Source organism: Muscardinus avellanarius (assembly GCF_963383645.1).
Source record: "Muscardinus avellanarius genome assembly, chromosome: 13".
NCBI classification, from domain to species: Eukaryota; Metazoa; Chordata; class Mammalia; order Rodentia; family Gliridae; genus Muscardinus; species Muscardinus avellanarius.
In genome coordinates this window covers 39604879-39676595 of record NC_137799.1, presented here as the reverse complement: position 1 = coordinate 39676595, position 71717 = coordinate 39604879, and the positions used below count along the sequence as shown (strand labels likewise).

Here is a 71717-nt window from a genome sequence, read left to right as displayed (position 1 = left end):
CATGCTTATTTAAATTTTTTTGAAAGATGATGCCAAACATTCCTTAAAAATATCTTAACTTGCTGGGCTTGGTGGCACACACCTGTAATCCCAGCATTTGGGAGTCTGAGACAGAAGGATCACAGATTTGAGGACAGCCTCAATGACTTAGTGAGACCCTTAGCTACATAGTGAGACCCTGTTTCAAAACAAACAAACAAAACAAAGGTGGGATCGTAGCTTGGAGGTAGAATGGTCTTGGATTCAATCCCCAGTACTACAAAAAAAAAAAAAGTTTTAAATTTCCACCAACTGTAGGCAGTGCCCATTTCTCCATACTGTGACTGTGATGAGTGTTATCAGTCTTTTTTGTGTGTGTTTGGTACTGGGGTTCCTGGAAACCCTTCTACCTCTGGGCTACACTCCCAGACCTATTCTATATTTATTGGGAAACAGGGTCTCTTAAGCCAGCGAGGCTGGCTCTGAACCTGCGCGATCCTCCTGTCTCCGCCTCCCAGGTGTGTTATCAATCTTTTAATTTTTCATCATGACGGATGAAAACTATATTGTTGTCTTATTTTACATTTTTCTGATTATCAGAAATGCCAAGCATAATTTCATGTCATTTTTTGCTATGAAAAGTTTCCTTTTGTTAATTATCTCTTTATATTTTATGCCCTTTATTCTAATTCCCACAATATTAATTTCCAGGTACCCTTTGAGCATTCTCTACAGCATTCTTTCATCTGTTATTTTTGTGTCAAACATTTTATGTTACTTGCCTTTTTTATTTTATTTTATTTTTTTGAGGCTTACTCAAGGTACTTGCCTTTTTTTCTTTGTTTATGATATCTTATGTAGAAATTTGATTCTTTGGGGGTAGTCAAATTTCTTTCTTTTTCTTGTCTCTTGCTTCTTGTCCCCAAGAGTTTAAATATATTCTCCTTTCTATTTTTTCTCCTAATCTTTTTAAAGTTTTGTCTTTTAATTTGACTCTTATTTTATCTGGAATTTATTTACTTATCATTAAATGAAGTAGGGTAAATTTATTTATTTGCCACAGCAGAATATAAATTCTATAAAGATAGTCCTTTTCTCACTGATTTAAAAATGCCACCTTTATCTATACTAATTTAACATATGTTTATGAGTCTCTTTCTTGACTCATTGTTATGTTGCAAAGGATTTTTATTTTGCTGTTCTCATAGCACACTGTTTGAATTATCATAATTACTTTATAGTGATTTATTGCTTTATATTGTTATCTACTAGGCCAAATCTCTGGTTACAGGCTCTTCCCAATAATTTCTTGGCTATTCTTGCACATTTTCTTTTCCAGCTAAATTTTGCAATCAACTCGTCATATTTCATAAAAATCCCTCTGGAATTTTGCCTCTAATTTCTTGGCTACTTTGTGACAAAATCAACATCTTTACAAAATCAAGTTTTCTCATTCCACAGCATTATCTCTCTATTAATCCAGGCTGTTTGTGTCCTGATCATGTGGCTCTCCTAATATACTATTGAAGTGATTTATATCAATATTTATTTATTTATTTATTTATTTATTTATTTATTTATTTATTTTTGGTGGTACTGGGGTTCCCGGAAGCCCTTCTACCTTCGGGCTACACTCCCAGACCTATTTTTACATTTTTTTTAAATTTGGAAACAGGGTCTCCTAAGCCAGCGCGCGCGGCTGGCTTCGAACCTGCGCGATCCTCCTGTCTCTGCCTCCCAAGCACGGGGATTACAAGCGTGCGCCACCACGCCCGGCTCAATATTTAATTTTTCCTAATGTTGAACTTGTACTTGCTCCCGCCGCCATCACCACCACCTCCTCCTCCTCCTCCTCCTCCTCCTCCTCCTCCTCCTCCTCCTTCTTTCTTCTTCCTCTAATACTGGAGATTGTACTCAAGAATGTTCTACTTCTGAGCTACACCTCCCAGCTCTTATTTATGTATTCATTTATTTGTTTGTTTGTTTTGCGGTACGGGGAACCCTGGGGCATTCTCCCTCTGAGCTACACCCCCTGCCCTATTTTTTATTCTTTATTTTTGAAACAGGGTCTCACTAAATTGCGGGGGCGGGGGGCGGCTCACTAAGTAGCTGAGGCTGTCCTTGAACCGAGATCCTCCCGAATGCTGGGATTACAAGCGTGTGCCACCACACCCGGCGTTTATTTTTTATTTTGAAACAAGGTCTTGTTAAATTGCTGAAGGGCCCACTAAATTACTGAGGCTGATCTTGAACCTGTGACGACTCTCCTGCCCCGCTTCCCAAGTGCTGGGATTTCAGGTTTATGCCGCCATGACCGGATCCTTGTATTTTATTCTTGTTGTGGCTACAGCAGGATTGATTTGTGGTGAGCTGACCAGCTCCTGTGCTCCCCCTGGTGGCCATAGAGCCATCCATGATTTCTGGGAATGGGGGGTGGAACTGCTGTGAAATCGTGGACTCCAGAGCTGAATCAGATCACTGTGGCAGCAGGCTCATAGATCTAGGAATCTGTTAGACATAACATCTGGATGCCACAGTTGTGCGACTGTTTATGTCATCTCTTTTCTGGTTCCTTACTGCCCAAAGATCCAGAGGGACGATCAGGATTGCTCCACATGGGTGATCTTTCCAGAATCCAGCAGTCTTTTCACAGATAAGTCTTCTTCTCTAAGCTTTACAATAATATTTATATAGTTTTTCAGCAAAAGTAAACTCTCAAATATAGTTTTACATTTATGAATCTGGATAGATTTTTATATCAGTAAAGTTACAAATAAGAAAACTATGTCTTAACTTACAGAAAGTAAGACAGTAAGTGGTTGGCTCCAGCTCAATTCGAAAGTTCCACAGGTATTTGGAGATCTTCCTGAAATACTGTAAAAGACAGGACTTGCATATGTTTAAATAAAAATAGATTCTTAACATTCTTTCCTGGAAAACTAGAGAAAGTGCTACCAGCCAACTAGCGGTGTTGAGGAGTTCCTGGGAGATGGTAAGCAGAGGAGATTGGGTTGTTGGAGGGAACCACAGCCAAGAAAAGGAAGGAGGTAATGGTCGACATGGAGAGAGTGGTCTGGAGGCATCCTCAGCTGGAAGGAACAGGAGGAAGGGCCTGAGGCAGCCACCGGGGTGACTGGTCAGGGACCAGTCATGACTTGCAGGAAGTGGCAGATGGAGGCAGTGGGCATCAGAGCTATTTGTCCTTAGGCTGAGTCAGCCATTGTTAATACTTCCTGGGGTTCAGAGAAGTCCCTGGAGGAGTGGGGAGCATAGATTATCTCGCCGCACCCCCATCGTAATTCCTGGAGATGGTACATGAAGGACATAGCCACTGGTAGGTCAGTAGGGAATCTTAAGTAAGAAGGTAAACCTACCAATAAGAAGAATAAGCACACACGTCAGAAAGGCCAGGACCATAAGAGAGAGAAACGAAATCAACAAAGGGTAGCGAACACTGAAGGAAACAACTAAGTTAAAGAAGACTTTGAAAGATGTGCGATCGACACCATTGGAGGGTCAAGAATAGATTTTTCATCCATGGAACAATATGGAATAAGAACCAATTAAATATTCTGTTGATTGCTGAAATGAAGACAGACAGACAAGCTCAGTGGTGAGCTGAGTGTGAGTGGTGAGCAGGTGACCCATCGAGCCAGAAGGTCAAGTCGGGGAACACTCCCAAACGCAGTGCAAGAGGGCGAACATGTGGGAAGAAACACCACGTGACAGGGAAGATGGAGCCGGATCGTAGGCGTCGCAGTCAGACAGAATGGCAAGAATAAGGGTCTGGGCGAAGAAATTCTCACTCTGCACAAGAAAATGTATCAGGGTTGAAGAAATAGGTCCCTATTCAGATTGAAAGACCCCATTGAACAGGTTGAAGGAAAACAAAATCCACAAGCACTCTCACCTAGACACATTTCAGAACTCTATTAATAGAAATTTCCCAAAGGACTCTAGAGAGAGAAAAAGTGATTTTCTTACAAAGGATCAACTTGGGACTTTTCACCATATATCCACCAGGATATTTTTTATGGTCAGAACTTAACTTGGCTGAAACTAAACACTACTGGTTCTCCCCAACCTGCCGCCTCCCCTCATGGCAGTGGACAATCCTAGAGCTGGTCTCTCTCTCTTCCTTTGCCGGCCTAGTTGCTTCACTTTTAAGTTTTACTGACTCTACCAGCACATATTTGTATCTTCTTTAAAGAAATGCCTATTCAAATCCTTTGCCCTTTTAAAAAGTGGATTCTTTATCCTTTTGTTAATATGTTGAAAGTGTTCTTTATATAGTCTATATGTAAATCCCTGATCAGATCTATTATTTTCAAATATTTTTCATTGCATGGGTTACCTTTTCATGTTTTAAATGATGTTTTCAGAGCATAAAACTTTATTTATTTATTGGTACTGGGAATTGAATCCAGGGCATTCTACCTCCGAATCACACTTTCAGCCCTTTTTAAAAATGTTTAATTTTGAAACAGGGTCTTACTAAGCTGCTGTGGGTCTTGCTGAGATGGTGACTGGTCTCGAACCTGTGATCCTCCCGCCTCAGCCTCTCACATACAGGGGGTATAGGCATGTGCCACCACAGACAATTTATCTGTTTTTTTCTTTGGCTGCTTGTGTATTTGAGTCAGATGTAAGACTCCATTGCCAAATCTAAAATCACAAAGATTTATGCTTATGTTTTATTCTTGGAATTTTATAGTCTTACCTCTAACATCTAGGTCTTTGATCTATTTTTGTATTTGGCATGAGGTAAGCATTTAACTTTATTCTTTGAGTGAGAACATTCAGTTTTCCCAGAATTGCTGTTGAAAATTGAATACTCTTGACACCTTCTTGTAATTTTTTTTTGAAAAGCTCATGAAGAATTGGTATTAATTCTTTAAATGATTAGTAAAATTCACCAGCAAAGCTATCTGGGCCTGTGCTCTTCTTTGTAATTTTTTGATTACTAATCTAATCTCTTTATTTATTATAGGTCTATAAAGATTTTGTATTTCTTTTTGAGTCAGTCTTGGTAATTACAGCAAAACCTTTGATGCCATTTCACCTCACTCTCTAGAAAGTTGTCCATTTCAGTTATCATTTAGCATACTATTTTTAAATTGACAGATACCACTGTATACTTTTACCTTGTGTAACATGATGTTATGATACATATATGTATCCTCACACATACATACATGCATACATTTTAGCATGGTTAAACTTAATTAACAAATTTATTCCCTCACATAGTTATTTTGATGGCAACACCACACAACATCCATTCTCTTTATTTTTTAATTATTTAATTTTTTTTTGTGGGATGGAACCCAGGAACCTACCTCCGGGCTATATCCCTGACCTATTTTATATTTTATTTGAGAACAGGGTCTCACTAAGTTGCTGAGAGCCTCACTTAGTAGCTGAGGATGGCTTCGAACCTGTGCCATCCTCCTGTCTCAGCCTCCCATGTACTGGGATTACAAGCATGCGCCACTACACCCGGCATCCATTTTCTTTATATTTGTCAATAATAGAATACATCGCCATTAACTATAGTATGTTAGTGTCTTGAAAATTATTTCTTCTACCAACCTGTAATTACGAATGCTTTGACTAACATCTCCTGTCTCTAACTGTCCTCCTAACTAGCCTCTGGTAACCACCAGTATACTCTCTACTTCTTTGAGGTTAACTTTTTTTTTTTTTTGGGTGGTACTGGGGTTCCTGGAAGCCCTTCTACCTCCGGACTATACTCCCAGACCTATTTTTTTTTTTAAATTTGGAAACAGGGTCTCTTAAGCCAGCGAGGCTGGCTCCGAACCAGCGCGATCCTCCTGTCTCAGCCTCCCAAGCGTGGGGATTACAAGCGTGTGCCACCACGCCCGGCGAGGTTAACTTTTTTTAAAGCCTACATATGAGTGAGATCATGTCAAATTTGTCTTTCTGTGCCTGGATTATTTTATCTAGCATAATTTCCTCCAGTTTCATCTATGTTGCTGCAAATTGCAAGACTTCGCTATTGTCTACGGCATACATTTGTTATAGCAGTCCTTTGCAAACCTTTTTATTTTTGTAAAGTTTGTAGTAATTTCTCCTATTTCATTTCTGATTCTGGTAACTTGAGTCCTCTTTCTTTCTTTTCTTGGCCAGTTAGCTAAAGGTTTAAGTTTTTACTTATCTTTTCAAAGAACCATTTTGTGGTTTTGTTGATTTTTTTCTATTGCTTTTCTATTCCTGATTTCATTAATTTCTACTTCAACCTGTATTATTTTCTTCTGTCATCTTGCTATAGTATCTTTCTATTAGTTTTAAATTTCCCACAGCATCTGTAGTGATATCTTTAATTAATTTATATATATTTTTTCTGTACCAAGGATGGAACCCAAGGGTATTGTACCTCTAAGCTACACCTCCAGCCCTATTTTTAGTTTAGGGTTTTTTTTTTTTTCTTTTCGGGTCTGGGGATGAAATCCAGGGGCATTCGACCTCCGAGCTACACCCTCTGCCATATTTTCTATTCTTTATTTTGAAACAGGCTCTCACTAAGTTGTGGAGGGCTAAGTAGCTAAGGCTGTCGGCAATCACGATCCTCTGGTCTCTGCCTCCCGAATGCTAAGATTACAAGCATGTGCCACCATGCCTGGCCCTTTAAATTTTTCAAAATTTATGTTTTCACCCTTTTTTTTTTCCTTAAAAAATCTTCCCAGAGCTTTCTTAATTCTATTTTGGCTTGTTTTGCTACTCTTATTTTAATTATTTTTTCCCTTCTATTTTCTTGTGTTTATTTTCTTGTTTTTTTTTTTTTCTTGACTTTTACTCATTAAATTCCAGGCCTTTTTCCCTAATGTAAATGCACTTCTTATTTCATTCCATAAGTTCTGGTGTATTTTCTTTATGTTTTTGCTTGGCTCTAAACAATTTCTAATTTCCATTATTATTTTTCTAATTAATTTAAAAGTAAATTTCTTAATTTCCAAACAAATGGAGGTTTAAGGGGTAGATGTTTTAATTTCTTAAGTTGGTTTCAGCTTGGTTTCTAATGTAATTTAATTATGGTCGGAGACTGTGGTTTGTAGGAGACTCATTCTTTAAAATTTTTTGAGTCTTGTTTTATGTCCTGCTCTGGTGATGTGTCATAAATATCTTCTGTGTGCTTGCAAATAATGTGTCATCTCTATTGAGGGTAGCATTGTTCAGTTTACCAAGCTCAATGATTGCTTTGTTCAGTCTAAATCCTTACTGATTGTTTGGCCTGTCAGTCACTTAAAGATATGTACTAGAATCTTTCTCTTTACTGTGAATTTGTCAAAGTCCCCTTATAGTTCTATGTATTTTTTTTTTTTTTTTGCTTTCTATTTTGAAGCTATATAGGGGTATAGAAGACCTAATCTTGGTATTGGTAGATCTTTCTAGTGAAAAGTATTTTTTATATTTATATAGAGAACATTCCACTTTATTTCTAGTAATATTTTTTTTTTGCCAAAACTTATTTTGCCTATTATTAGTATAATCAAGTCAGCTTTCTTTTGGTTAGTATTTGCCTAATTATATCTATCTCTCTCTCTCTCTCTCTCTCTCTATATATATATATATATATATATATATATACACACACACACACACACACACAAACACACACACACATATATATATATATATATAGTGTGTATGTGTTATGTCGGAGAGAGAGAGAGAGAGAGAGAGAGAGAGAGAGAGAGAGAGAGAGAGAGGAAGAGGAGAAGGGAAGAGAAGAGAAACCCAGGGGCATTCTACCTTTGAGCTATACCCCATCCCTTTTTGTTTTTTGTTTCAAAATAGGGTCTCACTAGTTGCTGAGAGCCTCGCTACATAGCTGAGGCTTTCCTTACACCTGGAGTCTTCTTTGTCTGGGATTATAGGCATGTGCCATCATGACTGGCTCTTAAATATCTTTTGCTTTTTTTTTTTTGTAGTCTTATGTTTTAGACTTTTCTAGTAAAAGTAATTCTAATTTTTTTAAGTGTATGTATGAAGGAATAGGAATACAGAAATGAGGCCCAACAAGGGTCACTCCAAAGCCTTAATGAACAGGAAGCTCGTGAATCAGGCCCTGTGTGAGACAGAGGATCCATCTCAAAACCTCCCTCCCGCTGGGCGTGGTGGCACACCGCTCCCAGCATTTGGGAGGCTGAGATAGGAGGATCGCATTTTGTGGACAGCTTCAGCTACTTAGTGAGGCCCTTTGCAACTCAGTGAGACCCTGTTTAAAAATAAAGAATAAAAAATAGGCCTGAGGGTGTAGCTTGGAGGTAGAATGCCCCTGGGTTCCATACCCAGTACCACACACACACACACACACACACACACACACACACACACCCCACTCCCTCCCCAGATCTACTCCCTCCTGGATCCCCTTCTCTTCATCTAGGACCTCATTCTATGAGCCGTGACCCCCACTCCAAGAACATAAAGCTCACCCATCTCCAGGCTTTCAAACAAGACCTTTGGCGTCATTCACACTTTGACCGCTGCTTCACCGCTCTCCTCCCCTTTACTGACGAGTTTCTTAGAAAGCTATTTCTGCCCCATCCAGACATATGAGTTACACTTGGCTCCTCCCTTTCTCAACTCCAGATTAAAGGACACAGAAAGTCCTCTTAATCTACTATCTACTATCTAAAAAAAATTTTTTTTTATAAATCTGTCCTGCCCACTCCTTTCCCTGCTGTTGCCATGACATGGGGGCCCAGCATTTCTTGCACCTTCTGGGACAGGATTTCTGATCTTTCCTTAAGTTGTCAGTGGTCCTCTCTACCCACACTCCTCTGCGCCCATAGCTCCAGTCCCTGAGATGAAACCAGAGGGATGACCCATTCCACTGGTACCACTCCCCAAAATGCTCTGTTGCTGTGGCATTTCAGAGCCCGATGCTGAGGCTGGCATGCTGAGCTCTGGGGACAGCCTCCCGGAAGGCCAATTAATTGAAGCCTGCTATTGGCAATCTTCCTAATTAGACATGTTTCCTGCTGGGAGCCAAGCCCTTGAGGATCTCTGACTGTCCCAGGTGTTTTTCCTATCCTTAAGGTAGCATAGAATTGGATTATGTGACTCAACCTAGGAAGTTCCTTGTGTTAATTCCATAAATAAAGGTGTTGCCCCAGTGTGGGTTGGAGAACAGGTCTCAAAGTCCTCAAGTGGAGGACAGAAACAGGTGTGCTACTTGCCTTTGCTCAACAGATGCACTACTGGTGTTTCGGACACAACCAGTCTCCTCCTGTGGGACTATCATACTCACTGAAGGAGAGTCACACCCCTGGCTTCTGCACACTAAAAGCTGACTCAGTCATCCTGACACCTCCAAATGCCCCCATGTATTTCCAAATGTGATGGGTGTGGTGGTGCACACCTGTAATCTTAGTACTTGGAAGTCTGACATAGGAGGATTTCAGGTTCAAGGTCAGCCTCAGCAACTTAGGGAAACCCACAGCAACTTAGTGAAAATCTTTTCCCAAAAACTGAAGGGTCCAATCCTTAGTACAAAAAAAAAATTAAAAATCAAAAGGGTGGTTATGACCCATGCCTAGTTCAAAGGCACCAAGCAAGAAAGTCACTGAGATTCCCAGGTGCTGATGTCATTGATACTCCCAGGTCTCTAGCCCTTCAGCTTTCTGAGGTTGGTGGTTGCATCGGACTCATGCTTATTTTCCTCAATATAGATCCAGCTAGGAGGCATGGCACTGTCCAGTAGAAATATAATGCAAGTCACACATGTAATTTAAATTTTTCTAGTAGCCACATTAAAGAGGTAAAAAGAAACAGGTAGGCAGGGTGTGGTGGTGCACACCTGCAATCCCAGCAACTTGGGAGGCTAAGGCAGGGGATGGTAAATTACAAGCAAGCCTGGGCAACTTAGTAAGACTGTCTCAAAAACAAACAAAACAGGGCTGGGGATATAGCTTAGTGGTAGAGAACCATGGGGTTCAATCAAAACAAAACAAAAAAAACAGGTGAAATAAATATTAATCATACCCTTTGTTTACCCCAATATATCAAAATGCTATCATTTCAGCATTACAAAGGATAAAAAAGTTGTTAATGACATGTTTACATTTATGTACTAAGTCTTCGAAATCCGGAGCTTATAATATACATATAGAGCATCTCAACTCAGACTATCCATATAACACGTGCTCAGTAGCTTTGTGGCTAGTGGCCGCCATACTGGACAGCAGTAGAAGACTCTGTTTAGCTGCTTTCCACCACCTCCATCTCTTGCCCTATTTTATTTTTATTCTTTAAACTTTTGAGAATGTGAAAAATTTCAAATATACAGAAAGGTTGAAACTCTATGGTGAGTTGCCATATACTTAACACCTAGTCTCTAAGATTGTTAATCACTTAAGACATTTTCTTTTGTAATCCATCTACCATCTGTCCATATTATTTTTCAATTATTGCCTACTTTTTAGAAGACTGTGTGTGTGTGTGTGTGTGTGTGTGTGCACGCACGTGTGGTGTGTGTGTGTAGGGTAGTTTGGAAAACAACTCAGGAAACTATTATGTCTGAATGTTGTTCTGCAAAAGCCTAATGAGCTTTTCAAATTGTAGAGCTAAAGTCCCTGAATAATTCTTCCCTTTTCTTTTTTACGAGCTCTCCTGTTCCCTGCCTCATTTTCCTCTCCTGTGGATTTTCAGAGACTTCGCCTTCCACTGGAGGGCAAGCTTTCTGAGGGGGGCATCCTGCCTCGCTCAGTCTCATCTCTCAGCCCCGCACAGTATTGTGCAAGGTTAATGTAGGCTTTGGGGTAGCACAGGCCTGGCTTGATTCTGGCTCTTTTACTATCATGCGACCCACAGCAAGTGCCTTACCTCTCCAAGCTCCTGTGTAACGTGAGGGTGAGAGATTTGTTGTGAGGTTTGAATTTGGTAAGTTTGCAAAGGGTAATTATCATGGTAATTACAGTAGCAATGACTAAATAGTTGGGGAGGAAGAGAACAGGATTTTGTTGCTTATACATTGAGCTTTTCTTGTAAACAATTGGGTCTCAGTATTTACATGGCATGTAATCATAATATATACTTCTGTCTTCTGTCTCAGGTAAAAGGCTCTTGGAGGACAAGGGACATGTTTTTTTCTCTCCCTGGGTTTAGCATCAAACACAGGGCCTGGTACAAAACACCTTAGTCAAATTAGTGAATATGATTCTAAGTTCCACTATTAGTTTTAGATGATGGCTTCAGAAAATTAGGAAGACTTTAGCTGAGTATGGTAATGCCTGCCAGTAATCCCAGCTACTGGGAAGGCTGAGTCAGGAGGATTACAAGTTGAACAGTCTGGGCAACTTAGTGAGATGCTGTCTCAAAACAACAACAAAAAAGGAAGGAAGGAAGGAAGGAATTAAAAAAGAAAGAAAGAAAGGAAGGAAGGAAGGGAAAAAAGAAAAATGGATGGGAATGTGTCTTAGTGGTAGAAAACTTGTCAAATATTCAGGAGGCCCTGGTTTTAATCCAAGCACTGAACAACAACAACAAAGAAAATAGAGCCGGGCGCGTGGGAGGCGGAGACAGGAGGATCGTGCAGGTTCGTAGCCAGTCTCTCTGGCTTTAGAGACCCTGTTTCCAAATAAAAAACATAAAAATAGCTCTGGGAGTGTAGTCCGGAGATAGAAAGGCATCCAGGAACCCCAGTACCACCCCCCCAAAAATCATCTGTTTAATTAAAAAAAATAGAAAAAATTTGGAAAGTCAAGAAAGCAAGGAACTATAGACAGCACAAATTCAACTCATCGTTAGTCTTTTCCTCTGTGTGCAGGCAGGAAAACTGAGGATCAAGAATGCTTACCAATGCTGGGCATGGTGACACACACTTGTAGTCTCAGTACTTGGGAGGCTGAGACAGGAGGATTGCAGGTTCAAGGCTAGCCTTAGCAATTTAGTGAGACCCTGTTTCAAAACAAAAAATAGAAAGGGCTGGGGGTATAGCTCAGAGGTAAAATATCTGATTTAGCTCAATCCTCAGTGCCCCCTCTCCCCAAAAGTAGACTTTATTCAAAGTGTGATTGACAAAACAGCTGGTGCATTGCTAAGCAGTGAGACCTCTGCTCCCCTCTCTGCTTCTCCTTCTCCATCCCCGGAGTCTCCCAGGTCTCCCTTGTCCTGGGGCAAGATGTGAGCACCTCTTATTTGAGGTCCTTCCATGATGCTAATAGTGGACCTTTCTCCTCCTGGGATAATGCCATGGGACTTGCTTCTGGAATGGGCTGTCCATGGGCAGCCACCTGCCAGGAGAGCAGGGCTCCCACAGATGAGACTGCTGCTTGTCCCACGATAGCACCTACTCATCCAGGAATGGCTCAGCCAGACAGAAGGATGGAGAGATGGCCTCTCTATGTCCATTTTGTATTTTTTTTTTTTGTTCTACTTCACCAGAAAGACTTGCTCCGCCTTTCTATCATCTTTGATTTTCTTACAATTTGGGAGTGAAGAAGTGGGGCAGTTTTCATTGATACTGTGAAATATAGAAATTGTCAGGTCTTTTAAGTTAAAAAAAATAGCCGGGCGTGGTGGCGCACGCTTGTAATCCCCGCGCTTGGGAGGCAGAGACAGGAGGATGGCGCAGGTTCGAAGCCAGCCGCGCGCGCTGGCTTAGGAGACCCTGTTTCCAAATAAAAATGTAGAAATAGGTCTGGGAGTGTAGCCCGGAGGTAGAAGGGCTTCCAGGAACCCCAGTACCACCAAAAAAAAAAAAAAAAAATAGGATTTTTTGTTGTTGTTAGCCAGCTGTGGTGGCACATGCCTGTAATTCCAGCACTTGGGAGACTGAGATAGGAGGATCTCAGGTTTGAGGCCACCCTCAGCAATTCAACAAACCCCTGCTTCAAACTAATAAAATAGAGCTGGGGGTGCAGCTCAGAGGTAGAATTCCCCTGGGTTCAATCCCCAGTACCAAAAAAGGTCCTTTTTTGTTATTTGAATAGTATTAGGTTAGAGTGGAATCTGCAGAGATTTCTCATGTACACACAACCTCACCCACAGCCCCGGAGATTGAACCCAGAGGCATTCTAACACCAAGCTACATCCCCAGACCTATTTTTTATTCTTTAGTTTGAAACAGGTCTCACTAAGTTGTGGGAGGCCTCACTAAGTAGCTGAGGCTCACCGTGAACCTGTGATCCTCTGGTCTCAGCCTCCCAAGTACTGGGATGACAAGCGTGCGCCACCACGCCTGGCTTGGTGGGAGACATTCTATGGATTTTGACCAATATATGATGACATGTAGCCACCATTATAGTATCTTATGGAATAGTTTCACCACCTCAAAAATCTCTTCCCCTGGAAACTCCTGATCTTTTCTTTTACTTTTTCCAGACATTTTGCCTTTTCAGGAATGTCATGGAGTTGGAATTATACAGTGTGCAGTCTCTTTGACTGGTTTCTTTTACTTAATAACATACATTTAAGATTCCTCTGTGACTTCTCATGCATTGATAGCTCATTTATTTTAGGACTGACTAGCACTTGGTGTTGTCTGGATATGCCAGTATATTTATCTATTCACCTACTGAAGGATATCTTGACTGCTTCTAAGTTTTGGCAGTTGTGAACAGAGACACTTACAAGCAACTGTGCACAGGTTATTTTTGTGTGTGTGGACAGAATTTTCAACTCATTTAGATAAGTACCAAGGAGTGCAATTACTAGATTTTTACGTTAGAGTGTGTTTAGTTTTGTATGAAGCTGTCAAACTGTTTCCTGTGGTGGCTATATCATGTAGCTTTTCTTTATTCTTGGACTGTTAAAAATTTTACCTGGGCCGGGCGTGGTGGCGCACGCTTGTAATCCCCGCGCTAACACGGGAGGATCGCGCAGGTTCGAAGCCAGCCGTGCTGGCTTAAGAGCCCCTGTTTCCACATAATAAAAAAAGTATAAAAAAAATAGGTCTGGGAGTGTAGCCCGGAGGTAGAAGGGCTTCCAGGAACCCCAGTACCACACACACACAAAAAAAAATTTACCTGGTTATACCTAGATGATCTGGCCTACTTATATAGTTTTCCCAGTCAGTACTCATATACTTTTTGATCTGAAGACTAACTTCTTCAGGTTAGGACATTTTTTTACTTTAATGATTATTTCTCCTCCTTTGTTTTCTACTTCTGGAATGTTTATTACAAAAGCGTACATGAGCTGGGTGTGGTGGTACACACTTGTAATCTCTGTACTTGGGATACTGAGACAGGTGCAGGTTCTTGGCCAGCCTCAGCTACTCAGTAAGGCCCTTCGCAACTTAGTGAGACCCTCTTTCAAAAATAAAGAATAAAAATAGGGCTGGGGGTGTAGCTTGGAGGTAGAATGTCCCTTAGTTCAATCCCCAGGACTGCAAAAAAAAAAAAAAAAGTATACATGAGCTGGATGATCATAGGTTTGAAGACAGCCTCAGCAAGTACTGAGACACTCATCAACTTAGTAAGACCCTGTTTTAAAAAAATAAAATAAAATAGGGGCGGGGGTGTATCTCGGAGGCAGAATAAATAAATAATAAAAGTATACTTGATTTCTGGATCTTTCTTTTAATATCTTTTTTTCCTGAGTCATGAGAAAGGTTCTCAAATCAGTCTTTCCTGCTTTCATTTTAATCTAAAAGTAAATTTCCTGGTTTTGCATACTTTTCTATATTCATATGGAGCTTGACATTTGGACTCTTATTTAGCATATAGATAATGAAATTCTACTGTCCCCCAGCTTCTTAGATTCTAGTAACTCTAGCAATGAGGATATAATAACTTGCATTTTTTCACATATATAGTAGCTTTTCTCTAATTGTTTACTTTATGGAGGGACTTAGAACTGTGTTTGCTTGGGATTAGGATTTGAAATGGATTCTATAAAAGATTACATAGATGATTTCCAAGCATATTGGTTCCAGTCAGCAGAGAAAAGGGACGGAGAACAAAAACAAAAACAAAAACAAAACAAAACAAAAAAACCCTGACTCTATATTATTTTATTTTCTAGACTGGGAGCTATTATTTTATTTTCTAGGCTGGTTTTATTTTCTAGACCGGGAGCTTCTGTTGGCCACCTTTGGGTCAAGGTGAGCTTCTAAGGCGATGTTTGCTGCTGTGTTGGGAAACTTATTTCAGATTATCCTAGGGCAGCCAACGGCTAGCTGGAGTTGTATCTCTAACGAGAATGAGTGCCCAAGTCAGGAGCCTGCTGGACTGTGTCCCTGCTTTCCTGCACTGGCTTCTCAGGGAGCAGACACAATAATCTCGAGGTTATTCCATTTGTTTCCTGCCTGAGCCCACCCTCCCCTCGTCCTAGTCCTGGCCGTCTGCTGTAGGGCTTTAGGGATGCTTTCCCAGGGCATCCCTTCTATGTCTTCCCAGTGTGTCCTTGCTTAGTCAGTGTAGTCTTCAGCCTGGTACCCAGGCACTATCTTAGAGAAATCCCTAAGTTTCTGGGCGAGTCACCTGACTACTGATTTCAGTAGAGTGGAATAGTATTTTCTACTTTTAATTCTTTGGCTATTTCAGTGGTGATTTAGACTAGAATAGGAGGGTGTTAAATGCATGGGTTCAGACTGTGACCTGTAATAAAAAAAAAATTCAGGGTGTAAACTGTAACTTGTAAACAAAAGTCAGAACTTTTATAGATCCGAATATACAAGTGACTTATGTACAGTGTCACCACTAGGTGGTGCCACCAATCAGTGAAAACAATGTAGTTGCTATAGCTGGACAACCAGGGTCAATGGCGGCCAGTTCAAGTACAAGTTGTTGAGCTTGTCTGGACCACGTACCACATGTGCATAGGTACATGCATGTATGTGTTCACAATTATTGGTGCACAAGTGCTCACAGAGCTATGTTGGTTTTTTACAAGTGTACATGTGAATGCAAGTATATTCATGAGTCTAGAAAGTATGGGATTGAAATAAGAGCCTCAAAGGCTTACCTGTCATCCACGAGGTTGGAGCTCCTGTCCTCAGTGGAGAAGGATGTTTGTGGAGTGTGCAGAAGAAAGACCTGAGCCTTGAGGGGTGGGGATACAATCCACGGCTACGAGATGGCTTTCTGAGGCTGAGACTGCCCAGTCAAAGCCACTGTTCCTCTAAAGTAATCTGTCCTGCAAGCCCTTATGCCTATTTGGGCTCCAAGAAGATCTGTCCCTTCTGAAGTCCTGAACACTGTATAGCATCCATGCCCAGGTGTCCAAAACATCTAATAAAATGTCCTATCTTCTATCCAGATGGGGAGTGAAACTGCAGCTCAGAAAATAGATATTGTGGGGAGGGTCCCTCAGTCTCACCCGCATCTGCACATCTTCCCATTGTCCCTGGAAGGTCACCAGAGGTAGCACGTCAATCTGGACAGGCCCTCATGACATGAATTGCCATGCCGCATTGACTAGCTCACAAAGATGGGGGACTCAGGCAAGTCCCTTTCCTTCTCTGGCCTCAGTTTTTTTTTTTAACTCTAACCCTAACCCTAACCCTAACCCTAACCCTATCTCTTAGTGTGAGCTGGGTCTGGGTGGGTGCTGGGTGCTAACTGGAATTCTTCAAGTAAGCAGATCACAAAGCTCTGCGTGGCTTCTAGCTGGTGTGGAGTGGGAATCTCCCTGAAGAAGTTCAGAGAAGGAAAGTTTTCTTTTTCCTCTCCTCCTCCCCCTCTTCCTCCCCACACTGGATTCCCTCCTTAGGGTGCACCTAGAGAAGACAGCTGGCTCCCAGAGCCCCAGTCTGCTCAAGGAGCTCTTTACTCCAGCATAATTACAAGACCAAGTGGCTTCTCCCGAGGGCCAGAGAAGCCCCAGGATTCATTAGGCCTGCTGCCCCCTGAGCCCAATTTGACTGGAGGGGATGTGTTGCCTTTTCATCCAGGGAGGGTTTTCACCCAAGTGTGAAGGAGTTGTGCAGGCTCCAGGAGGATCCTGGAGGAGGAGGCTGGGGACTACTTGGAGGGCTTTCTGGGGATCCGGGTGAGCAGAGCTGGAGCTTTGGGGAGGCTCCACTGCATGTGAGCAAAAGCTTCCAGAACAGCCCAGTGGGCCCTTGGCAGGGAGCTGCCTGGAAAGAGAGTGAGCACCTGTCCCTGTGAGCAGGACAGGGCCAGTGCTTGTCTGTGATGAGCAGGAGGGACTGGGGACTAGGGCAGCGAGAGAGTCCGGGACTACTCACATCCTGCCTCCTGTCTAAATCCTCCGCAGGCAAGCGCGCCATTCACAGCTTCAGCCTTGCAGCGGGAAGGCGGAGACAGAGCAAAGAGCCTGCCATTTATGTTCTGGTCAGTGCCCTACTTTCTGCCTCCCAGTGTCCGTGGACCGACCTCAGGTCCTCTTGCCTCCCAGACCCAGTGGATAAGGGAGGGTCTCCCTGGATGAAGACCTGCCTCACTAAAATTTTAATGCTCACTGAGCTTTGGGATAACTCCTGACTCCCCCCACCCCCAGAGGACATTGTAGGCTGTGGGTAGGAAATCACACACTCGCAGATGACAAAGTCTCCCAAGTAATTTAATACAAACTACATTGCAATATTATCAATGGGATATCAGGCGCTGTTTAAGTTCTTTATATATCTTAGCTCCTTCCATCCTCAGAAAATACTATTGAGGTAGAGGTTATTATTAGCCATTTTATAGAAGAAGAAACTGAGACACAGATAGGTTAATTTGTGCATGATCAGAAAGCTAGTGAGTTGTATGGTTCGGAAGCCCATATTTTTGTTTTACTGCTGGGGATGGAACCCAGAGCTTCATACATGCTAGGCCAGCACTGTACCTCTGAGCTACATCTCCAGCAATCCATGTTTTTTTCTGTTGCTTTTTTTTTTTTTTTGGTGATGCTGGGACTGAACCCAGGTCCTTGCACACACTTGGCAAGTGCTCAACACTGAGCTACATCCTCAGCCCCGCATGTTACTAATCTGTGTGCTATAGTGTCTCTGTGAAAGGGAACTGAACCCCCTTTCCCCCCAGCTATTGTTACTTGGTCAGGTGGCAGAAATGGAGAGATCTTGATCTCTTACCCCTGGACTCAAGGCTCCCCCTCAAGGACATCTGTCTGACAGCTCCCCTGTCTCCACCCAGCCTCCTAGCCTGCCCCCCCCAAAGTTAACGGTCTCTTGGCCCGCCCTGGGCTTGCAGCTCCAGTCCAAATTGGCCTCGCCCACATTGCCTGGCTGCTCTCCAGCGCGAGGGAGCGGAGACAACAAAGCTCCATGTCTGCGTTGCGCAGAGGCTGCTGAAGGGGAGGAAGCTGCCTGGAGACACTGAGCAGGAGCCGACTGTTCAGCTCCCAGATGCTAGGCCTGGGGGGCACAGCCCTGGTGGGCTGGCTCGCAGGCGCCGCGGTGGCTGTCCTGCTGCTGTTGCTGCTGCTGGCCACTTGCCTTTTCCATGGACCACAGGATCATGACGTGGAGAGGAACCATCCAGCTGCGGGGGGAAACCAAGTCCGGAGAGCCCGGCCTCGGCTGTTCCCAGGCCGGAGCCGGGGCCTCCTGGGAACCTTTCATCCTCACCATCGCCCTGGCCGTGTGTCCCATGTGCCCGGTGCGGGCCTCGCTCACCACAACTGCCACCACCAGCTCCACCGCTCTCCTCGCCGCCTCCGCCAAGGCCGCAGAGGCCGCTGCTGACTCCTGTGGGCGGCAGCCGCCCCCAGCCCAGCCCTGCCATCCACTTCCAGGACCAGCGGACCCTGGCCTTCAGCTGACCCCAGCGTTTCTGCTTCCGCCCAGATGGATGTGTCTCTGGGCTGAAGGAGTGGGTGTTGCGTGGGCTTCATTTGCATACTATGCATAGCAAAGATCTGAGGACCACCTGGTGGCCCTGTAGGGTTGGGGTGGCTGGATGCCCCACTAGGGACTGTAACTCCTGGTGACCCCAGAAATAACTAGGGTGTCTGGCAGATCCAGCACGCAGGTGGAGGCAAAGTGCCTGATTTTTTATTAGGAAGCCACTGGCCTTGGCCAGGCAGGTCACTGGGAGGGGCCCTGGGATGGCCTTTCAGGTTGGAGAAGGTTGAACAGTAAGTTCACTGGTGACTTACCAGAAGAAATAAAGCCACCAAGAAGATATTGTGAAGAGTCTCTTGATGATAGCCAGTGGGAGGGAGGGGCTGCTGGGCCGTGTCTGCCCTGCTCTGGACTTCTCTCGGATGGGAAGCTGGGGTGCCGAGAGTACTGTGTGTGTGGTGGGGGAGGCTGATCTCTGAGCCTGGGTTCAGTGTCTGCAGGAAGCCCTGCCCTCTGTAGAGCTGCAGGGCTCTGGTCTCCTGTGGACTGTCCAGAGCCTCAGACAGAGAAGGGTGAGGCTGCCTCAGCGGGTCCCCTGGGGCTCCCCTTCCAGTCATATTTCCAGCCCATGTCCAGGGCAGACCAAGCTCTGGTGCCCTCAGACGCCCTGCCTCGGTGACTGGTCAGGATTTCTTACCCAAGCCTAGAGTCTCCAGCTGGCCTGCCCCGGGTTCCTGCAGTGGCAGCAGGGTTGGGAAGGAAGAAGGAGAGGAGCTACTTAAATCGGAGTCCTGGGTGGCCTTAGAAAAGGAGCACTTGCCTCCTCTGGGCCCCAGTTTCCTCTTCCTTAAAATGGGATGGATATTAGGGACTCTTTCCTGCCATGGCCAGGAAGCCTGCTCCCAAATGCTCCGTAAACAGCTTGTAGTGTCCATGAAGAGGAAGGAAATCTGGGGACTTCTGCCTGTGCCTAGGAGCTGCAGAGGAAGTGGAGGGAGAGGAGAGGGAGGAGACAGGGAACAGGCCAGAAAATCAGGGGCCTGGTGACTCACTGGAATAGAATGTCCTCTTTCCTTTCTGTTCCCAGGAGATTCTCTGGGGGGTCTGGGGGGGGCATGACAGAGTGAGAAGGGAGGCCAGTTCACAGGGGCAGCCACACGAGGTTTCTGGGCCCTGGGTCTCACAGATTGCTGATTTTCTCTCTGTCGTGTCTGTCCAATCCACCTCCCCTTCTCTGCATCCTCCACGCCCTACTCTAGCCCAGGCCTCAGCCCACCTCAGGCCTTGCTGTTTCTGCAGCTTCTCTACACCACTTTTCAGCTAAATCAAAGAAGAGAAGAGGCTCTCCCCCACATCTCACAGATAGGAAAGGGGAGCCTGTGCGAGTCAGGAGGCAGAAGGGCTGGGCAATGGTCCTTCATTCCAGAAAAAAGAATGTGGAGACACTCACGCCTGCTGCAGGTGGACTGCGAAGACCTGTACCCAGAAGGACAAGCTCACAAAAGTCAAAGAAGTGAATCACCAAGCCTGAAACAGCCCTCGAGCCCCTATCACCCAAATTAACCAGCTGGTGTTGGAGACTCAGTAGGGAACTGCAAGCGCTGTGGATCCGAGCATCGTGTTCCCTTCGGTCTGCTTCTGCCTGCTCAGCTGAGACAGACAACTGGAGGTGTTTCTGCACCATGTGGCGAAGGAGCCGAAAGCCCAGAGTGTCCATCATCTTAGGAACAGGAGAGTCTGAGAATCTGCAGTGAATCCTTTGCCTACCTCCCACTATTCTGTGCATAGGCAGTTTCCTCACACTGGTACTAAATTTCCCTTGGGCCTTGAAAGAAATTGGAAAGGTCCCAGGTTGTGTGATATTGGGCAGTTCTCTTCCCTTTCTAAGCCTGGGATCCCTAATCAGTAAAACTGCAAAATCAGATGATTCCTCTGTGGTTACTCAGTATCTGGAGAGATCGCTGGGCTAGGAGTGGAGGAAGGAGGCCCCTCCTTGGCCTTTGGGGGCTGTAGTTACACTACTAGCTAGCAACAGGCCACAGGCAGGGCATTCCAGCCCTCTGACCTGTGTGAGGGTCTTTCACTGCACCTAGCTGTGGGGAAGAGTCTATGAGGTAGGACCTGGCTGTGGTACTCGGAATTCTAGTTTCTCAAAATATGGGTAAGAGGAGTTGCTGACCCCACCCCCACATCTCCCTAGACTTCTTTCTGGAAGTGGTTGGGGCTCTCAGGTGTTTGGTGTGACCACTTGGCTGAGATGAAGTCAGGTCTGACAGATTTACCCGGTGGCCGTGGTAGTACTCTTCCTGCTGACTCCCAGCAGAGGGCAGGGTGGGAATGACATAGGGTGTGGGGGCGGGGTAAAAGCTGTCACCGAGGGGGGGCGCTGTGGGTCCGGGGCCCTCACTCACAATTGGAGGAAGGGATCCAGGAAGTACTCACAGCTGCTCAGACATCTCGGAGCCAAGTTCCAAATAGGACCCTCTGAGGCAGCATCCAGGGAGGAGCGCATGGCCCCTGGGACGCCCACCAGGCAAGGAGGCCACGGCACAGGTACACTCGGGGAGCCAGGGTGAGTCTTCACAGTAGTGAGGGCAGCAGGACTGGGCTGGCGGCAAAGAGGTCGGCGGGCACAGAGCAGGCTTTCTCCTGGACCTTAGGGTGGGGAGGCCCCAGCAGGGTGTCGGATGCTCCCTGACCCATCTAAACTTCACTCTCCCAACCCGTTCAGAGGAGGCCAAACCCCTGCACCTACAGCGATCTGCGAAGGCTCCCCTGCCCCCCTCCGGCTTTGTCCTTGTTCAGAGCTGGCATTGTCTCCCTGTTCCTGCCCCCAGCACAGGGCCCCAGCGGGGGAAGCAACAGAGAGATAGCCAAGAACTGGCCCAAGGTCCTCCAGGGGAGGAGCCAGGCTCCTCCTGGTCCCCCAGAGGGGGAGGGGTGGTTTGTCTTTTGCCTGAATAAACACTCCCTCTTGAAATCTGTAGGCATCACATCACCAGAGAGCCAGGGCCAGCCCGGCCCCCTCTGAGCATCGTCCTCTGTCCCCCGCCACGTCAAGGGAGTCGGCTGCTTACATCTTCCAGGAGGGCACTTCTTCTAGAAACTGCCCACAGAGTTGATGCCAGCTCCTGGGGGCCTGGCCTGAGGCCAAGCGAATAGACAGCGATCGCTAAGACTCCAGCAGAAAGGACGAGTGGAGGTGCCCTGTGGCCTAGGGCAGAATGACCAGAGACACAGAAGGAGTGGCCGGCTGGCTGAGCAAAGGCTGCCTGTGACCAGCTGGAGCCTGCGTCCGGGGGGAGCTGAGGCCCTGAGTCCACTCACTGCGCTGATGCGGGCCATGGAAGCGGCGGTGATTGGGGTGGTGGCGGTACTGTTCGTGGTCACTGTGGCCATCACCTGCATCCTCTGCTGCTTCAGCTATGACTCAAAGACCCAGGACCCTCAGGGGGGGACTGCCCAGAGCTTCACAGTGGCCACATTTCGCCAGGAGGCTTCTTTCTTCTCAGGACCTGGGTCCCAAACCCAGGCAGTGACCTGTGCTCGAGACTTCTGGACCATTATGTGAGGCCTGATGGCCCCTTGGGATTTGCCAAAGGGTCCGTCCCACCCACCTCCTCAAAGAACCTTCCCTGGCATCCCACCCCTCCCAGGCCTGCACCCCTGTGCCTCCCCTCCTGTATCCAATCTCCTCCCATCTTGGCCTTCTGCATCCTCAGCCTGGGGGACCTGAGATGCCGGGATGAGGTGGGAGTCTACTTGGATTCTTGAGAGCTCAGCTGGGCCCTAGCCACAGGATGGAGCCCAGGAGCGGTCTGTGGAGGTGGGGGCAGCGCGGGACTGCATGGCAGGCAGCCCTGTTGATGTACACTGGCTCAGAAACATGACCAGAGTTTATGGTCAACAGGGTGTCTGTGAAAGCTGTTCTATTGCCACCTGAGGAAATAGCGCCCCCACTGCCCCAGTGGACACTTTTAGAAACTACTTTTTCCGGGCTCCTCTAATGGAGTATTTTTGCATACTGCGCACTAGTGCCAACCCTGAGGCCTGTGCCCTGCTAGTTGCCTGAAATCAGCTCTGAAATCTTGAAGCCAAAGAGAGCCGCTCCCGGGGAACAAGTGATTTGTTTTATAATGAGAATGTATAGCCTTTTATGGGCCTTTCCAAGTCTGGTTTGGAAAACCACAAAAGGAAACAGAAGAAAACATAAGAGTCACAAGAGGTACAAGACACTTGATTAATGGGAAAGCCGAACAGAAGAGTTTCAAACGCATTTTGAACCAGAGTGACTTGCATCATTTAGAAATGGTAGAAAAACCATGAACTGACAGATAATTCAAAAAAATGTTAAAATGTTATGTTGCACTCAGAATATGTAACGAAGCTCTTGTTTTCATTGCAATAAAGAGATGTTCGGTTTTTATTAATAGAAAATATGTTCTCTCTGCCCACAGAATAAATGCTGTGCCACAGATGGTTTGACAGGTGCAAAATTCCAAGCCTCCTGGCTTGCACATCTGCATCCAGCCCTGCGTGGGCGACTCTCCCTGGCCTGCCTGTCGGGGTGGGGGGCTGAGCCTGAGGGGTCTGTAAGGGGGCCCAGATGGGCTGCCACAGGGAGGACTCAGAGAGAGGCTAAGTCTGGGAGGTGCAGGGAGAGCCAGGCTGGTGCAGGGTGAGGGGTTGGTGAGCCCAGGGAGGAGAGAGCTCGGCCCAGGGACTGGAGTTCCTGGGACCATGTCCTCGTCACTCTGGACACTTCATAGATAAGCGTGGAAGGGCGCTGGCTTCCAGGGGCCCAGGAGACTGAGCAAAGAGAACCACTGCGGGGCATGCTCCCCACAAGTGAACACTGGGACAGGGCTGAGCATGCTTTGTCTTCTGGGGATGACCCCTGAGGGGAAAGAGGCAGGAGCAGGAGAGGTGGAGGAAGAAGGCACACAGGGATGTGGGTCCTTAGTATCCCCTCACCTTTGCTCTGCCTGAGTGCCGGCCGCACCCCCTGGATAACTCAGCAAGGCAGATCTCGCTGGCAGAGGCAGGCCCGTTCTGAGTCCTTTCTCAGAAAGAAATCTGGGCAGTGCATTTCCACTGGAACTCGGCAGGCTCCTCTTCCTAAAGGCAGACTGGTCAGGGGAGGGTGGGCGCGTCCAGATGCAACAAAATACCTGGGAACAGGAGCTCTTGTGTGTTTGGGGGGAAGATGACCACGCAGGGTGTCAGAGGGGAGAAGTGTGGGCCTCATTCTCCTCTGCCCTCAAGCAGAGTCAACTTTGCTCTGGGTCAGTCACCTGTCAGCTGGAGCCCAGAGAACCTGCCCTGTATTGTGTAGTCACGACCCGTACCGGGTCAGTTCAGTGAGGGTCTCTAGGTTTGAATGGAAGGACTGTGAAGTGGAGCAGTAAGAGTGAGGTAGTCTAACCTCCCTCTGCAGGGCCAGACAGCCTGTCAGGCCCTGGGGGTCCTCATCTGTTCACTTCTCACCTACCCACTGATCTACCTGCCCTGTCATCCATCCATCCATCCATCTATCCATCCATCCATCCATCCATCTATCCATCCATCTACCATCTGTCCATCTAACCATCCATCCATCCATCCATCCATCCATCCATCCATCCACCATTAACCCACCCATTCATTCAGTCCATATACCCACACACTCATGGCCGCTCACACATCCACCCACCTAACCATCTACCCTTCCAACTATCTTCTCCTTGAGTCTCCCTTCCTCACTCACCTGGGCACCTGTCTGTCCATTCCATCACTCAGTCATTCACTCCACTGACCAAGCTTGAACTGTGCACCTGGCCCTGCCCAGGCGGGTGAGAGTCAACCAGACCCAGTTCACACTCAGAGAACTCCTGGACGAGGCAACAGGTAATCTGCTCTGGGTGCTTAGGCAGGGAGAGCTGGGAGAAACAGGAAAACCTGGAGCAGGAGGCCCAAGAAGGGACTTGGACAAGCAGAAAAGTTCAAGGCCAGTCTCAATAACTTACTGAGATCCTTAGCAACTTAGCAGGACCTCGTTTCAAAATAAATTAAATAGGGTTGGAGGCATAGAAGTAAAATGCCCCTGGGTTCAACTCCCAGTGGCTTCTCCCCCCCCCCACACACACACAAAAGGCAAAAAGAATAAATCAATAAATAAGTAAATGGGGGGAAGGTGTTGGTTCAGAGACCCTATAGCAGAAGCCAGTGGCTCAGTCTGGCTGACACATGTGAGGCTGGGCAAGCAGGATCCCCCCCTCTCCTCCTCCTCCTCCTTCTCCTCCTTCTTTTTGCAGAACTGGGGGTTGAACTCAGGGGCATTCTACCTCTGAGCTACGCCCCTAGCCCTATTTTTTATTCTTAATTTTGAAACAGGGTCTCGCTAAGTTGCAGAGGGCCTCACTAAGTAGCTGAGGCTGGCTATGAATTTGTGATCCTCCTGTCTTAATCTCCCAAGTACTAGGTTTACAAGCATGCATCACCATGCCCAGCTAGGATGCACTTCTTGCTGCATTTGGCCAGCACGTGTCCAGGCAACAGAGGATGGAGGGTGCAAAGCGGCAGCTTTACTTGTCAGGCTGGACAGGCACAGCGTGCAGGCACACCCGAGAACACTGCCATACGCTGCTGCTGAGGCCAGGGGCTGGAGCTGGTGAGGTGGTCAAGGCCGGCACCCCGGAGCAGGCTGACAGGAGATTTTGAGGAGCAACCAGAGAAGGGAGAGGAAAGTCCAAAGTACACTGGCCAAAGAATCGGGGCAGTAGGGCTGCAAGATTTAGCAAATAAAAATACAGGACTTCTGGTTAAAGTGTATTTCAGAGAGACAATGAGTAGTTTTTGGTATAAATATGTCCTGTGCAATAGTTGGGACATATTTATACTGAAACATTGTGTCACCCCTCTGAGATGCCAGTCTCACTGCACCTGCTGCATTTTTATCTGGTGACACCATGGGGAGAGTAGTTCTGTGAGGCGGGTTCTGAGGGCCACCGAAGGCAGAGGGGTTGACAAAGTGAGCTCAGACCGAGGTCCCTGGTCCCTGCAATAATAAGACTTGACAGTGACCTTGGGTAGAGTAAACAGCCGTACAGTAATGTGTGTGTGTGTGTGTGTGTGTGTGTGTGTGTGTGTTGTGTGTGGTGTGTATGTTGTGGGAGTGACATGTGTGGTATGTTGGGGTGTGGTGTGCATATAATGTGTGTGCTCTCGTGTGTGGTATGTTGGGGTGTGGTGTGCGTATGTTGTGTGTGCGCTCGGGTATGTTGGGGTGTGGTGTGCGTATGCTGTGAGTGTGTGCTATGCCATTCTGCCGAGTGCAGTCCATTGTATAAGGAGAGGGAGGGGCCCCCAACAGGCCAACAGGAAGCCCCCCAAGAAGAGAGACCCCAACCCACTATCCTCTAGGGAAGGAGGCCACAGTGCAAGGACAAGACAGGCCCCCATCACCAAAATACTAGTAAAGCCGCGGGTGTTTATCTGGTGGCTCTAGGGAAGTGGCTGCTCAAGGTCACCCTGGAAGGGGGGGGCACTCTTTTTTTTTTTTTTTTTTGGTTTTGGGATTGAACCTGGGGGCATTCTGCCTCTGAGCTACACCTCTAACCCTTTTTATTTTTATTTTCAACAGGCTCTCGATAATTGCTAGAGTCTCACTAACTTGCTGAGGCTGGCCTTGAACTGCAGTCCTCCTGTCTAAACCTCCCAAGTACTGGAATTACAGGCATATGCCACCATGCTTTACAGGCAGAACCACTCTTGAACCCAGGCCTCCCAGTTTCCAAACGTAGCATTCTCTCTCTTCACTCCACTATGATTGCTAGCTCCAACTCAGCTTTCACTGCGCGGCAGGGACTGTGGTTTCAGACATATCCCCTTGTCACCGCTCACTCACAGCAACCCTGTAATCTCCATTTAACAGAGCACGGAGGAGCCGCAGTGCTGTGAGTGCTTTGGGCAGATGCCAGATCTGCAGTCGCAGAGCTGAGCTTTCTGCGCCACGCAAACTCTTGGCAGACCCCACTGTATCTCTTCAAGAAGAGCAAGGCCCAGGGATCTGATTGCCAGGTTCACCTGAGCAAAACCCCTACTAATACCTGCCCTCACCTGTTTCTGACTTTGCAGAAGAAAGGCGTCTTTGTGGTCTGTGGCCTTGAGGCCTACCTAAGGCTTCACACCTATGGAGATCAGACTGTGCCTCTCTCTGAGAAAGGTCTGGCTTTCCTTCACCTCCTGGAGCATCTCTTTAGCTCTGCCGCTGGACAAAGGACAGGGAAGGCCCCTGGGCTCCATCCCAATCCCGCGGGGCACAGAGAAAAGGGCCGGCCTCTACCACTGACTTGCAAGGCCTCCCTGACCTGGTCGTGCAGAGGAGATGAGGATCCTGTCTGGCCTTGTCTAGGGGAGGTCTGAGCGTCAAGACCCTTGAAGCTCAGCTGTGGGGAGGGGCCAGGGAAGAGGCCCCCCCCCCTCCCCTTCTCCACACCCCCTGGCTCTGAAGCCAAGCCCGTATTTCTGTCCAGGACAGGCTGCATTCTGGAATCACAGGCCTTGGAATAACATGTTTTCCGGAAAAGTACCTTCCTTAAAGGAAACTGCTTGTTCCAAGGAGTAGAAAAGGGCAATTGTGCTTTGCCAGGTCCCCGTTCCAGAAGACATGGCATTTGAAAAGGCACACACAGCTGGAGCCACAGAGACCTACAGCCCTGCTCCACACCCCTGCCCAGAGGTGCTCATCCAGCACACTGGTAATCACCCACAGGAGGGGCGGTCTGGCACACCCAGCACAGCCATAAAATCCAATGGCAGGCAGCATTCAAAATGTAAACTCACTAACACGAAAGGACATTCATCATGAACTAGTAAGTAAAAAGTCAGAGCGGATGAGAGAAATGAAAGGTGGCTGTAAGATGATATCCTGCTCTTTGTTAAAATATACTTCTGTGCGCAGAAAAGGATGTGGAGAGCTACAGACCAAGGTGTTAATAAGCAATTTTCTCTGGGTGGGTGGGGTTGTATATTTTAAGTGTTTTCCCTTAGCTATAATTTGATGTTGTTGATTTTTTGTTTGTTTGTTTTTGTAATGCTAGAGATTGAACCCTGGGTCACACATGTGCTAGGCTCCCGCTCTACCCTCCCCCGGCCCCCTTTGCTATAATTTGGATCCTGGATCTTGTCTCCCAAAGGCCCATGTGTTAAAGGCTTTGTTTTCAGATGGTGCTACTAGGGGGTGGTGCAACCTTTAAGAGGCGGGGCCTAGTAGGAGGTCTTTAGGTCATTGGCTGTGTGCTCTTAAAGGGATGATGGGACCCGCTCCCTCCCCTTCCCCTCTTTCACTTTCTGGCCACAAGGTGAGCAGTTTTGTTCTCCTATGTGCGCTCCTGCCATGACATGTAGCCTCACATGGCCTAAAAATGACAGGACCAATGACCATGGACTAGAGCCTCCAACTTGGTGAGCCCAAACAAACCTTTGCTTTCTATAACTTGCTTATCTCAAGCATTTGTTATAATGACCACAAAGCCTTTTTATCTGTATCTCTGGTAATGAATAGTTTGTGTTTAGATAAGGAAAGGCAAGAAACAGAGGAAAAGGAACAACAAAGGCTATTTTTGAAATTATAAAATGGATCAACTTCAATCTGAGATTAATACAATAACACAAACAGATAAAGAGATGGGGACAGATTCTCAAGACAGACATGTGGTTGGGTGTAAACACACACACACACACACACACACACACACACACACACTCTGCCCAGTTCACATGGTTGAAGAAGACATGGAGGGAAGTTGCTAAGTTTCCAGGAAACTCTGGGCTCTGGGTTGGACTCTGGGTGTGGAGCCCAGAGTTTTTGGATTTTCTGTGCCTGCAGGGGTATGTTTAGGAGGGCTGAGGAGAACAGGAGTGTTCTGGGGCTCACTGGCCCATGGCAGAGGCCTGGTTATACCTGTGCCCACCCTGTGTCTTTAGACAGGTAGATTTAGGGCATGGATTCTAATCTCAGGTCCCTACCTTGGGCAAGGCTGAGGAAATAAAAAATAAAATAGAGATGGGGTGTAGCACAGAGAGAGAATACCCCTAGGTTCAATCCCCAGTATCAAATAAAATAAAAGGACATATTTTTTACGCTAGCCTCCTGTACGAGGCCCCAGAAGAACAGATAAAGTCATTTGTGCTAAGTACCACATGATCAAACTGAACTTTCAAACTAGTCAATTAAAAAAAAAAAAAAGCCAGGCGTGGTGGCGCACGCTTGTCATCCCAGCATTCAGGAGGCTGAGACCCGAGGATCATGGTTCGCGGCCAGCCTCAGCTGGTCTTAGTGAGGCCCTTTGCAACTCAGTGAGACCTGGCTTCAAAATAAAGAATAAAAAAAAATAAAATAGGGCTGGGTGTGTCGCCTGGAGGTAGAATGCCCCTAGGTTCCATCCCCAAACCCACAAAAAAAAAAAAAAAAAAAAAAAAAAAAGGACCAGGAGATTCCAATCAACCCCAGTCAAAGTACCGAGGAAGTCCTCGGTCAGTGTTGGCCTGAGAGGGAAAGTCACTTTGAAATCACCAGCACATCTTTTATCTCCTGTCTCTGCTTTCTTCAGCTCTCTCTGTCTGTACAGCCAACCTCTTCTATTCAGCTCACGGGACACACTTTTGCTATTTTATAGAACAAGGTGTTGCTAGATTCCAGAATCACAAAAGCCAATTAGATCTTTAAACAAAATTTGTTATAATTTTGTCTTTTGACGGTTTCTAGCAAAAGCAAATACCACTTGAGAGAATCTTTGAATGGAGAGTAATGGCGTGTGGCCAATGAAAGACCTTAGTAACATCTAGGTCCCTTGAGTCAGGAGGTATGGGAGAGGGGACTGTGCCTGGAGGTACAGATGGGTCATCTGTAACATAAGAGACGGTGGCTCTGTGGATGTCTACCGCCCTGTCTGCCAGAGGATGGACGATAAGTAAGCTTGTGCACTGCTCTTAGTTGGGTAGCCTGGGGAAAGATGTTCTCAGATTCAGCCTTCATTGGGCTTTTCACAAATGTCTGTAACTTTGCCTTTGTAGCAGTCAGACCCCTGGAAGACAGAGAAGGCACTTCTGCTCTGTCAGCTGAAGGTTTAAATACTAGCAAAGGAGCCCTAGGATTCAGGCTAGGGATGATCTAGGAGGTAGGGGTTAGGTCTGCCAGCTGCTTTATACATTCAAATGTCATTTGGCACTGGGGTTTGGACTTTTTTATGGAGAGCCCCAGGGAAATCTAGAACTAATAGGTGAAGACTGGCAATTTCATCCTAAATTAAATAGGAACCACCTATCCATTAGAGCTAGAATATTTTTTTTCTTTCTTTTTCTTTTTTTATTTATTTTTTCAATTTTTTTTATTGGTGTATTATATTCATACAACTTATTGGGGTAAAAAAAAACTTGTGTGTACAAACATGTACTCATCGCTGATTTAACCCCTACCCAATTCCCACCCCATTCCCTCCCTGTCCCTCCCTCCCTTGCTTGGCTTAGTGATTGACTTTGATATGTTTAAGTACATTGTGTGTTTTAGAGATTTTCCTCTTCCCCCCTCCTTTCTCCTCCTTTAGGTTGTCTTATTTGCTCCTCTATAGGATTTCCTCTTTCAAGAGTTCCTCCTATGACCATTAGGGCTAGAATATATAGCTACTTTTATTTATTTATAGAGGGGGTCTCGCTATGTTGCCCAGGCTGGTCTTGAACTCCTAAATTCAAGTGATTGTTTCGAGTGCTGGAACCACTGGTCTGCCCCACCATGCCTGACTACAGCTACCTTTTAATATCATCTCTCTACTGCTGGGGTTATTTATACACAGTATGCTGTAGAAGCAAGTCTTCAGCTAAGCAGCAGATCTCAAATATCAAGCAACTAATCAGTACCTGCCCATAAAAATTTCTGGGTCTAGTTTCCAAATGAGGAATGAAAAGGTAATGTGATACCTTTTTAAAATAAGTCTAAATATTTGCAATTTGAAGCACATTTCCATTTAGTCTGAGATTATGTTCTTTCTATTTGAAGGACTCACAGAATGTCTTTTTGGTGGTGTTGTTGTTAATGAGTTGTATTAGTTATTATTTAATACCTCAGTGACACAATTAATTTTGGCAACTCTACATAAGTCTCCGTTTTCAGAAAGTTGTAGTGGCTGTGACATCTGGTCACCATAAAAAATGTGGACAAGATGATACTTGGTTGTTTCTCTGAATTGCCCTTTCAAGGGTCTGTAGTTTGTTGGAATGTCCACTAGATGCCATTCTTGTGTACTGATAGCCGCTAGAAAATTTCATAGTGCAAATTAGAGAAACCAGAAATATGGTCCCCTTGCTGACAGTCAAGTCAACCTGATTGACCAAGTTTTCATTTTTTTTAGTGTGCTTACAAGTAACCATTGCTCTTGGACAAAGCTTCTGTGAGCTTCTCACTGGCTGGTGTCTTCATGGGAGCAGGGATTATGTCCTGTCCAGTTTACAGAGCACACGGCACCAGCATGACGCCACACTAGTACGATGATAATTCCCATTTGTCTAGAGGCCGATGCTTTAAGGCCCTCAGGGTTCACTTCCCCTCAGTGGTGGTCCAAGTTGTAAAGAAGGGCTGTTTTGTCTCTCTCTATAACAAGCCAAGGAGAATTTAGTGCAAATTGTTTATAGCAAAGGCTTTCTACTGCCTTCCTTCATTTAAAAGATACTTGTTGAGTGCTGCTGTGTGTTGAGGGCTGTACTGTACTCTGTGCTGGGCATTATGTGCTAGCAATAAAGATGACAGGTCTCTGGGCCTGGTGGTGCATGCCTGTAATCCCAGTACTTGAGCGGCTGAGACAGGAGGATGACAGGTTGGAGGCCAGCCTCAGCAGTTTAACAAGGCCCTCAGAAACTTAGTGAGACCCTGCTTCATTAAATGCATGGAGATTCCACTTGTGAAACTGACTACGGCTGGCCTTTGGGCCCTGCAGTTTTCTTTTGTGGATAATTGTTGAAGGTCTCTTTTCTTTTTTGGTTTTTGTTCTTCTTTATTCAGTTTGCTTATCTTACATGTCTTATACACACACACACACACACACACGGAAAACATATATATATGGAAAACATATATATGGAAAACATATATATATGTTTCCTGCTACTTGGGAAGTTGAGATAGAAAGATCACGAGTTCAAGGCAGCAACTTAGGCTGCCTAAAATTTTAAAAAGGGGGATAGGAATGTCGCTCAGAAGTAGAGCACTTGCTTAACGTGCAGGAAGCCCTGGGCTTAATCCTCAGTACAGTAAATAAATTAAAACAAAACAAAACAAGGCCTGGTTTATGTAGTACCAAATGTAAGAGAACTCATTCCCCTCTACTCTCAGCAATATAAGATTTTTATTTATTTATTTATTTTTTGGTACTGGAGATGGAACCCAGGGGCATTCTACCTCCGAGCTACACTCCCAGCCCTATTGTTTATTCTTTATTTTGAAATAGGGTCTCACTGAGTTGCAAAGGGCTTCACTAAGCAGCTGAGGCTGTCTGTGAACTACGATCCTCCTGTCTCAGCCTCCCAAACACTGGGACTACAAGCGTGCACCACCACGCCTGGCTCCAGATACCGTTTTTAATTTTTGTCAGTCTGTAGGGCAAAATGTTTGAGAACCATTAGTATAGCACCAAGATCTTGTTTTAAAATAACCTCACATTTTATTCTATTATAGCAAAATTTTGCATAATAAAATGTAAGAATTTATAATACAAGTGTTTGTAAATCCCCACAGTTGATTTTGCAGCTACCTCCAACAAAACTGATCTTTTTGTTCCTAATCAAGTCAACACTCAAGAATTTTGAGTTAGCTTTAGCAAAAGCAAATATTTATGTTTTAAAAGAAAACATTTTAATTCAGAGTCCATTAAGATAAAAAAAAAAAACTAAAGATGCCTTGTTAGTTGATGCCCCAAAAGGCAGCATCTAAGTCAGATGACTTATATTGACTTAAAACAGCCTTTTCATTGGCTTTGCACAATTACATGGTAATTACTGCAATAAGGGATTAAAAAAAACAAACACCTAGTTTCCTGAATCTACAAGAGCTGTTGAAGGAGCAAATTTTAGCAGTTGTTTTTCCCTTTGCTTAAAAAAAAAAAAAAAAAAAAGAGTGCCAGGAATCCCACCCTACCCTGCTGCTGGGTAACAGTAAATCATTTATTATTCCTGGATCAAACAGGGGCATTCATGCCTATGAAAACGTCTTGCAATGAATGGGATCTTGGTCTTTACTAAAAACAAAAAATGGCTAAAAAGAGACTTCGATTTATTTATTTTCAAGTTCTATGGCTAAATTCTTGTAATTCCTAACTGGTGAAAATATTGGCAAGCGACTGGCTCTCACTTAGAGGCAGATTTACTTCTTTGGTGTGTGCCCAGAGGTGCTGTTGAGAGCTCTTTGTGGCTAGCTTTTCAGGAGGTGACCGAATGGAACTCAGAGGGAGTGCATGTTGACACTGAAGTACAATGCACAAGGAGAGGTAGGGGAGAGAACTGAATACTTGACATTTTTCAAAAGAATAACTAAGTATAACCAAATGTCTACTTAGAAGTTTTGGTATTTTGCACAGGAGAGGGCAGGAGGCAGCGACCTGGCCTGTGCGCTCACCCACTTTGCAGCCAGGTGTGGCTGTCGGCAGGTGGGGGTAGCAGGCGGCCAGGATTCTGGAATTTTTTTTTTTTTTAATGTGTCACTGGGGGTGGAACCCAGTGACTTTTCTACCTCCGGGCTATACTCCCAGACCTGTTTTATACTTTATTTGGAAACAGGGTCTCACTAAGTTGCTGAGAGCCTCACTCAGTAGCTGAGGCTGGCTTTGAACCTGCGTGATCCTCCTGTCTCAGCCTCCCAAGCGCTGGAATTACAAGTGTGCACCACGACTCCTGGCTAGGATTCTGGAATTTAAAGACTAAATCTGATTGTAAATCTAAATAGAAGCAAGGCCTTGGCATTTAGCAGCTATAGGCATTTAGCAGCTGTGAGATGAATCAAACTGTTATCAATCTTTTATATTTTCAAATGGATGGGGCACATTTATGCTACCATGCAATCATGTAGGCCCGCTTCTGTCCAGCTCAATGTTGCTGGTTCCAGGTTGATGAAGTGCTATTGTTCAGGTTCACTGCCATAGCAATTAAAAAATATGAAAATGGAACTTGGTGTGGTGGCTTCTTAGGAGGCCAAGACAGAAGGATTGTAGGTTCAAGGCCTGAATGCAGTAACTTAGGGAGACCATGTTTCAAAACAAAAAAATAAATAGGGCTGGAGATGTACCTCAGAGGTAGAAAAACCTTGGGTTCAATCCCTAGTACTACACACACACACACACACACACACACACACACTATGGAAGTGGTTCATATAGATGACAGTGTGTGATCCAAGCAAATAAAAACTATTGCTACCTACAACACCCTTTACCATCAAGCCTGGTGAAATGGAGTTACCTAACATCAGACTCATCTGTCTCTGTCTCTCTCTCTCTCTCTCTCTCTCTCTCTCTTCTCTCTCTCTCAGTACTGGGGATGGAACCCAGGGGCATTCTACCTCTGAGCTACACACCCTGCCCTATTTTTTATTCTTTATTTTGAAACGGGGTCTCACTGAGCTGCAAAGGGCCTCACTAAGTAGCTGAGGCTGTCCGCCAGCTGCAATCCTCTGGTCTCAGCTTCCCGAACGCTGGGGATTATAAGCCTGCTCCACCACTCCCAGCCCCAGCTATCTCTTAACTTGGAATTTTCTTTCACAAGGTTCAGTTGAGCCATACTGTCTACTTTGAGAACTGTTTGTGAGAGTTGTGACTGTGGAGAGATGCAAAGGTTTCACTCCTGGGGGATTCACCGTGGTACTGAAGTGGTTTCTATGCTATTACCAAAGGAACATTAGAAAGTCACAAGGTAACTCGACGGTATTTTATCAGAGCACAGTGAGGATGTCCCTGTGCATGGGGAAGACAAACTGCACACATCATCTCCCCGGGCAAAGCAAGAGGCAGGTGGACTCTCTTTGTCCCCAGGCACGCACGCTGCTTGGCCGCAGGAGGCAGACTGTCCTTGAAAGGGCTGATGGTTGTGAGAAAAGGCAATTTTTAGTTGTATGCAGGTTTTCTGAGAATCCTGGTGATCTGGGCTACAAAGTGTTGGTCAAGCGTCCCTGTATGGTCATGGTGGCCAGTGTCCTCGCACTGGCCCTCATACCATTTCTCTCATTGGAAGTTCCTACAGGTTCAGACATGTAGTTAATGTGAATTCTGCTAGGGTGCTTTTGGACCCCAATGAAAATATGAACATGCATGTCGTAACTGTTGACTCCCAGCTAGCAGAAGGGAGACGCCAGCATGAGGCCTTTGTCTTAAGGCCACATGTCGTCTGTGTTTGATGTGGTGCAAGGCACAGTGAGATCTTAAGAAGCCTGTTTGCCAGTGTAGAGAGCTGTGGTGACTATGATAAATACATCTCAGATTCCTGAGAGATATAAAATGAAGACCATAGTCATGCATTTTTGGAGCAAGTCTCAAACGATAAGAGATATTTGTGTTATCCAAAAACAGCCAAAGAACCCTATCCCACATGCAAACATAATATTTATTATTTTAGATATACACAATAAACCCATATTGTTGCCTGCTTCAGCAAAACCTGAGAATTAAGGACAGTGTGTTTTTTATGAAACTCACAAGGCCTGACCAAGGAAGTAAAAACCTTCTACAATGAACACTATAGACACTGAAGAAAGAAACTGAATAAGATACTAGAAGATGGAAAGGCCTCCACTTGATGCATAGGAAGAATTAATGGTGTTCAAATGGCCGTATCACTAAAGATTCAGTGCAGCCTCCACCAAAATACCAGTGATATTCTTCACAGAATTAGAAAAGGCAATCTTAAAATTCATATGGCAGAACATAAGACTTCGAATAGCCAAAGCAATCGTCAGGGGAAAAAAGAGCAATGCTGGAGGAACCGCAATTCCTCTAAACCAATGGGATAGAATAAAAAATGCAGAGACAAATCCACACAGCTACAGTAAGCTGGTTCTTGACAAAAGTGCCAGAAACATACACTGGAGAAAAGACAGCCTCTTTAACAAGTAATAGGAACAGCTGCAATCCATATGTAGATTCTGATCGCTCATCCTGTACAAAGTCAGCTCAAAATGAATAAAAAACCCAAGTATAAGCCAGAAACTTTGTAACTGTTAGGAGAAAAATAGGGGAAAACACTTTTTACACATAGGCATCAGTAAACCCTTCCCAAACGGGACCCCTTGGCTCAGGAAGTAAGAAAAAAAATCAATAAATGGGGTTACAGCAGATTAGAAAGCTTCTGCGTAGCAAAGGAAACAATTACAGAATCAAGAGCCTACAGAACGGGAGGAAATCTTTTCCAGCTACTCTTCTGACAGAGAATTAATATCCAGGAGATGTAAAGAACTAAAAAAGCTCAACACTTAAATAACAAATAACCTAATCAACAATGGGCAAAAGGCTGAACAGACACTTTGCAAAAGAAGAAAAATATTAAAAATATTCGACAACTTTATATAAAAAGCTGGATGTACCAGCTCATAATCCCAGCATTTGGGAGGCTGAGACAGGAGCAATCACAGTTCGTGGAAAGCCTCAGCTACTTAGTGAGGCCCTTTGCAGCTCAGTGAGACACTGTTTCAAAATAATGAATAAAAAATAGGGCTGGAGATGTAGCTCAGAGGTATAATGCCCCCAGGTTTCACCCCCAGTACCCAAAAAATTTTTATATAATTTATATAATAACAATCATGCAAGTTAAGCTGGGTGTGGTGGCACATGCTTATAATCCCAGTACTTGGGAGGCTGAGACAGGAGGATTGCAGGTTCTCAGCCAACCTCAACTACTTAATAAGCCCCCCTGCAACTTAGTGAGACCGAGTTTCAAAACAAAGAATAAAATTTTAGCTGGGTGTGGTGGTGCATGCTTGTAATCCTAACATTCGGGAGGCTAAGACAGGAGGATCACGGTGGCTTGTGGACAGCCTCAGCTACTTAAAGAGCCCCTTTGCAACTCAGTGATACCCTGTTTCAAAATAAAGAATAGAAAATGGGGTTGGGGATGTAGCTCAGAGGTAGAATGCCCCTGGGTTCCATCCCCAGTACCGTGATAAAAAAAAAAAAAACAAAAACCAAAAAACAAAGAATAACATATCAGGCTGGGGGTGTAGCTTGGAGGTAGAATGCCCCTAGGTTCAATCCTCAGTACCAAACAACCCCACAAAACAAAACAAAACAAAACAAAACAAAACAAAAAAAAACAAGCAAATTAAAACTACATTGAAATTCCATCTCACTCTATTTAGAATAGGCAATCATCGAGAATACAGGTAACAATAAATCCTGTTAAGATGTAGGAGGAAAAGGAACTCTTATACATCATTGGTGAGAATATAAATTAGTTCAACCACTCTGGATATCGGTGTGGAGGTCTCTCAAAAAGCCAAAAGAACCACTATATGACCCAGTTATACCACTCCTGGGCATTTATCCAGGAAATTTAAAGTCAGCATACTATAGAGACACATGCATTGGAATGTGCATTGGAATGCATGTGTCTTGTGTTTATAGCAGCACAATTAGTGATAGCCAAGTTCTGAAACCAGCCTCGGTGTCCATCAACAGATGAATGAATAGAAAATTGGTTTAGCCAGGCATGGCAGCACACACTTGTAATCCCAGTGAAGTGGGGGATTTCTTGAGAAGAAACCCAGTGTTTCATCAAAATTGAAATGGAGTTGATTGAGAAGAAACTTGGTGTTTCCTTACCGGGTTCTTGTCTACGGTGAGTGAAGAATGACACCTGCAGACCACAGGAAGGGGAGTAAATGGTTTATTGGAAGCAGCAGGGAATAGGGAAAAGTGGCCGAACACCCCAAAGGGGCTGTCGGAACTCAAGTCCACCAGCTGCCTTCAGGACAATACTTGAGAGTAGCCCAAGCCTAATGCCTTCAATTGCAAGCTGCTTTCTTCCAGAGTCCACACCAGAAAAGAGGTTCAGGTCACGCCTAGGGGCCCTGGTCGGCCTTGATGTCCAGCAGAGGCCTTCAGGTTACTACCTGCCACGTGCCCTCAATTGCACTCTGCCTTCTCTCAAAGCTAACGCGACCTGTGAGAGAGAAAAGCTCCCCAAAGGGGAGGGGTTCCCTGAGAGGGAAAAACCCATTTTGGTGGCTGCGCTAGGGGTTTTTATATATGTCTGCATGTCCTCTGTTTGGTTGTGGTGAGTTTGGGATTTGGGGAATTCTGGGAAGCAGCTCTCAGAATTTGCATGTCCTTTGAAGAGTCTCCTTTCAATAGGAGCGCCAGACTTGCTCCAGTGATGTCTTCTGGGTTTGTTGATTAGTAACCATATGGTTTTGTGAAGCTTTGGTCCTTCTTATCTCTGAACCTTGGCCCCTCGCCCCTCAGGAAGTTGACTTTTTTCTGCCGAGGCCTCTTCCCTATCTGCCTACTTCCTTTCTATCTCCTCACCAGTACTTGGACTGCTTTATTGCACTATAAGGTAAGGACTGCAGTGAGAGACAAAGCAGCTCTGAGCTGGGACAATCCTGGATTGCCTACCCTCCAGACCTCGCACAGTCAGAAAGAAGTGCTGTGAGGCTATGATGCTCAGGTAAACCTAATCCTTGCTGATGCACACCCTTCCCTTTCTGTTCACTGACTCTTCTTGGGCCTTGTCAATATGTCTCCAGGTCATCTTGCTTAGTGGTAAGAGGCTGACATTTGGCCCCTAGGTCACAAATGCGACCTGTTGAAGAATGCTCTCTTCCTGTCTGCAGCAAGAATAGGAGCAGGTCCGTGAGTCCCGAGGACTAGAATTCTCCAGCTGCTTTAGTTGGTTCCAGAATAGTCCTCAGCCTCATGGGGAAAGGTGACAGTTTTTACTCTGCAGTGAGCACTGCTAATCCAAAAATGACATCTATGCTTTTGTGTAGGGAGGTTCATTCTTTCCTGAAAATCTTGCTGCTCATTAGATTTTATAAAAATTTCCACTTATTTTAATGGGAAAACTTATGTATTTCATTCTGACCCATGATACCCTAATGGTACTTATATATAGCAAAATATATAACTCAACAATGAGAACAAGTTTATGTAAGAAACAACAGTTAAGTAAATCAGTAGCCAGGTGTGGTAGCCCCTGCCTGTAATCTCAGTACTTGGGAGGCTGAGACAGGAGGATCGCAGGTTCGAGGATAGCCAAGGCAAGTAATGAGACTCTTACCAACCTAAGGAGACCCTGTTTCCAAATAAGAAATAAAATTGGCCTTGAGGTATAGCTTGAAGGTAGAATGCCTCTGGGTTCAATACACACACACACACACACACAAAAAAAAAAAAATCTGTAATTTAGTGACACTGTTTCAAACTAAAAAATAAAATAAGGTTGGGGGTGTAGCTCAGAGGTTAGAACACCTCTGGGTTCACCAGTACCAAAAAATAAATACATATTTTAGAAAGTAAAGAGAGTTTGTATACAGAAGGTGATATAGTGAAGTTTATTCTACTTACCAAAGGAAGAAGATGGACTTGAGACTGAGGTGCTAGTGGGGAAGGTGAGGCAGGATAGGAAGAATAAAAGTAATAGGTAGTGGAAAGGAGACCAACAGGGAAGGAAGGGGAGACTGTAGCTTTAAATCTAAAAACTTCACAATGCTCCTTGTCTCGACCCTAACCATCTGCTCTCTATTAGACACACATTCCTGAGAGGCCCTCACCTCTAACCCTAAAGTCCATTTTCCCTCCATCCTAAGGTTTCTAAAAGGTTTGATAAACAAAGAATTCCATAAGCCTTAGAGCACTATACATCCAGTTAACTGTGCACATATATTTTGCTGACCAGCAGAGCATATTTTTTAGACTGATAAGAAATGTCTAGAGGGAATGGTGTTAAAAGATCATGACACTTGATCAAGCCCAGGTGCTTTCAATCAATCTGATGTCAGAAACCTGAGAATTCTGAGAAGAACCAGATGGCCATCCCTGCTCTGTGCCCCCGCTCAACCCCTAGCTGGGTCTCCTATGAGAGAAGAATCACGAGACCCCCAAATCACTCTCATTCTCTCACTCTTGAGACAGCCCATATTTTCCTTGAATATGTACCCCACTTTCCTAAATAAACCTCTGTCTTTGTCTGACTAAAATTCTTTTCTGCCACACAAGCCAAGGATCCTGCAGGTCCTGGTGTGGGTTCCCCTCCCCAAGCCTGGGAACATCTCCTACTTTTCACAGAATTGTCCTGAGTGAAGAAGAGATGGGAGGAGCTCATTCTTTGGAAGGTGCAATCTTCTTTCTGCCCTGTTTTTGTCAACAATTTTCCAACATTTTTTGGCCATTATGTATCTATCATCTTATACTCAAAGTGCAGGGCTAATAAAATGACATCACAGAAAATACTTTTAGGGCAAATATTAGCTAAATATATGAGTGTTTCAAAATATGTAAAAACAATGCATGTGCAGAGAGCCAGCTGAGGCTTCCCAGAAGCCAATCTCTTGATCCCTCTGCCTTGCCGATGTGCTTTGGATTCGTTCCTACGTGACAGATTTGTATTTGTTCCATATGATCTCCTCTGGAGAGCAGATGGTTAGGGTCAAGACGAACCAAAACATAAGTCACGAATGTATCTTTGCCTGAAATCCTAAAGTCAAAATATTACTCCTTGTTGCATATGTCATTGGATGAAAACATCGTTAGAATGAAAAAAAAGAAAAGAAAAAGAAGGAGTCACTGTGTAAAAAGCAGTAGAGGTTTTCAAAGCTACAACTGGCCACAGGGCTCTTTACTGAGCTGCCATTAAATGGCTATCTGGCTGGGAGGACAGGGCTGGAAGAGGCAGCAACCCCAGTTCCCAAAAGGGTTTTCTCTGAGAACACGGAGCAGAATCAGGGCGGCTGGTCAGCAGGTTGCATTGTGATGTCTCCTGTTTCCTTTCAGCCAGATTTGAGGGACATGGGGTGTGTGTGTGCACGTGTGTGTGCGTGTGCACATTGAAAGCTTTATGCTTCCTGAAGCTGCTGTAGGCATTCCCCAAACCCAGTGACTTTTAAGGAAACAGGACTGAGGAATGCTCCACCTCAGCCCACCTGAGTTTGTTTTGTTAGGGGAATCAGTCATGTCGAACAGGGAGAGTGTCAGCGGGAGACAGAATGGGGTTTCTCACCTGGACCAGCTCACTCTGCCTCCTGGGTTTTTCTAAAGTCTCTGAGGGCAAGGTCAATTCTCATTCATCTCTGGGTCCCAAGAGAACCTAGCAAAGAGGACTTCTTTTGAATTAGAGCTGGGTTCAAACCCTTGTGCTCCTTCTCTAACACTTTTTAGTTTTTTTATCCACCCTCGTTGGAGTGGGGGCGGGGAGCCACGTGGTCTGACCCTGCATTCCTTTGGGACTGCCTCATAGCAGACCTTCCCCTCTTTACTGACCTCACTCTGCACTGCGTGCAGTCTGCCCTCTTATCAGAAAGACGTTTCTGTGCAGGGTTTAGTCTTGCGAGCTCTTGGCTTGCTTGAGTTCCTCTGGCGGTTGGATTCCATGAAGAGGTTTGTTCTCTGGGTTGTTTGCTCAGCTCCCTGCTGCTGGGGCTCTAAATTTAGTCAGCCACCATCTTGAGAGTAAGCAGACACTGTCAGCTGCCTGTAAGGGATGGGGTGTGAGTCGCTGGCCAGCTGTGAATCCATTTATGAGCCCCAAGCTGGTAAAACCTGGAGTATCTCCTGCTTGGGGCAAGAGGATCCCCAGATCCCCCTTGAGGACAGGAAGAGCCCCTACCCTCAGCTCCCCTGAAGGCAATGGCATAGATACATGGAAGCCACAGCCCTGTCTCTGTGGCCCACGGGTTTTTCAGCCTGACTCCTAGATCCCGTGGCATTGAACCCGTGGCACTGTCTCATTTTTTTGCCCTGTGACTCTTTGAGACTTGTTACCAGGCTAAAATGCCCGCACCAGTGTGGTGCTGCAGGCCCCTGACTGAGCCAGGCTGTGGCCCACACCCAAAGAGCCTCAGCCCCAGCTCCGCCTCAGGGAACCCAGCAGTGGCAACGCATCGTGGACACTACAGAGTACAGGGCTGTTTTCCCAGAATGCTCCTCACACCTCCCTGACATCTGAGAATTTTAAGATTTTTAACTATTTGTATTTTATTTATTTATATTTTGTGGTACTTGGAATGGAACTCAGGGGCCTTTTACCTCCAGATCTATTTTATTTTTATTTGGAAACAGAGTCTCACGAAGTTCCCGAGGCTAACTTTGAACCCGTGATCCTCCTGTCTCAGCCTCCCAAGTACTGGGATTACAAGCGTGTAATTGGCTAACTTTTTTAACCTTTGATCTCTCTTTTTTAGACTTGGATCTCCTTGAAATTCAGACTGGTGTTTTGGGAAGGGTATTATAGATCTGAAACCCAGAACAATGAGCCTACTTCTGAAAGTGTGGAAGAAAGTAGGCCATTGGAACCAACTGATGTAGGAAAGGATGCAGGTACCAACTGTAATGGTGCCACACCAAAGCTGTAACGGTGTGAGATGTAGCCGTGGGTTCTTGTTCTTAGCTGTATTTAGAAAAGAATAGCCAGAACTGTTGCAAGCTTAAGCAATTTTTTTTAATTATTACAAAGGTAGAAAGAAAGGACAGAGATTACAAAGCCCTACATCAGAGAAGATTGGCAGAGTGGAGTGTCTTGAAAATAAGACACAGAGGTTTTGAATATAGTACAGTTTTTTATAAAGATTTATTATCCTTCATCTTGCCCAACCAATAGTCTTCTGACCCAACTAGGTATGAGCCCGCCCATAGCCCTGTGCAGGCCCCATTTTTATGATTATTGGGATTATGATGATGGGGATTTCTTGCTCAACCAAAAGCCTTCTTCTGGCCTTGATGCAGGTGTAGGCCCAAGTCTTTGTTAAGACTTGGGAATGTGTTACTTGCTTAACAAAGTCAGGGGCCACTTGGTATCTGCCCCCTCCAACAAAAACCTGTACCATCCTCCGGCATCCTTGGGGAATTTTAGCCTATTTACTAGAAGTTATTTATTATGTAAACTTGTCTTGTAAAATATGAAGGCCCTAGGTCCCAACTCTCCTGTGTACTAGCTAATCACTCTTGGTGAGAGGACTCTGAATTAAAATAAGTGCCCTGAGTGCCTGGCAGCAACCAGGCCCTGACTACTTTTTTTCATTTTGGAATTAGAATTAGTACCAGAGCAATCTTCCAATATATTTTGAAATTAGTACCAAACCCATTTCTCAGTACCAGTACACCAACCATATGCTTCTGGGGAAAGAGCATGGCTAGGGCAAAACTGAAAGGCAGGAAGCAAACTGGAAGGGACCTCTCCCTCCTTCAACCTTCCAGCTCCCTCTAGTGCCCCCTGTGGGCAGCATCTACTGCTAACATCTAGCAGTGGAAAAGCATGGTTTCCAGGTCCCAGCCCAGCATCACAAAGTCTCCTATAGAAGGATAGCTTTGAAGTTGAGAGACAACAGCTTAATACTTAATATTTAGGACACATTAACTTTATGCCAAACTAAATTACCATGTATTTGGGTCTATTTCTGAGCTTTATTCTATTCTAATGGTCAGTTTATCTATTTCTCCACCAATACCAAACTTTTTATTACTTTACCTTTTGTACTTTCTTTTTCAGTACTGTTGATTAAACCCAGAGGCATTCTATGTCTGAGCCTCTATCTGAGGCCTTTTATATATTAATTTATTTTGAAACAGAGTCTTGCCAAGTTGCTGAGTCTGGCCATAAACCTGCTATCCTCCTGTTTCAGCCTCTCAAGTACTAGGATTATAGGTGTGTGCCACTATGCCTGGCTAACAAAATATTATTATAAAATTTCTAATGTCAAAGCTGGGCACGGTGGCCCACATCTGTAATCTCAGTACTTGGGAGGCTGAGACAGGGGGCTTGCAGGTTCAAGGAAAGCCACAGAAAGTAACAAGATTCGCAGCAACCTAGCAAGACCCAATTTCAAAACAAGAAAATAAAATTAAAAGGCTGGGGTATAACTCAGAGGTAGAATGCTCTTGGGTTCAATCCCCAGTACAAAAAAGAAAAAAAATCTAATGTCCTTGATAATGGCAATTTATATTCAATTAGTGGTTGGTGGTGCTTGTGAATGGTGGACCTGGGAGTTTGGGGATGAAGGTCAGCTGAGCAGGTGGAAACCCCTCCCTTTCTCCCACCAGCCTTTTCCACCATAGTTGCAACCCTACTTCAACCAAAGAAGATATACTTTATGTATTGTATATAGCTTAAGTTTAAAGATTTCATTGGTGATTTGGCCAGTAGAATAAAAGCCTGAAAAACCACTGACAAAGAGCTGGTGGGTTTTTTTTTGTTGTTGTTTGTTTGTTTTTTGGTGGTACTGGAGGTAGAACCCAGGGGCTTTTCTACCTCCGGGCTATACTCTCAGACCTGTTTTATATTTTATTTGGAAACAGGGTCTCACTTAATTGCTGAGAGCCTCACTAAGTAGCTGAGACTGGCTTTGGGTTTTTTTTTTTTTTTTTTTTTTTTTTTTTTTGGTGGTACTGGGGTTCCTGGAAGCCCTTATACCTCCGGGCTACACTCCCATACCTATTTTTATATTTTTGAAACAGGGTCTCTTATGCCAGCGTGGCTGGCTTCTAACCTGCGCAACCCTCCTGTCTCCGCCTCCCAAGCGCAGGGATTACAAGCGTGCACCAAGCCCGGCTTCTGAGGCTGGCTTTGAACCTGTGCGATATTCCTGTCTCAGCCTCCCAAGCGCTGGGATTATAAGCATGCACCACCACGCCCAGCTGAGCTGTGATTTTTAAATAATGAATTTATATGTATGATTAAGTATAGTATAAGAGTGGCGCTGCTTGTCCCCTTCCCCCACAACAGAGGGTGGGAGTGGAGGGAGCCTTTATTCCTAGAGGAAGCAATGGTATAATTCCTGAGTTAAATTATATTATAATACTGTAATTTGTAATAAAAGGATATTTAAGCCATTACTTAAGGGGGGGGGGGAGCAACCAGAGGACAGCTTCCCAAGAAGGCAGTGTCTCTCTTTCCAGCAATTCAAGAAGTTGAGGCATAATGATCACAAATTCAAAGCCAACCTGGGCAGCTTAGCAGGACCTTGTTTCAAAATAAAATTTAAAAAGGGCTGGGGATGTAGATTAGCAATAGGACACTCCTGGGTTCAATCCTCAGTACCAAAACCAGAATAAAAACTAATCAAAAGGATCAGGTAGATCTCAACCACCCTGGAAAGATAGGGTTAGTTTAGCATCACCATTATTATTCCGAAAGTATTTTTAGAAATATCACATTCCTTCCATTGGTGAATAAAACAGACGATGTTGCAGGTACCTTATAGTACCTGTCAGTCAGATAAATTGGATGATTTGGGCACAGATGGAAACATTGGGACAGTTAGAGATGGAAGGGGAAAGACTTGGGGAGCCAGAAGAATTATCTTCATTTGTCGGTAGAAAAGAGATTAGGTGCATTTCATGCAGAGGTGCAAAGCTGAATTAGGGCTGAAGAATAGAGGCTAATGGAGAGCACGTTAGCACAGTTCCAAGAAGAGTTTGCTAACAGGGCTAAGGAAACAAACTGTCTACCACTGGAGGTGTCCGTGCAAATGGGGTTGAGCATGGAGACCTTGGAAGCTTAAGCACTCTGCGGGGCTCTGTAAATGCCTGAAGTTTGCTTGGACGGTCGCTAGATGCCACTGTTGTGCACTTGTGATAGCAGTGTTGTTTCTGAGTACAAGTAGAAATCAGGATTTAACAGACACACAAGAAGGCAAAATTTTGTTTTTTTAAAAAGCATTCTTGCCATATGCAATTCATCTCTAATACATATAAGAAGACTTAAATATTACTTGAAGCAAAAATTTCCAGGCTGTATTCTTAAAACTGGATTCACTTTCTAAAATTTATTTTTAAAGATATCTTCTTAAATTCTCAGATTTTAGTTGTTTTGTTTTTGTTTCTTGCAGGGGAGGAGGATATTGGTTATTGAACCCAGGAACATTCTACATTCGAGCTACAGCCTCATCCCTCTTATATTTTGAAACAGGATCTAAGTTGCCTTGGGTCTTTCTAAGTTGCTGAGGGTGGCCTCAGACCTGCGATCCTCCTGTCTCAGCCTCACAAGTATTGGGATTCCAGGTGTCCACCACCACATCCAGCAAGATATTCTCAGAATTTAATATAATTTTCCATAAACTGCTTCTATCCATCCATAGCCATCTTTGAACCTCTTGCCTGTCTCCTGTATCTGTTGTTAGAGACAAGAGTTAGACCCAGCTCTTTTTTATGCATGGCACATAGCACTGTGCATGATTCATAAAAACATCACTAATTAGAGCTTACATTTTTATTATACTTGCCACTTACAAAGCATTTATTTATTGTATTATTTAAAATAAATGCACGTAGCTTGGCGTGGTGGTGCACGCTTGTAATCCCAGCATCTGGGAGGCTGAGACAAGAGAATCGCAGTTTGAGGACAGCCTCAGCTACTACTTAATGAGGGCCTTTGCAACTCAGTGAGATTCTGTTTCCAAATAAAGAATAAAGAATAGGGCTGGGGGTGTAGCTCGGAGGTAGAATGCCCCTGGGTTCCATCCCCAGTACCCAAAAAAAAAAAAATGCATGTAGAATCAAGAGGTTAGGCGTTATTATATATGAAGAAATAGGCTGAAAGGGGTTAAGACATATGCTCATGGTCATATATTAAAAAAAACTTCCCAATTTCTATTGATCTGTGGAGGCTCAGGAAATGCTCGGATGTTATACCCTCTTGAATATTCATGGAGTGTCTACAGGGTTTTCAGATGGTCAGGTAATGATCAAATGCCATCATGCTTGGGAGCCAACACTGTCCCTGCCATGTCATACTAAAAACATTTCACACCACAGACTGAGAAAAAGATGGCTTCCTTGGGAGAGGTGAAGTTTAGGAAGCTGTCCAGGACCAGGGGACTGAGGAGGTGGTGACGCAGATGTCCAGAAAAGAAAGGCTCCCATGAAGAAGTACGCATATGTGTGCGGGCAGGAGTCAAGGATGGTCACCAGGATGAGGACCCCGTTGTCCAGCAGGATCACCAGTTTCAACAGCAGGATGAGCACAGAAGCATTTTCTCCAGCTTTGGGTGGGCAGAGTCTCAGGAGATGAAAATCAGTAGGGAAGAAATTCAGTTGAATTTTCCACGTGACATCGCCTCTGTCATCAGCAAAGTACAAAGCAACAGCAGGCTTTCTTGGGAAGAGCCCTAGGCAACCCACAAAGTCTAGTCCCTGCTGTCTAGTAGACCGTATGTGTGTCAGAGGGAGACGACTGATAGAGGCTGTGGGGTGTGCTTCTCAGCCTCACAAGGAGAGGTCAGAGCTGGACCCGCATGCACAAGGCAACGGAAGCCTGCAGAAGAAGAATGACTTCCCCAAGTCTTCTGAGCAAGTCGGAGGGAAGAGAGGGAGAAGATGGTCTACAGCAGAACCAGCTTTATTGAGATAAACCTTCAGAGGGGCGTCTCCAGGAAAGGATGGAGTCCTGGTCTGCTTAAAGGTGAGGGGCTGATATAGGTTAATTAGGAGGAAAGTTAAATTTCTGGTGGGTGGTTCTTAAGGTGGGAAAGCTGAGGGTCCTTAAGATGGGAAATAGGTTATCTGAAGGTCCCTCGCAGCTTCTGCCAAGCAAAGTGTGAGGACTTTTCCAATAAGTGGAAAGCCTTCACAAAATGGAGTTGCTTTTGTTCTGGCCAGCCATCTAATAGATGGGACTTGAACTCAGCAGAGATAATACCTAGCCCAAGGAAGGCTTTTCCGCTGCATTTTGATGAATAGGTAGAAATGTTATTATTTTTTGAGGTACTGAGGATGGAACCCAGGGGTATTCTACCTCTCAGCTACACACCCAGCCCTATATTTTATTCTTTATTTTGAAACAGGGTCTCACTGAGTTGCAAAGGGCCTCATTAAGCAGTAGCTAAGGCTGTCTACAAACTGTGATCCTCCTGTCGCAGCCTCCCAAATACTGGGGTTACAAGGGTGCGCCACCATGCCCAGCTCTTGAAAGGGTTTTCTAGGGATAGCAGGAAGCAGTGAGGCGGTGGGCCTGGCAGAGTTGTGGTCAGGGAGGGCAAATGCCTTAGAACAATGGATTTTGACCTTTTGGCTAGTTACTAAGAAAGGGTGTTACAAAACCCATCTGAGTTCTGTGAATCAGAAAGTTTTCAGGTGAAGCTGAGCCTGTAATCCCAGTACTTGGGGGCTGAGACAGGAGGACTGCAGGTTCAAGGCCAGCCTCAGCAACTTAGTAAGGCCTTAGTAACTTAGGAAGACCTTGTTTCAAAAAAAACAAAAAAGTGCAGCTGGGTGTGTTGGTGCACGCTTGTAATCATCCCAGCATTTGGGAGGCTGAGACCGGAGGATCGCAGTTTGTAGACAGCCTCAGCTACTGCTTTATGAGGCCCTTGGCAACTCAGTGAGACCCTGTTTCAAAATAAAGAATAAAATATAGGGCTGGGGTATAGCCTGGAGGTAGAATGCCCCTAGGTTCCACCCCCAGTACTGCAGTAAATAAATAAATAAATTAATTAATAATAAATAAATAAATAAATAAATAAATAAAAATAAATGAAATAAAAAGGGCTAGGAGTATAGCCTGGAGGTAGAATGTCCCTGGGTTCAATCCATAGTAAAAATGAAAAAAACGAAAGGTGTCAAATGAGGCCTTCCCTCAAAGTTTAGCATGCTGGGTACAAGGGAGGGGATGGCAAAGGTTTAGGAAGGAAAACTGAAAGTAATCCTGCAAGGATGACTTCCCGGGCACAGCCCTATTACCCTTTGCTGTCAAGGTCGCTGCTTGCTTTTGTCCCGACACTCTTGTTTATGTCGAGGTTGGTTTCCTCTGTTCCTCTTCAGCTTTCACGTGATGCTTGAGACCCCGAAGTCATGCCTGCAGTCTGACTGTGACAGACCAGGAGGCCCCCAGAGGGACCCAGGTGGTGGCCCCCTCCTGGTCCCTGCTCACTGGTCCTCTGGTGGCCGCTGAGGACAGCCACGACCAGCTAAGACAGTAGAAAAACTGGAAGAGTTTCATTCCAACCTATGTGTTTCCTAATAACCCATCCCTATATTCACTTTTGTGAGCTCGGCATCAGTCACCACGTCCATGTGTTGGCCTTTTCACAATTTGCCCTTCATAGCGCGTGTCTCATGTGTCATGTCTGTTATGTGTTTTGTGATTGTCAACTCTTTTTCCAGGAGAAGAACGTGGGTAGGGCTGTGTGCTTTCTCTGCTTTGATGTCATAGTAAATGTCTTTTTTTTTTTTTTTTTGGTGGTACTGGGGTTCCTGGAAACCCTTCTACCTCTGGGCTACACTCCCAGACACACACACACACACACACACACACACACACACACACACACACACACACATATATATATATAATATTTTTTTTTTGAAACAGGGTCTCTTAAGCCAGTACAGCTGGCTTTGAACCTGCATGATCCTCCTGTCTCCGCCTCCCAAGCGCGGGGATTACAAGCGTGCGCCACCACGCTCAGCATAAATGTCATTTTAACTCTCACACCTGTGCGGTGGTTGACTGTGCGGCATATTGGACTCATAATTCATTTCGATCAGAACTCTGCAAACGCTGTTTCACAATTTCTATTCCTTGTTAAATGATAACTGTTAACTTTAGTATTGACTTTATTAATACATATCAACTCTTTCTATGGTGAAATAATCTACAGAACACTTGTATATACATAGGAATCAAAACTTATTCTTATATCTGGATAGAATGGTTTTTTCCCCACAAATCTACCTACCAATTAGTGAGCTCCTTTGATCAAAGATCTAGAAGTGTTTTTTTTTTCAAGAAAACTGTTTTTGGAACCGGGCGTGGTGGCGCACACTTGTAATCCCCGTGCTTGGGAGGCTGAGACAGGAGGATCACACAGGTTCGAAGCCAGCCTCAGCTACTTAGTGAGGCTCTCAGCAACTTAGTGAGACCCTGTTTCTAAATAAAGTATAAAGAAATAGTTGTGGGAATATAGCCAAGAGGTAGAAAAGCCCCTGGGTTCCACCCTCAGTAACACACACACACACACACACACACACACACACACACACACACACAAAGACAAAAATCAAGAAAACTGTCTTTTTTTCCTTCAGTACTGGGGATGGAACCCAGGGGCATTCTACCTCTGAGCTACATCCCCAGTCCTATATTTGATTCTTTATTTTGAAACAGGGCCTCACTGAGTTGCAAAGGTCCTCACTAAGTAACTGAGGCTGTCCGCAAACTGCAATCCTCCTGTCTCATCCTCCCAAATGCTGGGATTACATGTGTGCACCACCAAGCCCGGCTGTTTTTGCTTTTTAATTTTAAAAAAATTCTGTTTGGTAATAGGGATGGAACCTGGAAGACTTCTGCCTCTGGGCTATACTCCCAGCCCTATTTTAATTCTTATTTGGAAACAGGGTCTCACTGGGTTATTGAGAGCCTCACTAAGTTGTTGAGGCTGGCTTTGAACCTGCGCAGTCCTCCTGTCTCAGCCTCCCAACTATTGGGATTACAAGTGTGCACCACCATGCCTGGCTTAAAAACATTTTTTTATGGATATTTATCTTCTATCAGATCTGTTCCCATTTTGTGAAATTCTGTGATGGGTCTGTCATAGAATATAGCCTGGTCTGTTTTTCATACCTCTCATCTTTTCTGAAATAATTTTAATCTTCTTGTATTTTTTTCTTCTGAATTCTAGACAACCAGCTTAAGTTGCTTTTTTTTTTTTTTGTGGTACTGGAGGTGCAACCCAGGGGCTTTTCTTTTCTACCTCTGGGCTACACTCCCAGCCCTATTTTATACTTTATTTGGAAACAGGGTCTCACTAAGTTGCTGAGAGCCTCACTAAGTAGCTGAGACTGGCTTCGAATCTGTGCGATCCTCCTGTCTCAGCCTCCCAAGCTCTGGGATTACAAGCATGTGCCACCATGCCTGGCTTAAGTTGCTTTTGAACTAAAAAAAAAAAAAAAAAAATAGCAGTCTCTACTTTTCTTTTTCTGGTACTAAGAATTGAATCCAGTGACATTCTTTCTCTGAACTATGCTTCCAGCCATTTTTACTTTTTATTTTAAAACAGTGTCTCACTAAGTTGCTGAGGCTGTCCTCCAACCTTCAATCCTCCTGTCCCAGCCTCCCAAGTACTGGGATTACAGGCGTGCACCATCACACCTGGCTGTCTTCTTATTTTTCTACTGATTGCTGTTGATTGTCATTTAATGAATAATGTTTTCTTTATATTTTCAATAAAATGTTCTTATCAGCTGTTCATATTTTCTCCTATACTCCTCCTGAGTTAGTAGTCTCTCAGTTCCTTCATTGCTGTGCATTAGCTCTTTTTCAGCATGGATCATTTGTTTGATTTTTAGTTTTGTTCTTTTTTTATTGGTTGATGTCAGTGATTTTTTTTTATTACATCAGTTTCTGTATATGGGAGGCCACTGCTATCTAGAGACAAACCCAGGAATGAACAGAGTCTTCAAAAGGAGAAAAGAAAAAAGGCTTGAGCTCTCAGCCCTTGTATCAGTTTTGCCACTCCTTCCTCGACTCCCCTGCGGGCATCGAGGGAATGAATGATTTCCCAGTAAAGGCCTTGATTGAGTGCAAGAGAAAGAGATTAATTATGAAGACATAAAAAAGAACAATTCAGAAAATATTTATTAAGCATTTTTATTACAGTAAGTAGAGAAAGAGGATAAATATTACCAGGTACTCTCCTATTAACTCTCACAATACAACTTAGTATGAAGTACATGCTAATATCAAAGTAGGGACCCATTCAAGTATGTTCAAACATGCACAAAGAAAGAAGCCAAGGAGCCGTTGAACAGAAGACCTGAAGGTTAGAGATTTTTATTTGTTAAGCAATAAAAATTTGAAGTTACCTTTCCTTGAAACTCGATTTGGTTAGTACCCATGACAGAAAGTGGGAACCAGGAAGTCAGACAAATGACTATGTATGCTGGTGGAGCTGCTTCTAGAATGAAGGGGGAGACATTCCATTCAAAGCCTCCTGTTACACAGAGCCCTTCCATGAGGGAACTTGCGTATGCACTGGATTCCATGTGGTGGCTTTATCCTCCAGCACTCTCCCGTGGAAGCACTCAGAAAGCATAGAACTGTCACCCTCCGCCATGCCATCACTAGGTGATGGGTTTCTGACTCACCAGGTTCCTCACAGCAGCCTTCACGTCCTTGTTCCTCAGGCTGTAGATGATGGGGTTCAGCATGGGGGTCACCACCCCATAGAAGAGGGAGATGAGCTTGTCTGCAAGGTCCTGCTTGTCCGCCCCCAGCGGGTCCTTGGACTTGGGCTTCCCGTACATGAAGAGGATGGTCCCGTAGAAGACGACCACGACTGTGAGGTGGGCAGAGCAGGTGGAGAAGGCCTTTTTCCTCCCCTCGGCTGACGGGATTCTCAGGATGGTGACAAGGATGAAGACATAGGAGAAACAGATGAACAGGACTGGGAATGCCAGAAAGATAATGTTGGACACAACCATGCTGATCACGTTGATGGAGATGTCAGCACAGGCCAACTTGAGGACTGCCAGGATCTCACAGGTGAAGTGGTTGATGACATTGTCTCCACAGAAAGGCAGTCTCATCGCAAGGGATGTTTGTACTACTGAATTGATGACACCAGACACCCAGGAGCCAGTGGCCATGAGCACGTAGGCAGCCTTCCTCATGACCACCGGGTACCGAAGGGGGTTGCAGATGGCCACGTAGCGATCAAAGGCCATCATGCTCAGGAGCACACACTCAGTGGCCCCCATGGCAAAGGACAGAAACATCTGCACGGCACAGCCTGAGAAGGAGATGGTTTTCCTGGGGGTCAGGAAGCTGTCGAGAATGAGGGGGACTGAGGAGGAGTTGTAGCAGATGTCCAGGAAGGAGAGGTTCCCCAGGAAGAAGTACATGGGCGTGTGCAGGTGGGAGTCCAGGGTGGTCACCAGGATGAGGACACTGTTGCCCAGCAGGATGACCAGGTACATGAGCAGGATGAGCACAAAGAACGCTTTCTCCAGCCTTGGGTGGGCTGAGAGGCCCAGGAGAATGAACCCCGTCACGGGCGCGGTCTCATTGGATCTGACCATGGCGTCTTCTGGGTCACGTGCAGGAACTCAGAAGGTCACCTTCATGATTCTCTGACACCTAAAGTGCCTGGGGAGGCAGTGAGAAAACCCCTCCTTGCTAAGCAGTGGAAGAACAGCTTTGCCAATCTGCAGGAGTGAGTTCTCTTTGTTGGTCTGAATCAGATAAAGGCATTTGATCAATGTCTCCTTCGTGGTATCTGGCCATTCCAGAGAGAGGTTTGAAATGTCACTGACTAAATTTATTTTCCTAATCTTATGCAAAACAGGCATCATGCATTTAGTTCAAGTCATACCATGTGTGGGCAAATGATTTTATTCAGTTTTGTTAAGAAATATTGTATTTCATTTGAATTTTTGAGTCTAGCACTGGCAGGAAATCTAGTGCTCTTTGCCCTCAATTCCTAACCATTCCTCTCTAAAGCACTTTTAGAGGTTGCTTTCTTCTTCTTTTCTGGTTCTCTTTCATGACATCTAGGACCCTGAGTTATTCACTCATTTCTCACTCACTTGCCAAACTCTTCTGGGACACTTACTGAAAGAAATGGCATTCACTAATGCCTAGGAATCACTAAGTCTCCTTCCCTCGCTGGGCTTTCTTTCATCTAATATTCACTCTGGAATAGCTTATTATTAGAGATACAGCATCGCAGGGCCTAAATGATCTGACCACTGACATAGCTCTCCCTTTTTCCTTGAAGATGCCCCTATGCCATTTGGTCACCAGATATGAAGCCAGGGATGGAACTGGGCCCACAAGAGTGTCTATATCCTTCCTTCCTTCCTTCCCTCTTTCTTCCTTTCTTTCTTTGCCTCCTTACCCCTTCCTTCCTTCCTTCCTTCCTTCCTTCCTTCCTTCCATCCTTCCTTCTGTCCTTCCTTCCTTCTCTTTTCCTTCCTTTCTTTACCTCTGTCTTTCTTTGCCTCTTTCTTTCTTACTCTCTTTACCTTTTCCTTACCTCTTTCATCCTTCCTTCCTTTCTTCCTTTCTTCCTTTCTTTCTTTCTTTCTTCTTTCTTTCTTTTTTCTTTTTTCTTTTCTTTCACGGCACTGAGGATGGTACCCAGGGTCATTCTACCTCTGAGCTATACCCCAGCCCTATTTTTTATTCTTTATTTTGAAAAAAGGTCTCACTGAGCTGCAAAGGGCCTCACTAAGTAGCTAAGGCTCACTGTGAACCACAATCCTCCTGTCTTAGCCTCCGGAGTGCTGGGATTACAAGCATGTGCCACCATGCCCGGCTTCTATATTCTTTCAAAAGTGCTCTCTTACCTTTTCATAAATATGTTGATAAAGAAAATCACTTCACTGAGCTCTGGAAATAACCCAGAAGCCCCAAACAAGCAATATGTTGGAAAGCAGCAGCCGAAGGAATTTGGTCTTGGGATTAGTGGAAGTTGTCTTAGTTTTGTGCTTGGGTGAAATCCACAAAGGACCATTCACTGCATATACTAAGAAATTTAAGCCCCACTCTTCCACAGGGATTATTCTAGTCCCACAAGTGATTTAAAGTTTTGAAACTGAAGTGGCAAAGTTAAGAAACTTTCTATTCATCTGGGATCATGTCCCCAAGACCCAATTATTCTGAGGTCCCTCCAGAAATACCTTTTTCTATCTGTCCTTCTCTTCCTATCTATTCCACTGAAATATAGGAAAGCACTAGAGAGGGTGATCACCTTGGCCCAATCAGTGAGAACTCTCGCTAGAGCCCATGACAGACCTAGGAAAATGTAAAACCCACTACACGGACATACTCTTGCAGTTCAGTGCCCTCGGCCATTTCCAAACTCAGAAGTTGATAGGAGCAAGTGATCTCAAAGGTCCACTCTTATCTGGATGCCACAAAATAGATGGTAAGCTCCTGCTGCAGTCCAGGCTTTGAATCGGCATTAGAAGGATCATAAGTGAATCTGATCCTGGGTCCTGCCTCTAGAGTGTCACATTCGTAGCAGTTGTGGGTTTGAAAAAGACTGGTTGATCACAGAAGTGGTGTCCTGTTGTTTGAAGTCTTTGCCTGTGTGTAAGTACAGGAGTGCTCTGTACCTGTGCTCTGCTTAGAGCATGGCTGGATACCCACTGAGGTCTGGTAACCTCCACCTCTTAGGCCCAGAGCTAAGAGCTGTGACTACCCCCGCAGCAACCAGAAGCATCTTCAGCTTGGACCATTATTTTCTGATATGCTCTAGTTTCTTAACCACATTCTAGTTTTCCCCTTCACATTTAATTTTAATTCTAGTAACTAAGGCTGTCCATAAACCATGATCCTCCTGTCTCAGCCTCTCAAATGCTGGGATTACAAGCATGCACCACCACGCCTGGCTGTTCTATCTTTTCCTTTCAGTATCTCAGAAACACCTCTTATTTCCTCTTGAAGTATATTTTGTTTTTTCTTTTTGCAGTACTGGGGATGGAATCCAGGGGCATTCTACCTTCGAGCTACACCCCAGCTCTATTTTTTTTATTCTTTATTTTGAAACAGAGTCTCATTGAGTTGCAAAGAGCCTCACTAAGTAGCTGAAACTGTCCACAAATCACTATCCTCCTGTTTCAATTTCCCAAATGCTGGGATTACAAGCATGCACCACCATACACAGTTTGAATTACATTTCTTTCTTCTCCTTTTTTCTTTTCTTCCAGAGATGGCCACTATTCTGACTTTTGTAGAAATTATTTTATCTAGGCAGACTCATAGTGATACCTAACAAATCCCATGAGTTCCATCCTCTCATGACCAAACACTACCTACCTACTACTGAGAAGGACTTTTATCAATGCAATTGCAATCCCAAATCAGTTGAATTTAAGATTAGAGTTTAGCTGGGTGTGGTGTCTCAGTAATTCCAGTACTTGAGAAGCTGAGACAGGAAGATTAGAAATTCAGGGCCAGCCTCAGCTACTTAGTGAGGTCCTCGGCAACTTAGTGAGACCATGTTTTAAGAAAAGAATAAAAAATAGGGCAGGGAGTGTAGCTGGGAGATATAATACCCCTGGGTTAGAGGATTATTCAGGTGGGCATAATCCAATCAGATGAGAAGTCAGATTCAAAGCATAGGGATTCCACATACCATTTCTGAATTTAAAAATGGAGAGGACCACACGCAAAGATCAAAGAGCTGCCACTAGGAGCCAAGAACGATCACTTGGAACAACCAGTAAGGAAACTGGGTCCACAGCCCACCAACCACAGAAACTGATCTAACATTCTGAATGAGCTTGGAAGAGAAAAATTTTCCCTCTGTGCCCAGATCAGCTCTCTCAGACTTCTCACAGAACTAAGAATTAACAATTAGATATTGTTTAAAAGTGTTAATTATGCAGAAGTACAAAACTAATATGTACTCTTTTGATCTATTTCATGGTTTTACTACCAACATATACATCATTGTAGAGTGAACTTTTCCATTTTGAAAAGTTGAATAACAATTGCAAACCCAGCTTCTTAATGAAAGCTACCACATTTTTTATCTCTTTATTGGTGCATTATAGTCGTAACTTTGAAATTGAGTTGGGGGTCTCAAAGTAGGCAAACACCAGTCAAGTTATTGAAGTTCTCTTTAATCAACCTGGCACCTTTGGGCAAAGTCTGACAACCGTGGGGGAAGAGACTGGTGACTGAGCAGCAGAGTCATGTGGTCAGCAGAGTCACCCTGCAGAGAAGAAGTGAGGGTATTTATGTAGCTGGTCTTCTCGTGACAGCTGGAGTCTTACGGCATCTGGAGTCTCCCCCAAGATGTCCGGAGTCTCACAATGTCTGGATTCTTGTGACCTCTGGAGTCTCGTGACATCTCTGCTTCTGGATTCCAGATTTTGCCTCTTGTCTCCACTGCAGAGTCTCATGGGGAAGGGAGGGACCTGACCTATCATCCTGGCCTTTTGGTAATAATGGGCAACAACTGAGTCAATAACTACTTCCTGCTGTCAGGGAGTGTTGTAGGGGGCCCCTTGGCCAGGTGAGGTCAGGTCATTCGGAAGTGGGCAGATGGGAGAATGGCTGCAGCAGGAGTTGATTGGAGGTTACTCTGAACAGCTCGGTAATGCACATTTGAATAAATTTTAGCAGATGAGGAGCTAATAAAGAAAAGACAAATCATGAGAGTGAGTTCCTGGAGGAGAAGGAGCCCACAGCTACTGGCCCTTGGAAACCTTCCAGATATGAGGTAGACTGTCATTATTGTGTTTTTAGTTTCTTGCTTTTCCTGGTCAGAGTTTAGACATTTTCCTCCATTAGACCAGATGTATTAATATAATGGCAGCATTTTTCCAGAGAAAGAGACATACACCATGCTTTTCAGTAGTTTTCTTCATTAGACAAGATTCATTAATGTAATAGCAACATTTTCCCTGAGAAAGACACACACCACCCTTTTCAGCAGTGAGTAAGTATGGGTCAGTCTTGTCAAATGGAAAGCATGCCATTGGGTCAGGAGCATCAGTAACAGATTTTAGAGAGTTTAATATTTATGACTGCCTGGCATCCAGAGAGGGAGAGCACTGTACTATATAAGTAAAGGCTACTTTAGTGTTATCTCTCCAGATTTGTTTTACTTATGCTTATACTTATGTAAGCACACATAGTTTCATTTTCTGCAGTTTTTCTTTCATTTAATTCCATATATTTGTTTGTGCATTATATTCTCACATCATAGGATAGTTCACACTGATGGTAATATACTTTCCCACATCCCTTAGTTGTATATTATAAATATCTTCTACATTAGGAAATATAATTCCCTGAACTTTAATAACTGAATATCATCTCTTTATGGATGTCCATAGTCTCTTCAATCAAGTGGATAAGACTAAACCCTAAAGCTGAATTGGAGAGCCAAAGATGTGTTCATTTGAGGCTTTTAAAGTATTAATGAATTTCTCCTAGAGAGTATGTGCCACATGTCAGTCACTGGATTAGTTGCTTCTGACTGTTTGGGCTGGCATTCTTACTTTGTATTATTATCATTTTTTTTAGTATTATAGCAATTTATCAAAAATTAAAAATGATAATCTCACATAACAGTTTCATTTGTCTGATACCAAGCTTTTGATGACTTAAAGATAACATTTCAATATTTCTTTTTGCTTTCTTTCTTACCAGAGAATCTATTTTTTCTATTTTTTAGGTGAAACTATCATATATTTATATATTTATTTTTCAGAAAAAAATCTATCCTAATATGGAATATGGACTCTAGGTACCCACAACGATCTTGAAAAAGAACAAAGCTAGAAGATGTATATTTTCTGATTTCAAACCATAAAAAGCTACAATAATTGAAACAGTGTAGTACTATTCTAAAGGCAGATATATAAACCATTGGAGTTAAATAAAAGCCTAGAGATAAATTCTTCCCTATATTGTCAAGTTATTTTTGACAAGGTTTCCATGAACATTTGGTGGTGGGAATAATAATCTTTTAACTAAATATTGTTGAAAAATAATAATTACATGGAAAAGAATAAAATTGGACCCTTACCTAATTCCATATACAAATATTAACTCAAAATAGATAAAAGACCTAAATATAAATCTTAAGACTATAAAATTTTAGAAAAAAATCTGGGTCATAAAACCTCACAACATTGAAATTGGCAGTGATTTCTTGGTTATGATTTCAATGGCACAGGCAACAGAAGAGTATACAAACTCCCTAAAAAATAAAAAAAATATTGTATATCCAAAGACAATGTAAACAGAGTTAACAGTTACTAATAGAATGGGATAAAATATTTCCAAATGCTATATCTGAGGGTATATTAATATTCCAACTAGAAATCCTAAAAATTAACAACAATAAAGGCAAACAATACCCTTTAGAGATAGGTAAAAGACTAACATAAATAATGAATCTCCACAGATAACCAAACTTAGTTGTCTGTTGGATGGAAAATCTTGTTTCTCTAGTTCTGGTGTGTGTTACCTATTTCTTCTTTGTAGTTAATCTCTTTGAGTATTTTCTCTAGTGCTGGTTTTGAAGACATAAATTCCTTCAGTTTCTGTTTGTCATGGAAGCTTCTTATTTCTCCATCTAATTTGATAGAAAGTTTTGCTGGGTAGGAAATTTTTGGCTGGAAGTTGTTTTCTTTCAAAATTGGGAATATGTTACTCCAAGCCCTTCTGGCTCTCATAACTTGGTTTGGGAAGTCTGGAGTGATTCTAATTGGTTTGCCTCTGAATGTCACTTGGCCCTTTGCTTTTGTTGCCTTTAAGATTCTCTGCTTGGCTTCCACATTGATCATTTTGACAATTATGTGGTGTGGGGATCCTCTTCTCCGATCCTGTCTAAAGGGAGTTCTATACATTTCCTGGACCTGCGTATCAACCTCTTGCTCTATGTCTGGAAAATTTTCTGCTATTACTTCCTTGAAGAGATTGTTGATCCCTTTGGTTTCACTTTCTTTTCCCTCCTCTATTCCAATTATTCTTAGGTTAGCTCTCTTAAAATGGGCCCATATTTCTTCAATGTCAGATTCCTGCTGTCGGATATTTTTTTCTAGATTAGAAACTATGCGTTCATTTTTGGAATGATCATCTTCTAAGAGCGAGATTCTGTTCTCCATGTGTTCTAATCGGTTGTTTGTGCTTTGAATTGAGGCCTTTACTTCATTAATTGCATCCTTTATCTCTTTTTGGCTCTCTCTGAGTTCTTTTCGAAGCACCTCTATTATTTCTACAGTTATTTTCTGCAGATACCAGCAAAAGCCACGCTCTCTCGGCATCTGCATTTTCGCAGTCAAATAGGCAAAATCTCAAAGTGAGAAATAAGCCCCGAGAGAAGGTGTGCTCGCTGGCCAAAAGCATCTTTCCAGTTTTAGATATTCTTGCATAACTATTATTCTTCTAGTATTCTCTTAACTCTCTACACGAATTGCTCCGGTGATGTGAGAACAGGACTATGAAAGAAATTGAGTCTGAGGAAATAAATTCTCTAATAATTTGTCTAAACATCCTTGGCTCTGCTCAATAATAATAAAAACTGGCCAGAACTCAGATGCTTTGATAAGCACTCCAGCTGCAGCAATCACAAATGGCCTCCGACCCTCATTCCAATCACTAATTTAGGTTAAGCTATTAACTCCGGTATGGTAGCTCAGTTTAAGGTAACTCTGTTTACCCTTGAGATCCTGCCTAGAGACAGAGAAGATAAAAACCTTGTGTGTGACCGTAAAGCAATTTAGTTGATAAACAACTTAGTTGCCCAAATACAATAGACTCAAGGAGAAAGATTGTTGACTTTTACCTCAGTATGAGCATTCATGGAGACAGAGACTGACCGCAGGGTTAGAAATAAATATGACTAAATAAAGGACAGACGTTCTAAATATATATGTATGAAGGAAAGGAAATACCGTGTAAGAGTAAGAAAAGCATTTTTGCATGAAGAAGAGCTTATCATAAGAATGTCCCAACTGGGAAAGAAAGGAATTAGAAAGTTAGAAGCAGGTTGCAGAGGGTTTGTGACAGAGAAATGGATTATTAAAGATGAGTAGGCTTTTAATAGGCTTATTGTCTAAAGAAGAGTGCTCAGCAGTTAAGGAAATACATCTGACAATTAAAACCAAGAACTTTGTGGTGGTGTTTGTGGTATTTTGTCTGCAAAACTGTGTTGTGAGTTTGCTTAAGCTTTCAGATTTAGAAGATAAGATGCCAACACCTGAAGAAACTCCATCACATCCACCTGAATCACCACATCTCCCCACACTTGCTATATGAACTGAGCCCAAAAGATGGAAAGTTCCAAGAAAGCCAAAGAAGATTCCCCGAGAAACCCCCAAGCCTTGGCCATGCTTGTTTATTTTGGGAAGTGGCCCCCTGGGACTGCTTATCTGCAAAGACCTTGGAAAAGAATCTGGAGTCAATCTCTCGAAGGCCAACAGCCAGCTGAAGGACTAGTTTTATTACCTTTGTTTACATGTCATTCATTATTATTTCACAATGATTACACCCACCTCCCTTTTCTCTTATTATTAACTTTACTGGTGAAGGGTATAAATTTCTTGGAGTTTTTGTAATAAAGTGTCATTGGCTCAAGAAGCCTTTGTCCGCCTCAGATTCTTTCCCAAACGTCGTACCTAAAAACTTAGGGAATTCATAGAGGGGAAAGAATCGCTGCAGATAAGTTTCTGCAGGACATCACCTGCCTTTTGCCCCATCTTTCTGAGGCTCCCGGCCGCGAGTGGACTTGCCCCCCCCCCCACAAGGACTGAGCCCGTCGGTAACAATTTTCCTGATTTGATCTTCTAGAAATCTCTGATTTTCTGTTTTATTGGGTTCTGATGTTGTGGGGTTGTGAGCATTCATTGCTCCAGTATTATTCCTCTTTCCCATGATTTCGGAAGTTTGTGCCTTCTCTGGGTTCTTCCCTTGGGTCACTATGACTTCACTTACGGTGCTCTGGATCTCGAGTCAATAGTATCTCAGACCCCACTACTCCTTTACTGGGTTGTATCACAGAGTCTCCGACCCAGAGAGTCGATAGAGGCTGCTTTAGACTGTGGGGGGTGCCAAGTTGCATGTTCTCCTATGGTGTGATATCACTGCCACCGCCCCTCTCCCACTGGGTCAAGTCCCAGTGAGTACAGTACTGGGATTTCTCCGCTGTGGCCCGCAATTTGACTCACTGTTCTTGAGTACGCAGATGTAGCTGTACTGAATTCGGTGAATTTGGTGCTGCTGCTGCCTGTGGCAATATGGCGCCACTGCTACGCCCTCAGCTGTGGGGCTGGCGTTTTTTTTTTTTTTCTTGGTTTTTATTTCCACTGAATCCCTGCAGCGTGTGCTGAGCTCAGCCACTGGGAGCTTTAGATGCCCTCTGCGCCGCGAAATCCCGCCTGGCTGTTGTTCCGCAGCGGCTCCCCTCGGCTTGCTGTGGCCGTCCCGTGAATTCGCCGGTGCCGCCGGCAGTATGGCGCTGCTGCCGCGTCCTCAGGCGTGAGGATCTCCTTTGTGGCTCTGTTCTCAGTCCGCTTTCTCTCTGGAGCCTGGTGATTTTTTTTGTTTCTCTGGTGATGTTGTTTTCTGGCTTTGAAAGGCACTGATTTTGTGGTAATGGAGATTTGTTGTTAGCGGGGCTCTTAAGCCCCGCTTTTCTCGGTCGCCATCTTCCCGGAAGTCTCTGCCTTATTATCATTTTTTGAGCAAAAAAAAAAAAATATCATCAAATTTTAAATACCACTATAAGTATGACTTCTAATTTGTGTGTGTGTGTGTGTGTGTGTGTGTGTGTGTGTGTGGTTACTGAGGATGAAACCCAGGGGCATTCTACCTCTGAGCAACTCCCCCAGCCCTATTTTTTATTCTTTATTTTGAAACAGGGTCTCACTGAGTTGCAAAGGGTGTAAGTAAGTGAGGCTGGCTTCGAACCTGGGCAATCCTTCTGTCTCTGCCTCCCAAATTCTGGGATTACAAGTATGTGCCACCACACCCAGATGTAGCAGGACTTTTAAAACTTTGATTTTATGTACAAGTCTTCCCTATAATCTGCTTGGCTCTTTCTCTACACACACACACACACACACACACACACACACACACACACACAGACTTTTATGCAACGTGAACTTGTTCTGAAATCCCACCCTGTGCACATCATGTGTTCCGAGGATGACATCACAATGTCCAGGTCCACTCTGCTCACTTGGTCTGCAAGGAGTGGGATGAAGGAGAGCTTTCTTGGTCCTTCAAGTTCCTCTACTCCTGGATCAGTCTCTATAGAGCTCTGAATGGGCAACTTTCTAGGTGGGCGCCCTTGCGGGCCTCATCTCTACCACCCTCCCTGTGCCCTGGCCTGCCATGCTCCTTCCTGCTGCTGAGCGGGGACACCCTGCAGGGGTGCTGGCCCTGCCCCTGCCCCTGGTCCAGTTCGAGCCACCAGCCCTTGGTGCAGGCTCTTCCACCAGGATCCCTGTCCTTGGCCTCCACCAACTGGCCTCTGCAGAGTCTGGATCCAGCTCCCAAGACCTTGAAGGACCCCGTGGGGCTGCTGGCTTCCTTGTCCTGGGTGTCCCCGCACAGGACACCCACGCTGTTTGCTGGCCACTCATGCAGGTTAAGACACTACGGGACTATCAGGATCCAGAATTTCCAGTGTAGACCCATCTCATCAAGGTTATCTTCAATACAGAAGGACCCAGTTCTGCACCTTGTGCCAACTGGTCACCTCTCTTGTCCTTGCCCCAAGGACACAGAGGGTAGGGCTCAAGAGGGGAGGAAGGACAGTGAGGAGAGTCACCAAGGGGCAGGCAGTCTGGACCATGGGCCAAGGATGTCCCCTGGCAATGGGGCCCCAACTTCATCCAGGCCTCAGGGAAACAAGGTAGAATGGGGTTCCCTCCATCCTTAGAGGTTGGGCCTTCAAAGGGCAGTCAGTGTCCCGAAAGCCCAGAAATCCTCCTAAGGGAGATGGGCAGGTGTCATCCATCAGTTTCTCCTCATAGGACTGTGCTGTCGCCAGCTCGCATAAATAGTTCAAAGTGATGGTGACACACTTTCACACAGCCCTTAGTTATATATTATGAAAATATTCTACATTAGGAAATATAATTCCCTGGACTTTAATAACTGAATGTTATCTCCCTTATGGATGTCCATAGTCTGTTCAATATAGTGGAGAAGGCTAAATCCTAAAGCAGAATTGCAGAGCTAAAAATGTGTTCATTTGAGGCTTTTAAAATATTAATGAATTCCCCTAAGAGAGTTTGTGCCACATGTCAGTCGCTAAATTATATGCATCCTGGCTGGTTTGGGGTGGTATTTTTTACTTTGTATTAACATTTTTTGAACAAAAAATAGAAAAAAAAAGTATCACATCTTAAATTTCACTAGTGATTAGGAATTTTAAAACTTTGGTTTTATTTTATGTATAGGTCTTCTGTATTATCTGTTTGGCTCTTTCTCTTCACACTCACACACACAGCACAAACACACACACATACAATGTGAACTTGTTCTGAAGTCCCACCCTGTGCACATCATGTGTTCCAAGGATGACATCACAATGGCCAGGTCCACTCTACTCACTTGTGCCGAGACCACCTACTTCCTCTCGGCATCTGTGTGTGTGACAACCCCCCACGTAGCTAATTGGCATATAGCCCCGAGAGAGGGTGTCATCTCTGGCAAAAGTACTCCCCACTTTTAGATATTCTTTCATAACTATTATTCTTTTAGTAATGATTCTTTTAACTCTCCACACGAATTGCTCCAATGGTGTAAGATCAGGACTGTGAGAGAAACTGAGTCCGTGGAAAATAAACTTTCTGGTAATTTGTCTAAGCCTCTAAACATCCTCGGCTTTGTTCAAATGGTAATAAAATCTAGTCAGAATTTAGATGCAGTGGCAGCATTCCATTCAGTAATTACAAACGCGGATTTCCCCTCTATCTCTGACTTTCATTAACACACAGTAAAAGCATTAAGTTAACTGAAACCATTAGCCCTAAAGGGGAGGCAACCGGTAACTGTTTATCCTTGCGATCCTGCCTAGATATGGAGAAGATACACTTTATGAGCAGCTAATACTGCCCAATACAATAGAGCTGAAGGCTAGGAAGATTCTTAACCTTTACGCCCAGTATGAGCCGTTGCCCGAGACAAAGAGGCGCCACAAAGAGGCACCACGTGGCTAAGAAATGAATATGTCTGAAACAAGGATAGATATTATAAATGTGTAAAAGAAAGGAAATATGGTGAGAATAAAAAAGGATTCTTGTATGAAGAAGAGCTTATCATAAGATTGTCCCAAATGGGAAAGAAAGGAATTAGATTAAAAGCAGATTGCAGAAGGATTGTGATGTGGAAATGGATTATTAAAAGAGGAATAGGTTTCTAATAAGCCTATCGTTTGAGGAAAAGCGTTCAGCAGCTAAGGAAATACATTTGACAAATCTAAAAACTTCATGGTATTTTTTGGTGTTTATCTGACAAACTGTGTTGTGAGTTTGCTTAAGCTTTCAGAATTTAGAAGGCAAGGTGGACACACCTGGGAGAACTCCATTACATCCACCTGGATCGCCACATCTCCCCATGCCTGACATATGGACTAAGCCCTAAAGACGGAAAGTTCCAAAAAGTTAAAGAAGACTCCATGAGAAGCCTATTCTCCAAGCCCTGGGTGTGCCGTTTCTTCTGGAATTTGCCCTTCGCAAGGACAGCTGGATCTGCCGGTGGGAGAAGATTCTGAGCTAATCTCTTGAAAGCCGGACTAACTTGTTTTTTTACCTTGATTATTGATTTATGGTGATTACACTCCTTTCCTTTTTTTTTTTTTTTTTTTTTTTTTTACTATTAACCCCACCGGTGAAAGATATAAATTTTCTGGGTTCTTGTAATAAAGTGTCAATAGCTCAAGAAGCTTTGTCCATGTCAGATTCTTTCCAGAAGCGCCGTAAATAGGAACTTAAATAAATTTATTTCCTAGAAGGGAAAGAATCGCTGCAGATAAGTGGCTGCAGTACGACACCCTAATTCTTTGCCCATCTTTTCTGAGATTGATTCGATCGCGAGTGGGTTCACGCCTATTTCGACTGAGCGGTTTGTGGCACACTTGGTCTGCAAGGAGTGGAATGAAGGAGAGCTCCCTTGGTCTCTCAAGCTCCTCCACTCCTGGGATCTGAATGGGCAACTTTCTAGGTGGGCGCCCTTGCGGGCCTCGTCTCTACCACCCTCCCTGTGCCCTGGCCTGACATGCTCCTTCCTGCTGCTGAGCAGGAACACCCTGCTGCCCCTGCTGCTGGCCCTGCTACAGCCACCACCATCGGTGCAGGCTCTGCCACCAGGACCCCTGCCATGGGCCTCCTCCACCTGGCCTTCTCAGAGTCCTGCTTCAGCTCCCCAAGACCTTGAAGGACCCCGTGGGGCTGCTGTCTTCCTTGTCCTGGGTGACCTGCACATGACACCCACACTGTCCACTGGCCACTCACGCATGCTGATACACTACGGGACTGTCAGGATCCAGCGTTTCCAGCTCAGACCCATCTCATCACCATCATCAACACAGGAGGATCCAGTCTGCACCCTGTGCCATCTGATCACCTCCCTTGTCTTTGCCCCTAGGACACAGAGGGTAGGGCTCAGGAGGGGAGGAAGGATAGGAGAGTCACCCAGGGGCAGGCAGTCTGGACTATGGGCCAAGGGAAATGGGGCTCCCTGGCAATGGGGCCCCAGCAGTATCCAGACCTCAGGGGGCCATGGTAGACTTGTCCACCATGGTTGGACAAGATGGATGGTTCCCTCCATCCTCAGGAGACTGGGCCTCTAAAGGGCAGTCAGTGTCCCGAGAGCCCAGCAGTCTTCCCAAGGGAGTTGGGCCAGGTCTCACCCATCAATTTCTCCTCACAGGACTGTGCTGTCGCCAGCTCCAGCTCGCATAGCCCCGCTGGAGGTAACCTGAAGCTGCGACGGCCTGAGGGAGAACAGGAGCACCAGGAAGGGCTGAAGGAAGGCCACCTGTCCAGCTCTCCAGGTTCCCAGGAGTGAGGGAAGAAGATGCAAGGAAAGCCTCCCTCACCTGGTCCTGCAGGAACTGTCCTCCATGGACACGCCCCAGACATGGGGCCTGCAAGTGAAGACAGCCATGACTATGGCGAGCCCCATGCTGCCAGGGCTGTGAGGCCGAGGGGACCAGTCACTGACTCTGTAGCTGTCTTCATTGGAGAGTCAGGCATCCACACCTGGGGGATGCATGTGCCGGCTCAAAAGGATGGAGCAGTTCTGAGTTTAGAGGTTGCAGAAGAGGATGTCTCTACCCCCTGCAAGGCTAACCTTCCACCAAGGGAGTCCTATGTTCAAAGACCCTCCCCTGACCCCTCCATCAATCCCTTATTCTCCACATCCCCCACCCCTCTTTCTCCCCATCTTTCTTCTCAACCCCTCTGTCCCTTCTCATCCCCCATCTTCTTCCTTTTCTCCCCCCTCACTCCTCCTCCTCCTCCCCTCCACTTCCTCCTCCTCCTCCCCTTCCTCCCCCACTGCCTCCTCCTCTCCCCTTCCCCCTTCTCTATCCCATCTCCCCTCTCCTCCTCTTCTTCCGTCTTCCTCCTCCCTTTCCTCCTCCCCTCCCTCCTTCCCCTCCTTCTCCTGCTCCCCTTCTCCCACCTCCCACCATCAACCCTGCTGTGCACATAACCTGGTGCTCACATTCACGTGATGAGGAAATGGCCATGGACACCACTCCTCAGTGTCACACAGTGGTTTTTCCACCTTCACCAGAGCCCAGTGTCAGCGCACAGCTCCCCCACTAGGCCAGTGCCCAGCCAGGTCCCTGGAAGCTTGTTGTTCCCCACCCCACCCGCCTCCAAACCTTCCCCCTTTCTCCCAACTTGGCTCCGGGTTCACAGTCACTTCTAACAGACTAAAACAAGGAGCCTCCCAACACCCCTCTTTTTGTGCTCTGGTGCCCCTGGAGTGTGCAGGTCTGGACACTGGGGCCTTATAAAGTGGAGAAAAGTCTGGAGTCCCTGGCGGGACAGAGCACAAAAAGAGGGCAGTTGGGCAGGGTGGGATCACGGGACCAGTCTCTGCCTCTGAACCTTCCTTAATCGGTGCTGAAGGCAGACATCCACACCTGGGGTCTGGATGTGCTTTGTTGGAAGAGATACCAGTGGACCCCACCCCACCTTCTAACCTTCTAACCTTGTCCCCTAACATGACTCCTGGTTCACAGTCACCCCTAACAGGCTATAACAGGGAGCCTCCCTCCCCCAAGCCCCTCTTTATGTGCTCTGCTGCCCCTGGAGGGTGGGGGTCTGGATGCCAGGGCATGATGGCCCGGGTGGCTTGGGACTAGATGTGGCTGTGACCTACTGGTGCTTTCATGGGTTGCTGCTTGTGTGAGCTCTGCCCACACCTGGGTACTGAGGAGTGACCACCATGGATTGGGGTGTGGTTCCATGGGTTCGGCCTTGTGCAGGCCTTGCAGGACAAGGTGGGATATGGTGGGGAACAACTGCAGCTGAGCTGCCCGGGACTTGGCTGGGCGCTGGGTGGGGGAGCTGTGCGCTGACACCTGGCCCTGGTGGAGGTAGAAAAACCACTGTGTGACACTGAGGAGTGGTGTCCATGGCCACGTCCTCGTCATATGAATGTGGGTGTCAGGTCATGTACACAGTGGGCTTGATGGTGGGAAGAGGGTGAGGGAGGAAGAGGAGGGGACAGGGAGGAGAGGGAGGGGGAAGAAGAGGGGGAGAATGTGAAGGGGAGATGGAGGGGCAGAAGGGGATGGGGTCCAGAATGGGGAACAGGAGGTGTGGGACAAGGTGTGGAAGGAGGAAGAGAAGGAGGGAAAGGAGGGGGAGGAGGAGGAAGAGGAGGGGGAGGGTGCTGAGGGATAGAAGGAAGAGGGGGAGGAGGACAGGGAGGAGGAGAGGGATGGGGGAGAAGGAAGAGGAGGAGAAGGGGGAGGGCAAATAGGGGGAGGAGAAGGGGAGGAGGAGGAGGAGGGAGGAAGGGCTGAAGGCGAGGGTTCTGGGCACTGCTCCTCACTGCAGCCAGCAGCACCCTGAGCAATCCATCACATCATATTCTCAAAGTGTATAATCAAGTGCCTGGTGATTTGGGTATATCTGTAAATCAAGCTACTTGGAAACTGAGGCAGAAGGATTTTTTAGTTTGAAGCTAGCCTCAGCAACTTGGCAAGACCCTGTTTAACAAAATAATATTAAATTGCATGACAGTTCTGCCTAATAGGAATCTCCTGTTACAATAAAATTGTTTTATCCATTGCATGAACTACTATATGAACTTTGACTCAGATTCAAATGTAAGTAACATTCACCATACTAAAGAAACATGTGTTTTTCTTCCACATGAGTTTGTCAGGGTCTATTTTCTGCAGCTTGCAGCTTGAAATAAACCTCTTTAGGTCCTATCACGACTTAATTGTGTCTCAGTCCAAAGTCAGCTGAAGATGAGAAAGTGAATCCCCAAACTGACTTCAAATACCCAAATAGTGCTGATCTCACTAGAGGGTAAGGATCTGTGGGCTCTGTAAACAAGGGCAGCATATTTACCATCAATGAGAAATTCTGAACTAGAATTTCTGACAAAATGTTTAAAGTCACTTTGCATATAAGTTAGTTTATATTAAATTTTAAAAATCTGATTTCAATGATATCAAGTAAGTTATTACTCTTCTTAATGTCTTTAAAGCTCAGGGCAATTTGTCTGTGTAAAGTGTTATGGTATGGGCTCTGAAACTGTAACAGTGTGAGATGTAGCCATGGGTTCTTGTTCTTAGCTATTTTAGCAAAGAATAGCCTGAACTTTCTTTCCTGTAAGCTTAAGCAATTTTAGTATTACAAAGACAAAAAGATAGGACAGAGTTAAAGCACTGCATTAAAGGAATAAATGAAATGGAGTATACTAAAGTTTTTGGATACAGAAGAATTTTTCTTTTTTCTTTTCTTTTCTCTTCTCTTCTTTTCTTTTCTTTTCTTTCTTTTTCTTTTTTTGGTGGTACTGGGGTTCCTGGAAGCCCTTCTACCTCCGGGGTACACTCCCAGACCTATTTTTACATTGTTATTTGGAAACAGGGTCTCCTAAGCCAGCGCGATCCTCCTGTCTCTGCCTCCCAAGCGCGGGGATTACAAGCGTGCGCCACCATGCCCGGCAGATACAGAACAATTTTTTATAAAGAATTTTATCCTGTATCTTTGCTTACCCAGTCAGCTTCTGACCTGACTAGATCCACCCCTTCTCTGGGGCAAGAATTTTGATGTGGGGATTCCTTCCTGTAGGCCTGCCCTGTCTCTGGTACAGACCCCAAGCCTTTTGTTATGCCCCAAATGTGATAACTGATCAGTCAGGGCTTGTGGCATCCTCCCACATCCTTGGGGGCTTCGAGGTGGGGCTTCGAGGGGTGCCCATATGCGGGCCATAGCCAGGGGTAGGAGTTCAGGCCATGACACCCGCAGTTCCAGGGAAAGTTTTGTTAGATGGTTTTTAAGAATCCCATTTCTTTTTTTCTACCTTTTCTGATGACTGCAGTTAATATGGGATGTGGAGCTTCTAAGAAATGCCAAGGGCTTTTGCCACCTGTTGAGTAACCATAGAAATAAAAGCTGGTCCATTTTCAGACTGTAATGAATTAGGGAGTCCAAACCAAGGGATGATATCCAAGCATAGAACATTGGCCACCGTGCTGGCTGTCTCATCCTTTGAGGGAAAAGCCTCCACCCAGCCTGTTAGGGTGTTGATCATGGAAAGAAGATATTTTAGTTTTTTGTGAGATGGTATATGGGTGAAATCAATTTGCCAGTTCTGTCCTGGCAATTGTCTTATTCGGTTGGTAGGAAAAGAGGGGCGAAGGCCTCATTGGGGAGAAACAGCAGCACAATTAGAACAGGAGGCACTGACTTTACTAATCAGCTGTTGCAGGAGAGGAGAATAAAACAAGGGGTTTAGGAAGTGTTTAAGCGCTTATTTGGGAGGTTTGGCTTCCCATAATTGGTCCATAGGCAAGAACGAAGAAGAGGAAACGGGCATCTCTATTTTCTTGATCGAAGTTTGGAAAAGGGGGTCAAGAGGGCGGGAGAGATGTCTCACTCCCTTCTAGAGACTAGAGGACAACCTGGTCTCCCAGGGGTCAACTCTGACGAGGCCACGCGTTTCGATAACGGAGAAGCTGGAGGCAAGAAGCTGGAAGGCAGAATGCCAGAACCCGCTGATCAAGGGAAGGGAAGCTTACCCTGTCTGAAAGAAAGTGGTCAGCCCAATTGAGGGGTCGGAGTTGATGGTAAGGTTGAAAAGTCTGGGACTCAAGGAGGGGTACAGCAACAAACAAAAAGAAAAAAAAATCCTCCCAGGTTTTGTCCACCAGTTATAAGATTAAAATTGAGATGGTGGTCTCAAAGGAGACAAAAACCAGCTAAGGTATTAAAGGACTCTTTAATCAACCTGGGACTTTTGGGGAAAGTTTGCTGACTGTGGGGGAAGAAACTGGTGACTGAAAAGCAGAGTCACATGATCAGCAGAGTCACGTGGTCAGCAGAGTCACGCCACAGAGAGGAAGTGAGGGTATTTATGTTCCCAGGTCTTGGGGTGGAGCTAGCAGCCGGTCCTCTTGCGAATTCTGGATCTCACAACATCTGGAGTCTGCCCTGAGATGTCCAGAGTCCCACAATATCCAGAGTCTCCCAACATCTGGAGCCTCACAACATCTCCAACTCTGGCTTCCGTGTTTCTGCCTCCTGTCCCTGCTGCGGGGTTCTGTGGGGATCTATCAGTAGTCATACTTCTTAATGGAGTACGAGATAGTGGAGGCATACATACACACATCACCCAATTAGACCTTACCCAATTCCTGCCCCATTCCTTCCCCTGCCCCTTCTCATGTTTGACTTAGTGATTGACTTTGATATGTTTGTGAATGTACATCATGAACATTACAGAGTTTCCCTCTCCCCCCTCCCATCTCCTCGGTCACCTTATTTGCTCATCTGTAGTATCTTCTTCATCTAGAGTCCCTGCTATGACCCATTTTCTCCCGAGCTTAAGGAAAGCTACTATTTGAGGGAAGACTCATCTGAGAATATGAACTCATGGTTTTAATATCCCCTTCTGGGTAAATCAGGGAGGACTATAGGGTGGCCCTCCCTGGCCTCTCTGGTCCTTCTGGCACCAAACATCAGCAGAGGAAGTGGGTTGTTTTCTGCTTCTAATCTTTCCCTTTGGTCCCTTCCTAATCTCAGGAACAGGTCAAAGCAGAATAGTCTGGCATGGAATAAGTGCCCTCTAATAACAAGACCTGGAGAGAGAAGAGAGAATTTTATCAGTGTATGGTCAAGATAAGACAAGA

General features: G+C 44.9%; 3 protein-coding genes across 3 annotated transcripts; 2 read left to right on the top strand and 1 right to left on the bottom strand.

Annotated features, from left to right (window-relative positions):
- Positions 1–18262: 18262 nt before the first annotated feature.
- On the top strand, positions 18263–18601 carry HRCT1 (histidine rich carboxyl terminus 1; the record flags this gene model as incomplete). The annotated part of the gene is made up of 1 exon (XM_080708933.1): positions 18263–18601. One exon carries the CDS (start codon positions 18263–18265, stop codon positions 18599–18601), a length of 339 nt encoding a protein of 112 aa, XP_080565059.1.
- A 3442-nt stretch (positions 18602–22043) lies between these two features.
- Positions 22044–22271, top strand: SPAAR (small regulatory polypeptide of amino acid response; the record flags this gene model as incomplete). The annotated part of the gene is made up of 1 exon (XM_080709036.1): positions 22044–22271. One exon carries the CDS (start codon positions 22044–22046, stop codon positions 22269–22271), a length of 228 nt encoding a protein of 75 aa, XP_080565162.1.
- A 29704-nt stretch (positions 22272–51975) lies between these two features.
- Positions 51976–52932, bottom strand: LOC308272157 (olfactory receptor 13C7-like; the record flags this gene model as incomplete). The annotated part of the gene is made up of 1 exon (XM_080708932.1): positions 51976–52932. The coding sequence occupies one exon, from the start codon at positions 52930–52932 to the stop codon at positions 51976–51978; it is 957 nt and encodes a 318-aa protein (XP_080565058.1).
- Between the last annotated feature and the right edge of the window lie 18785 nt (positions 52933–71717).